The following is a 72,089-nucleotide window of genomic DNA, read 5'->3' as shown; positions in this document are numbered from 1 at the left end:
CGCACCAGCCATAACTATCGGAAGCTGGAGAGAGGCGCCTTCATACGCCGGCCTGGAGTATTTGTCCTAGTGGCACACAAATAACCCACTTAGTGCCGGCTTTTGTGGTAATGGCGAGGGTGCGATGATGAAATAGCCCGATGTGAGAACTTGGTCAGTGTTTCTCTGCGATATATGACTACAGCGGACGTCTCTTGGCTTCACAGAGAGCTGCCTGTTTGCGGAAGTAATTTAATTACGCCGCGTATCTAGCGTTAGGGTCTCGCGCTAGCACAGGCTTGTGTAATGCTTGCTTTGCCCTCTGGTGTTTTGTTATTCTAATTTAGTCATTCAGGATAGCGCCTCTATGGCTGCAACAAGAGTTTGTCGGCTTCTGTGTACGCAGAGAACATGAAAGATAACGAAGTCACGAACGAACGAAGGAATGCGAATGAAGTGATGTATTATTTTTGTTTATCAGGTTGATATGTGTTAGCTAGAGACCGAATATTCGAAAAATGGTTTTCTTTTCATCATGTCGTGCCCACATCATTTTTATGTGCTACAACGCGTTAGCTGTTGACAACACTTTTCAAAGAAGTTTTTACACAGTGCCTGTAAAAACCGTTTTAAGATTTAGTGCCTATACAGTCCACCGCTTGGTGTACACACACACACACACACACACACACACACACACACACACACACACACACACACACACACACACACACACACACACACACACACACACACACACACACACACACACACACACACACACACACACACACACACACACACACACACACACACACACACACACACACACACACACACACACACACACACACACACACACACACACACACACACACACACACACACACACACACACACACACACACACAGACACAGACACACACACACACACACACACACACACACACACACACACACACACACACACACACACACACACACACACACACACACACAAAATGGCGAGAGGGTGCTCAAGGACACCGAAGAAGATTGCTAATAGTGGTAGCGTCCATAATACCCAGTCGGAAAAAAATACAGAAAAATTTCTGTTGTTACGAGAGAATTTCTGCGCGGCTTTTGACGGGAAACCTGTTGTGATAACAGAACGTTCTGTAGTAACTTCAGAAATTTTTGTACTTACAACAGAAAAGCGCTACAGAACTACAGACAGCAGAAATATGCTGCAAAAACACTACAGAACTACAGAAAAAGTGCTACAGAACTACAGAAAAATTTGATGTTTACGACAGAACTACAGAATATTTTGTCGTAATTTTGACGCGGTTTTGTAGTTTTTTTCTACCGGGTAGCGCATTAAAACGAAAGCTTTGAAACCAGTTTGTCTATCACGCTGCGGCTGTGATGTCGTCTCTTGTTGAACAGAAACCTGTGATATTTAGGAACGGGTTATGAAAGTATGAAGTGTCATTTCAAACGCAGAGTATTTTAAAACAGCGAGTAAGGTACGAGAACGCAAGTCTGGAACGTCACCTTAGATACACATGTAGGCAAAAGACACCGAAATATGTGCTTAGCTCGTCAGTCAACGGCGCAAAGTGCCACGTGACCGCTGGGCAGAGAATGTTTTGAAGTCACACTTCTGTATCCTTTGAGATTAAACGTACGTTTAATTTGGAGCTTGCAATTTCGTCCTGAGCAATATTGCAATAAAAACAACCAAAATGCTAGATTTCTCAGCTTTTTACCGAAAGGGCCACACAATTCGATAAGATGAAAATCAATGAAAAATAAATATGAAACGGTAAGAATATACCGTTTCCTGAAGCTCTTCAAGGAAGCCTTCAAGTTGTGATGTTTTACTGAAAGCAAAGGAAGGGGTCTGCGTGCAATGGAGATATTTATAATGCTGTCGTGTTTGTCGTCTGAAAAGAAAAACACAAAACGTGTGGACGTTGCCGTCTCGCCCAACATTATATATTATTTCTCTCCGAGTCTCTAACTATTTTTGATGTACTATCTTCTGTATATTGTATGCTTCTGCACCATGAATCAAATGTACTGGCAAGTTAGCGCTGTGTCCTGTTTGTCTCTCACGTCCCTGTCTTCCTTTTTTGCGCTTCAGGCTTTGCCAAAAATGTGCAAATTCTACCAACTAGCCCAAGAAACAGCTTTACAAATAATGTAAATTTGATGGTTTTCCCCGTTATGTTGCAAGCCTTGTTTTGTCTATTCTTCGGTACAACCTCTTTTAAGAATCGTTGTATAAACCCTTCTTTTAGTTAGCAACTGAGCCACTCGAATCTTGTGCAGACACTAATACTAAGCACGGCTTGAGCATGCGGCGCTTTGTTGCGTCTGACGCCTGAGCTCTCCTAACTGACGATAAACCGGCACAGAAGAAACACAGAAAACTTGTGCGTATTAGAGTTCTTGCGGAGGAAAACTGGGGAGCGAAAAGGTCAGTTCACTTCGCGCACACAGTCTTCATAAGCACAGGATTACTAACCCAGTTTCTCCTTGAGTATGCTCAGGGGGATTTTTTTTAAGGTTTATTGGTAAAACGAAACACAAATCAATCATAAGTACATAAAAAAGTTTGTACAGTAGGAGGTCCCAAAGTAAGAGTATCGGGGGGACCTCCCAACAGGAATACATGAGTATCAATACACAAACGAGGCAGAGGATATAGAAAGATATAATCAAATTGAAACCTATTATTAAAATTTCAGCAATAAATAAGTTACACAATAGTTAGAGGGCGTAGGTTCTCAAAAAAAAAGCAGAAAAAAAAAGCAAGCAAAGGCATACAACAGGCAATGTGCAAGAACATTATGAAAAACACAAAAGATATCAGACATAGAATGGGCAATGGATGGATGTAAAGATAATAAGAACGGAAGCGGAGGCAGATAAGAATATTCACAATGACAAACATTTTTATTTATTTTTTTTATTTATTGTTTCCTCAAGGGTCCACAGGGGACATTACATGAGGGGTGGGCAAACAAAAAGTTAATACGAACACAGATGGTCTTCAATGGCGGTTTTGAATAGAACACGATTGGTGATGGCCGCCACTTCGGATGGAAGGTCATTCCAGTCATTGGCTGTTCGAAGAAAAAATGACATTTTATATGTTTCGGTGCTGGCCCGTTCAGGGTAGACGGCGTTAGGGTGACTATGACGAGAAAAGCGATGAGCGCGTGTTATCGGGGAAGTTTCATGATCGGAAGTGTGATAAAATTTATGATACAGCGAAAGACGGGCGATTTTACGCCGACAGGCCAGTGTTGGGAGATTAAGCTGAGATTTTAGTGCTGTAACGCTAGTATAGCGAGAGTAGTCTGACCAAATGAATCTGGCAGCGCGGTTTTGGACTGCTTCGAGCGTGGTGATTAGGTTAGTATAGTGGGGATCATATGCAGCACATGCGTAATCAAGTTTAGGACGTATGAAAGTTGTATAAGCAAGAAGCTTAATGGGAGGGGGAGCTAGTGATAGGTTACGGCGCAAATACCCTAGAACTTGATTGGCTGAATTGGTGATGTGGTGAATATGATGCGACCAGGTTAAATCTTTACTTAAATGGATACCAAGATACTTGTATGAGTCAACGGATGAAATAGGATTGTTGATAATTGTATAAGTATTTTCACGGTGGTTGCGCCGGCGATGGAAAGAAATAAGTGACGTCTTACTGCTATTTATGGACATGAGCCAAGTACTACACCATTCTTCGACGCGTGCGAGATCTTCTTGAAGAATGGTGGCGTCGGAGGAATTATGTATTGGGCGGTAGATGACGCAATCATCCGCAAAGAGTCGGACATTAGATCTGATGTTAGAGGGTAAATCATTTATGTAGATAAGGAACAGAAGAGGGCCTAAAACGGTCCCCTGAGGGACGCCAGACAAGACAGGGGAGAGGGATGACGAGTGTGAGTTAGCATGAACGAATTGATAACGATCAGTAAGAAAGGCTCGAATCCAATCCAGAACTAGGGGATGAAGGTTTAGGCGTGACAGTTTAAGAATTAGGCGCGCGTGCGGGACTTTATCAAATGCTTTTTCGAAATCCAGAAATATTGAATCCGTGGGAATGTTACGATCTAGGCATGCATGTATATCATGAAGAAAAAGAACAAGTTGCGTGTCACAGGAATGGTCTTTACGAAAGCCGTGTTGGTTAGAATGAAAAAAATTACGAGATGATAAAAACTTGGCAGTATGAGAATATATGATATGTTCCATAATTTTACAACAAACACAGGTTAATGAGATTGGCCTATAGTTAAGTGGTGAAGATCTGTTACCTTTCTTGTGGACTGGAATGACCTTCCCAATGCGCCAGTCCCGTGGTAATGAGCACGAAGAATATGACTGCTGAAAAATCAGAGACAATATGATACTGCAGAGGTCTTTGGTGTTTTTGAGGATTTTGGCATTGATGCCGTCAATACCAGCGGATGAAGAATTTTTTAGTTTATCGATGACCATGGCGATGCCGCGCGGTTCAAATGCAATGTTATCCATAGGTGTGTGAAGAAAACTGGGTGCATCAGGGAGGTTATTAAGAGGTTCGTTTGTGAATATAGAACAAAATGCATCATTTAGAATATTAGGAACCTCTGATTCAGAAGAGGAAACACCAGAATTATCAGTCAGAGAAATTATGCTAGAGGTGGAGGGGCAAATAGTTTTCCAGAAACGCTTCGGGTTTTCATGCAGCATGTTAGGCAAGGTGGATGAGTAGAAGTTATTCTTAGTTTTGATGACCTCGGTATCGTAATTAGCCGTGGCAGTGTAATATTTCTCCCAGGCGGTAGCCGTGCCTGTAGTTTTAGCTGCACGAAATAATCGCTTCTTTTTGTTATTTAATCTTTTAAGTGTTTTGTTATACCATGGGGATCCAGGACGTTCTGTTACGGTTATGGCCGGGATATGTAAATTTATTAGGCGTTGCATTTCGGACTTAAAGAGTAACCAGTTAGATTCAAGAGAGCGTAGTGAAAAACCAGACGAAAAGTTATCAAGGAAAGCAGCAAGATCGCGGTTAAAGCCAACGTAGTTACCTTTATTATAGAGAGTAAGCGTTTTCTTGATCTTTTTCGCGTTTCGTAAATCACAAGAAAATGTAGCATGAATGGCCATGTGGTCGCTGAGCCCTTTAATGTAAGTGATGGGTGAGAAGCTATTAGGCTGTGATGTCAGCACAAGGTCCAGAATATTAGCAGAATGATCTGTTAAACGAGTTGGACGGTCGATTATTTGATCTAATCCAAACGTGAGGCAGGTGTGAACAAATTCACACTCAGGGTTAGATTTTGAAAGCGTGGAAGCAAGATCCGACCAGACGATAGATGGAAAGTTGAAGTCGCCAAACAATAAAATTGGAGTATTGGTATAAAGGGTCGTTAGCGTGTTTAGGGCATCATGCAACAAGGAATTAAATAAAGGATCATTGTTTGGTGGGCGATAGCATATACCAATGAGAACACGTGGATAACATGCATTACAGCAGAGCCAAACCATTTCCAATTTGCTTGAAATTGTCACACGTGAGCAACGTAATGAGCGATCAGTGGCAATGAGAACCCCCCCACCCCTCATTTCGCTACGATCTGCTCGAAATATATCAAAATTCGGAAGGGAGGGTAAAATCTCAGTGTCGCAAACAGTAGAGGTGAGCCAAGTTTCGGTTAACAGAATTACGTTAGCAGAACATGATTCAACGAGGTTACATAAAGCATCGCGTTTTGGGATCACACTACGGATGTTAGTGAATAAGAATGATAATGAGGAACGGTAAGTCTGCTTCGCAGTGTGATTCTGTTGAAGTGGTTGCTAGGGTTGCTCATGTTCAACTACATGATTAGTGGTGCGATCAAATATATAAGTCTTACTTCCGGATATCAACTTGTCATGGCGTAATTTAAATTTTAGCCCTTCGCGTTTACCATAGTCATAGAGGCTTTTCCGCGCGAGACGGGTGTTTGGAGAATAATCCTCGGAGACACTGAAGCCAGTACCTTTGAATTTGCTATTCACCGATAGTACATGCTGCTTGTCTTTAAAATGAGCTAATTTGACGATAATCGGCCGGTTTTTATTTGGTGAATATGTGCCTAGTCGGTGGGCACGTTCAATGCTGCGAGGTTCGAGGGATACGTTTAGGTACTGGCTGCAGTGTTCAGTGATTATTTTTTCTGAATCTTGCCACAATTCATTGTCGGAATCTTTTATACCATAAAATACTAGGTTGTTTCTTCGTGCTCGATTTTCCATATCGTCCAGTCGGGCAGTCAGTGCTTCCATTTCAGCCATGCATTTAGCTGTCGTAGATTTTATATTTTCGACTTCAGGTTTTATTGAGGAGAAAGAAGCGCAGTCTGCTTCAATTTTAGAAAGGCGGTTATTCACTTCAGTGAAAGCTTTTTCGTGGTCGGATAAAGATGTTTGGATTGATTTTATTTCAGTAAGCATTGTTAACTGCCCGTTCTGGACGTCCTGGATGGCTTTAAGCAGGTCGGATAAGGTTGGTTCAGTAGGTCCAGGATTGGATTCGACATCACCAGCCATTAGAAGCAAGTCAAAAATTACACAAGAACATTCATAGAAAATACTACATGCACAGTGTGGGCTTGGCAGCACGAATAAAAGGCGGTTACTTGAGCGTTTTGCATACAAGGAATGGCAATTGCTCACCTGTACAAGCAAGAAGGGAAAATTCCGAAGGTAAGTGTGGCCCATCATTTCCGTGCCGCCAAGCCCACTGAAGGTCGCTTTGCTGTGGAAAGGGTTTATGTAGACATGCCGAAGTGGTGATAAATGAATCACGAGGCAGGTTCCCCGATAATGTGGTTGGAGCTGATGTGATTGATCCAGGGCAGGAAGACGCACATGCGCAAGTTGGGATGCGCGATGGTCAGATGCGTTGGCTACGCGGCAACGGCACTCGTCCGAGAGATGTTGTTCCTGCTCCCAGGGAAGGCGTTCCAAGGCTGGAACGTGAGCGCGGCCACCGCTGTCAACGAGGGACATCGGTACATGGCGTGGCACACCGGCAGGGTCCTGGAAGCGAGCGCAGCAGAGGCCAAGGAGCTGTACAAGCAAGAAGGGAAAATTCCGTTTGCTATCGGAGTGGGGAACAAAAAATGAGATTAAGGCAACCTTAGGTTAAGTATGAAGCTGAATTGTTTGATAAGAGATGTTTTTTTAGTAGAGTTTAGAAAGCGGGCTGCGAACGGGCTGATTTAACTGCTAGCAGTAATGAATTCCAAGTTTTTATGGCGGAGAAAAATGTACTTTGTTTTCCGTAATTTTTGTTTACTTTTGGTAGTAGCATATAGCTTTGTTCAGAGAATCGAGTATTATTACTATTAGCGAGGAAACATTCAGAGAAACAGAGAAGTTGACAATTATCATTGCGAGCGCTGTAAATTAGAAGACCTAACCTAAGATTAAGGAGGCATTTCAAGGGAAGGATGTTTAGGTTAGAGTAAGGGGGTGAAGCAGAGGCTGTGTATGGGCTGAATGATATAATTTGAAGCGCTTGGTTTTGAAGATGAGAAATACATGATAAATGGCATGAATAGGTATTACCCTAGGATGATTTGCAATAATCAAGGTGACTGTTAATGAAGGCATAATTTAATAATTGTTTGTGAATAGCAGTTCAGTCGGGGACAAGAGAGACGTGAGATATGGCGCGCTGGGATCAAAAGGTAGCATGTAACATTCTACTGGGCTTCCTGACGTTTTTCGCACATAAAGAGTATGCCCAGTTTTACTTTATTACTGGTTTCTCCACTTCCGTTTCTTTTCTCCTTCTTTGCTCCCTTCGATGGCGAGTGAGAGATGGGCTTTGCTGAATATCGAGGTTTGTGCGCCTTTCCTCGGCGCCGTTGCCAGCGGCGTCGAGCGTCCAATTCACACGAACTCAAAAAATCACATCTATTAAAAACAGTTTGCAGGCACTTGCTACGATTATGAGTGCCGACAACGGGGCATCAGCCGTCCCTATAAGCATGCGCAATAATTCATGCTTTCTATACTGCTACGACAGGGCTTTAACGCACATCTGTGTCCTGTCTATGTTTACATACTTTTCTTTGTCACCTAAGCCTTGAGTGGAAGAAAACGAAACCTATTTGATCTTATACCAGCGAAACGCACATCTGTGTCCTGTCTATGTTTACATACTTTTTTTTTGTCACCTAAACCTTGAGTGGAAGAAAACGAAATCTATTTGATGTTATAGCAGCGGTTGCTTGCAAGTTTGGCGACACGAGTGACATGCGTGAGGGCAGAAAGAACAAAATGGCCGCAAAAGACATAGTAGAGGTGCTGTTATCTACGGTGTTAAGACGGCGCATATCGATAATTCGAAGGGAGGGAAAAGGGTGGGACGGCGAGCATGAGGATCACGCATGAATTTTCGGACGCTCGTCCTTGGTTCGGTTTACGTAGGTGCAAGGGCGCCGCACGTGTAGGAAGGGCTGCATGCAATCTGTGTCGCAGGGAAGAAGCAATCCGGTTCGTGAAACGTTTCATTCCAGACAGTTTCACGAATTTTCGTCTCGACGGTATGCATGATGGAATGCATGGTGGAATGCATGGTAGAATGCATGATTGAATGCATGATGGAATGCATGGTGGAATGCATGGTAGAATGCATGATGGAATGCATGGTAGAATGCATGGTGGAATGCATGATGGAATACATGATGGAATGCATGATGGAATGCATGGTGGAATGCATGGTAGAATGCATGGTGGAATGCATGGTAGAATGCATGATGGAATGCATGGTGGAATGCATGATGGAATGCATGGTGGAATGCATGGTGGAATGCATGGTGGAATGCATGATGGAATGCATGGTGGAATGCATGATGGAATGCATGGTGGAATGCATGGTGGAATGCATGATGGAGAAGCAGAACTTGTTGCTGGGCTGGTTGGTTCAGTGTCGTAGGGGAGAAAAGTAAGCGCAAAAACAAGACAAATACAAGATAGGAGACAGCGTTGTCCTGTCTCCTCTCTTGTGTTTGTCTTTTTTTGCTCTTACTTTTCTCCCTTGCGTGCATGATGGACATGAATACAAAGATATCAAGCCAATGCTGTGATCCCTTGGTTCCGACCCCCTCATCTCTCAATATTCGCTTCACTTCTGTACATACAAAGAGGCTACGACATTGGCTCGAAGACGACAGCAAAAAACGCCAGGTTCGTGTGGGCTCAAACTTCAGTTGGTAGATTACTGCTTCACATAAACAATGGCAGAACGGGGAACTCGAAAAGGCGACTTAAAGAACATAGCTTGTAGTGAAAGGAACCAAAAACGTCGTTATAATATCGACAAGCACTGCGCAAAAGGTTCGCAGCAATGTTGTCTTCATGTAACTGGACGGAAACTCAAGTCACTGTCCAAAAGAACCAATAAACCGAAAAACATTAATGATCGACTGATCCACGCGCACGGCGGGCACTGCAAGGCGCACGGCAGTGTTTTCAAGTTTACTTGTGGTCGCTTCTCTCTGAACCCTTGTTCTTCCTTTTTTTTTTTCTTTTACAGTTGAAAGCAGAATCAGATTGGATGGAAGAGATACTGCCTTGCTTTTCGTATCGTAAACGAATCTCCCGTATTAGGTTCAAGATGTCTAAACCTTGTTTGTGTTTTAATTTTATCGTGCATTGTATCTTTGCTGTTTTCGGAAATGCGTCGATGCCTATATATACGCTTACAAAAAACTTGGATCTTGGAAACACTGTCCGTTTACCGACAAAGAAACACTGCAAGACTAATGGCTGTGCGCTTCTGAACTTTGAATTGTGAATTGTGAGTTCTGAACTTCGGTGTTGTGGAAGCGAGTCCTCTACAAAACTTTCGACGGGATATAGACTGTACGCATACTTAGCAATATGTAATTCAATTCTATAGATATTCTCCAACCAAATGGAAAAGCCTATAGAGTCTATATCGTTCTATAAGTTTCTAGAGTATTGTCTAAGTAGAGCGAACAAGCAAAAGATTACAAAACGTCGGACATGCACAGTGTTTTAGACTGTCTATAGAAAAGTCACCGATATTTGGCCATTCACCTTTTGTCTATTCTTTCCTTTAGACGAAATTTCACTGAAAATCGGATAAATGCACCACTCCGCTTTGTTCATAACAATTAATTTTCCAGAGTGCCATTGTTTATGGGCCTTGAGCATTTAGAAGCAAGACTTTAGTTTCAGCTGACTGGGGCTAAGACACAGCTTTTAAAATTCAGCGGCGCGGGAATACATCGACCAGGACGCACAGTAGACAGACGAGCACCAAGATCAAGTAATGTTTTTTCCCCCGAAAAATAGATACGCGCATAAATACACTGGAGTGCACGCAAGGAAAGAAAGTACGCCTAACTAAGAAGAGGGATCATATTGGCTAAGAAGCATAAAAAGGAGCGAACAAATTAAAACGCCCTCGTCGTGCTGTTATAAAAAGTAACCTCGTCATCTATTGGGGAGAGCGACGGCCTTCTCACGAAAATGAGGGCCCTTACCTGGAAGAAATATGGCTACGGGGTTTTTCTTTTTAGCCTGGCCTACCAGCGAATGAATTCTTTTCAAAAGCAGAATAGCATTCGCGACTGTTTTGCAATGTGTCGTGATGTGGCTGCGATCACAATTCTTCACTTTCATTTTATGCTGTCGCGCCCTATTGTAATAGCACTGCAGCTGAAAGGAATGCGATAAACAACACCGGCGGTGATCTCTGCAAACACAATTGCATGTTTCCTGCTGCAGTTCCTTACATGCTTTGTTATTTGTCAAAGTTACAAATCTGCGAAAGTTTCCTAGAAGCCTTTACCACCTTGATATCGCCTAGAAGCGGATAGATATACAAATTTACCATGGCCTCTTAACTTTTCTTCGTTCGTTTCTGCCTCATTTTGCTTGAAGTAGGTTTAAGCGTTTTCTTTAGAGTTCACAGACACTCATGGTCACGTACTTATGGCGGCCTGTTTTGTGAATTCGTTTCACATGCGCTTCAAAGCTGCGTTGTTTCAAAATTACAGTTGAGCGACTCAGAATTGTTTTACGACGTTAAAGTGCGCACTAATAAAAGGAAGAAGTTCTTTGCACGAGTGAGGGTAGTGAATTCATCATAATTCTCCATTGTATGTTAGAAACTACCTCAAAACACACACACACACACACACACACACACACACACACACACACACACACACACACACACACACACACACACACACACACACACACACACACACACACACACACACACACACACACACACACACACACACACACACACACACACACACACACACACACACACACACACACACACACACACACACACACACACACACACACACACACACACACACACACACACACACACACACACACACACACACACACACACACACACACACACACACACACACACACACACACACACACACACACACACACACACACACACACACACACACACACACACACACACACACACACACACACACACACACACACACACACACACACACACACACACACACACACACACACACACACACACACACACACACACACACACACACACACACACACACACACACACACACACACACACACACACACTGAAGGCTGCTTACGTGGGTGGGGGGGGGGTGCTCGTGTCATCTCTTGTTTCCAACTGTGTATAACCACTCAGGAAGCACGTGAGCACTCTTAGATGATCTACAAGCACTTAAGATCGCTTTAGTGTGAGCATCAATTTGTTGGAAAAAAAACTTCAAAACTTCTTCCCATTAAATATAGAGCGAAATGCCCGTCATTCGGCAGTGCGTGGCTGAAAGTTTATCTGTCGGGAAAATCGCAGAAGCGTACTTGAGCACGTACTCTGCATCATGGAGCCCGTTGTGTTCAGTTCGACTGATCGCGTCGCGCAAATAAACGCCAGCCTCTTTCCAACCCATTTTCTGTCTGTCCTCTCGATCAAAAAAGTAATGTTTTCCACTCGCGAGGTTTTACGCCTTTACAGAGTCTTTATCACGTTTCTCCACTTCAAAACGACAAAGTACTTGTCGCATGCTCGGGAAGTGAAGGTATTGCTTGTTTACTTATGTAGAATAGTCCGGAAAAATAAAAGTACCACCCATGCTTTCTCGACACTTCAGCGCATTCCTTTCTGTTTTTGTTTTTATAAATGGGATAAAAGTGTTCCAATATATCTGACTAAGCGAGGCAACGAAAACAGCAAAGAAACAACGCAGTTTGCTCGGTAATGATTGACGCCCACATTCCATCCAAGTTAAACCCTTGTGGCTCATACTATATGTTCGTTAATTGTAATTTTACGCGGTAGCGTATACACTTCCTTCGACCGAAAAGCCATCGCCGTAAACCACAATTGAGAAACACAGCGTGGGAGAAAATGCGCATGGGACTTCATGCGGGTTTTATTGGCATAGATTATTTAGATGATTGAGTATGATGTTCGGCCGCACCCTCCGCACTCAAAGCACGCCGGCGCCCCACCACGCCCTGTCCCGCCCACGTCATATGGAAGCCTCCGATGAATACGCGCACAGGCGCACCCAGAAAGTCCCGATGACGTCATCTTTTACGTTCACGCGCTGAGATGTATCGTCCTAATCGGTCGCGAGCTGTCACAAGGAATACTCTCAAGTACCGTTTCAGGCGCACTTTGATAGCAATTGATGAACCAGCCCACACCAAGGTCCTAATTCACATATGATCGGATGCTTCTCATCAATGCGAAATAGGTTCTCATGGCTAAAATCATTTTGGGAATGGTTATATGCAAATGAAGAAAGCGATAAAACGACAGAGAGAGCGAAGGCGAAAAGCAGAAAGAGGGAGCGAGAGCAAGGTCTCACGAATTCCGGAAGCGAAAAATGAGAGAGTGCGCATCGAAGAACGGAAGATCGGAAGATAGGGAAGAGAGGAGAAATAGGAAGAGGTGTGCGCAGGGGTTGGAGCGTCTGTCTGGAGAGGGAACAGAGAGAACTGACGAGCGCAGAAAGAGGAGATAGCAATTTTGAGTCGTTCGAGCTTGCGTAATTGCGATTCATAAATTCCATGGCGGAGCATACGATTAAGCATTTCTATACTTTGCGATCATGGGGAGCGTCAGAGTCCAATAAACAATTAATCCTATTTCCTTAACAAAAAATTTAAGTAGGTTCACAGGAGTGAGAAAAGGAATCAAAAAGAGATATTACGGAAAATTTATTTACAAGCAGTTGAGCGACAAATATTATATGCATCCCCAGTTTGGTATGATGGGAGAGTTTATAACAAAAGAAAACTAGGCGTCATTCAAAGAATTCCATTAATTCTAATAACAAAGGCCTATCGAACAACTCCAAATGTAGCTCTTAATATACTAGCAGGAATTCCTCCCGTTACCTTAAAAATAGAACAAGAAAACGAACTATATTCAATCATGCAGAAGGAGAAACTGTTCAAATGGGCAACCATGGAAATAGCAAGTGAAGAAATTGGAGATAAGCATGATATATGGGAATATCACCCATCAGAAAGACCGAAATTTGAATTCCAAGAAGAAATTACTGAAACAGATATCAACATTTTTACAGATGGATCTCAAACTCAAAACAAAGATGCAGAAGGAAACGTAATGGAAGTAAAAAATGGTGCAGCATTCGTAGTATTTGATAAATCAGGGATAATGTTAGAGTACAAACAATTTAAACTCCCCAGTTATAGTAACAACTTTGTAGCAGAGACAGTTGCAATCAACGAGGCAGTACAGTATATCAACAATAAAAAGGACGGAAAAACTTACCAAATAATAACAGATAGCCTCAGTACTCTAAAATCACTCAATAATCCAAATAGTAACAATCCGTTTGTTCAAGAAATAAAACAACAATTACTAAAAAACAAAACATCAAAGATATTTTTGACATACATAAGAGGACATAGTGGAAATGAAGGTAACGACAAGCAGACGAACTAGCAAAAGGAGCTTGGGATAAGGGGGATGCAATAGCTGTCCCCATCACAAAACAATTCATCAAAAAACAACTTAAAAAAGAAATACTGGAAAAATGGAATATCATATGGAACAAAGATGGTAAAGATACATATACTTATGATTGGATCAAAAATGTTAAACATATTCCGGGACATTTTCCAACCGATCACTACCAATCTCAAGCATTAACAGGACATGGTAGATTTCCATTTTATTTAGCCAGATTTAATATAAGCGATAACACCAGATGTTCATGTGGCAAAATACCTACAAATTTTGATCATTATTTAGAAGACTGTTCACTGACAGAGGAACAAAGGAAAAAATTAGAGAAACTCGTAGGGAAAAATCCAGTGAAACGAAAACCAGAAATATTAAAAACAGAAAACAACATGAATGTTATCAACGAAATGGTAGAGATAATATTGGAAAAATCATATGATTAGGCACAGTTTTGGCACCAGAAGTTACCCCTGCGGCCTTTGGCGAGGGGCGAGCATGCTTCGGAGGTGGCAAAACCTATACAAACAACACAAACAACAGAACAACTATAGAACAATAAACAGACAACAAAAGAAGTTACCGAAAGAAGTCAAAGATGACAAAGTCCGAAAACACAACGTAGAAGAGGAATGTTGTAATGAGAACTACTGAACAGAAGCAAAGAGGAAAAGCACAAGATCAAGAAGAAAGAAAACAAGACAGGAAGACGTGAAGATTAGGAAAAGGCCGTCTTCGAAAGGGAAATACAAGATCAGAAGAAACAAGACAATGAAGAAGGAAGAAAAAAAAAATTTTTTTTTCTTCTATTTGAATAAATGCCCGCTGATCCCTGTTCGTTCCCTTGGCCGTGGACGTTAGATGGTGCCACCTCACATTTCCTCCTCACAATCCCAATCTTTCCTACATTTATTTTAATTTATTTCCTTCTGACAATCTGTCATTTATTTATTTTTGTATCCTATTTTTCTCATCTTTCTCTCTACCCGCGATACATTAGTGGTGCGGGGAGTCTACTCCAATTAGACTCAACTACACTCTGTAGTTGCCATCGATCACCGCGTACGTTTTATGCCCGTGCTATCATAATGAGGACAATGGTGACAGGAACAACACCAGGCTCGTCGCAGGATTTCCCACACATTTTGGAATCTTAGCAAGTGGCCGCTGTTTCTACTCTGCGGCCATGGCTGAGTATGATTATAAGCCCGTGTTCAACCGAAGGTCTGTAGTTCCTTGAAGTGCTTAGCCGACGTGCCACCTCCTACAGCATGATAATAAGCTTTAGTGCCTTTCCATTTCAGCTTTTCATTACGCGTTGGGTCATCGTGTAACCCAGCCAAGTCTGTGTTCAATAGAGGTCAAACGCAAACGGGCGCTAGCATGCTGAGCGAGAACAGTCTTTGATAGGTATTAATTAAGAAACGCCAGGATGGAAGGCAATACTATGGAGTCATCTACTACGACGTTTTCAATATCCTGTGTGTTGCTTCGAAGTGTTACAGCACGAAATCTTCCATTTGTATGTTAAAGAACGAACTCTCTGCATGGCAGAAACGACGACGTCAATGTTTGGAAGAAACTGATTTAAGTAGTTGTTTCAGAAGCAAAAAAGAAAAAAGAGCTGCATCGCTTGCGGTACTGCCTAACACGAAAACACTGGACTGACTCCGTGGTGGCGTTTTCATCGCTCATTGCTCTCAGCGTTCTCATTGCATTGCCCTTCTTATTGCTTCTCATTCATTGACTCCGTGGTGTAGTTCTCTTGAAAATCACTGTCACCGTTTCCTGACCATTTTTAAAATTTTCACAAACGCACAGATATGTTCTGTTCCGCGGTGAAAAAACTCTGCTGATACAAATCGCTTGAACTATTGAAGCTGCGCGTTTTGAACTTTTGTGACGAAGCGAGAGAGGGAGAGATCAATAGGCTGGACTTCGATTCGCCTAGTGCGGCCAAGTGATTCGAGGGCCAGGCTGCCGGGGAAACTACAGGCGCACGTGTGAATTATGTGTACTCAAGGTGCATCACCGGCTGCAGGTTAACGTCGCCCACTTGAGAAAGCCAAGCAGGGGAAATTTGCATGTTATTAGGCCCTCTCTGCCTGGCGTCCCTGCTGCGTTTTTTCGGAGGGGCGGTTTTGTAGAACGAGCAAACAAGGGGACCGTTCGCTTTGTCAGTCTCATGGGTACATTGCAATCCCTCGTATACTCCCGTGCTGTTCGACTGTGACGCCCAGTTTGCACACCGTACTTTTGTAGCAGTGCTTTACAAGCACCCCTGAGAATTTACTGCGCTCATTTGTTTTCGTTTATCGCGTAAATTACGAGACAGCCTTCCCAGGAAGGTAGAGTCTTTCCTTGCTGGGACCGATTATGAGACACGGTGCCACAAGCTACGACGAAAAAAAAAAAAAAAGGAACGCGAAGCTACATTCATATACACACCTTTTCGAGACGGTGGCGACAGACATCGCACCTCACGAAATCCACCACCTCTCTCCCATCCTCGCCACCTCTGTCCCCAAGTCCAACTTGTCTTAAACGCAGTGAAGAAGTTGTCATATTGCAGCGCGCGTGAACAGACGAGTCTTCCTGTTGAGTGGTTTGGGACCACTGTTTAAGGGCGAGACACAGACCTTCCGAAATTCTCTGCCTTCTGAAATTGGCTGCTGCTAAAGAAGGTCTTGAACCCCCTAACAGGAAGCTGCTTAGATCTCGAATTTTCTGCATAGGTATATTTCCACACTGAAACATCTTCTGCTTATCTGATTATCTTTCTGTTCTTTCTTGCAGGTAAGTGCCATTGTGCCTGGGGCTATGCTTGGAGCTACTAACGCCACCTGCTGGTCGTGAGTGAAGCGGGGCTGCTTATTTTACATTGATTCGTTAGGAAGTTGCTCTGACCTCGAAGTAACTGCAGCAGCTGTTACAGCACTGCTTGTGTCTTGTAATTGAATGCGTTAACGTTTTTCACCTGGATAAGTGGCTGCTTTTTAACATTTCTCCAAGCTCCATTCGTCAATGTGTGTGATGCCGATTAGTTCTCAGACTATCGCAATTCTAAAATGAGCCTCTCATCGCTGTGTGGACCGGTGTGCCAGTGCGATGGCCCTACGTAACCTGGACACATGCGCGTAATGTGAGGGCCGTGCGGTGGCCCTGGGCCCTTGAAGGGTCTAAACTCGCTCGTGAAATAAAGTTTTTTCCTCCTCCTCCTCTCACGGGTGCTCTTGCTCCGTTAATAGGAAATAGTTTTGCAAAGAAACATTTCTGAAACTCATCTCTTAAAAAGCTAAGACGGAAACATAAAATTTATAACCCAATCTGTTAACGGCGGCCCAGTGCGCATAAAACAAAGATCGGACCTCGGCTGACGTGCTCAGGACTCTGAATTTCCCCGATACTGTGACTGCGCCTTCAGCTTCTCCCTTAATAACTTCTAAAATATTAGTTTTTATTCGTCTTTGGTGCTTTGTGAAAAAGACCTGAAAATCGCGATTGCGTTGTTCAGTTAAGCGGCTTTTGTAAATGCCTAAAATTTCTTTTGTGCCTGTATTGCGTTGCTATAGCCCATCGGGCAGCGTCACTTGTGCCACTCGGCATAAGAAGGCCCACTTATTTTTTCCCCTCGCCAGTCGTACTGCCGTCGATTATATAATCAAACACGAAATATGGGCTGGAGTATTTCACCTTCCATGATGTCGGCCTTTCATTACATCGCCTAAAAAGCGACGATACAGAGCCCAAGGCTTTTGATGGGAGCCAATTAAATCAATAAATTGCGCTGTGCTAATCTTCGTCGTTATAGCCACTGACATGCATCGCGTGCTGGCGCACCCGAGGACGAAGAAGTTGGTCGCTGTCTTCGTGGTTCGCTACGCCTGGTGCTCTGCAGCGAGCGAGTTCATTCTGAGCAGCTGGATCCATCTGGATCGCTTGAATAAACACACCTCTACAAAATAAATAAATAAATAAATAAATAAATAAATAAATAAATAAATAAATAAATAAATAAATAAATAAATAAATAAATAAATAAATAAATAAATAAATAAATAAATAAATAAATAAATAAATAAATAAATAAATAAATAAATAAATAAATAAATAAATAAACCTTTATTCCACTGCCAGTTCAGGTAATATACAAACGGGCTGGTAAAAAAGCCAAGCGGCGTGTTCATGTATTGAGTTTTAGCTTTCAGCTCAGGTGTTTTAAATAAAGGGAAGTCGCTTTCCGAATATTAATTTTAATGTCACTTTGAACTACTGTTACTTAGCACGATTTTGCAAGTATCGCATTGTTCTTTTGAGTCCGTCTGGCCTCGGTGGACATAATCAAATTGCTGTGATCCTAAAGATTTCGGAAACCTCAATCTAGACACCTCTGTGAAGGCTCTTCGATAGCCACCGCTCTTAAAGGTACTTTCTGGCTCACCTCAATTAAGGATTGGAACAGCGAATAGTCTCACCGGTATCACATCGCGGGAAGAATTCATTTAATGTCGCTTCTTTTTTTATTAGATGCCAGACGCAGGTCAGGATTAACACGATGATTTCTTGACCAACGATTTTAGTGTGGAAGTTTTATTAAAATTTGCGGCATTTTTTTAGTCACTGTATAAAATGCAGACGCCGCAACGTCATGGTTCCCTACGATAAAATTCCTGATTCTAACAGACATTTAATTGAACAAAGTCTCTTAAATGTGTTGGTTGAATTCTTAGTGCGCCACATCATTCCAGTGAGTCGCCAGCTTTTCCACCAGTATTTAGTTTTTTTTTTTTTTTTTTCAGGGACTAGCCACGTTCTGTGGACACTATTTGCCTTCACCGCAGAGTAGGGCACCTTCCGCATGGCTTGAAGTTTAAGGACCACTCCTTGTGAATGCCTTGGTTCCCTCCTTCGCCTCCGTACCCCTACCGAAATTTAAAGACAAGCCCACCTTTTCCTATAATCTGTTATAATCATAATTTCCAGTAGTCTTACACGTGACTTGTCCGGAACCTGTCTGTTTTCCTTGCTTTCTGCCCATAGAAGCTGCGAACTTGAGATAATGCAACACAGAAGCTAAATAATAAAAATAGGAAGAAAAGGGGTTAAATGAGAGACGGCCCAAGAGGAGACGGGCGATGTGTGACGGAAGCGTTTGTTTTCAGCTGCCGAATGGGCTGTCCTCGAGTTTTAATTAAGGAACAGAAGGGAATGGAAAGAGAGTAAGGGGGGAGAACAAAAGAAATGTTCTGCACGTGTGGAAAGCATTAGGCGTGCGTGTTCATGAAAAATGCGGTGAACTCCGTGAATTTCACCACCTGTCGTAGTCGGTCGCTAATTATACCTTTCTGGCCGGTCCGCTTCTCGCTCGCCTAGTGGCTCCAACTTTCTTTCCTATGCTTTCATTGTTTGGGCCTCTGAAAACAATGCCCCGGACTGTCAAATGCTTTAAGACACAACAGATCGAATGTGGGCCTGGGCAGCGTCGCCCACGTGTTGTTCAGTTAAAGTCCGCGATCTATGGAGCACACAGTGTCAGGGCTACTTTGGAAATTCACAGGATGCACTATAGCATTTTGGTCATATGGTGAATTTTTTTTATTATATCCTAACTAGGTGATGCTTGAGGAGCAGCTGTAGTAATTTTTGCGGTAAGGTTAACATCATCTGCCCTTGATGACACAAACCTCTTCACCACCACTGTCAGTGAGTTAGGAGAGATGATAATGGGTAAGAGAAGAAGGGGAACGTTATGACAAATGACTTATTTACCGGGGTTACACTAGGGATAACGTAGAATATGACTAGAGTGCGTGACTTTATATGACAAACTCCCATAGAAGGTCACGCACTCTACCCAGAGCTACACTCGGCTTTTCTCAGTTCGCGTGCCGCATTGCTATTGCATATTTGTTGTGCACATGGCGAATGGCTGCAATCTGACGCCTTGTTTTGAGCGTTAATATGACCGGGCTTCTATGGATGGCAATGGCAGTGCTGCTAAAAGGGACAACTGGAAAAGCCAACCTCTATAAAAGTCGCAGCTTTTTGTCGTCTGTAAAATTTTTCACTGTTGTTGAAATCCTGTGCTCACTATTTCGTTACGCTTACTCTGGCGTAAATTAGGCCTTTATATGCGCGACAAATTTATCAGCAATACTCTTTCGTGTACCGGCGGCCTGACTAATTCAGTTGTGTGCGATAAATGTCCGAGATATGGCAGCTACGGAAGTCAAAGACGTTATCATACTCTCTAGCGTGTTTACTTCTGCGTTTTTTCTTTGAACGCTTTGCGGCAACTTTCTTCTGTTTACTTCTTCGCTCTACTTTTCAAACATTTTCGAAGCGCCAAGAGTTGTTATCACAAATTTGTAATTGCGACTGCATTTGAAATTTCTTCTGGCTGAAATGGCAGGGACATTTTACCACCAACGGGGCCATACAGTAGCGTAAAAGATTGGTGTCTTGCACGGTCTTATCGATTATCCCAAAATCCATACGGATGAAGAGAACACTTACAGAATAGAAGGGTTAGTCCTTTTTCATCTGTCTATTGGATGGCCAGGACAGAAGCCGATTAGTTGCTTTTCTCTAGGTACGCCGTTAGTTTGTTTTTGTGGAGAGGCATTGGACGCACTTGTAAGCACTTATTTTGCAGCTGTGTCATGGATACTGCCATCGCCACGACTATACCCATTTTCTCACCTTCGTTCTTTCAGCACCATTAGGAGAGAGAAAGAGCTTCCTGTCTCCTTGACTGGTGTGCCCTTCGTCTTGTCTTCGATCTTCCGCCCCACTCGCAGATTACCGAGGAGCGTCCATGATAGCTACTGCTACGGATGTCGCCTTCCCTAAAACATGGATTAAAAGTTACGACTATAACTCCATACGCAATTCGCTTTAGAAGACTACGTTCCATAAACAGCGTCCAATACTTTTAACTTACCCCCACTGTATAGCTAAGGGAGACTAGGCTGGCGAGCTTTCTATTTCCGTTTGCGAACGAAGAAATTGCATTATGCGACTTACGCGGCAGACATTCACGGAATCACGTTTGTGTTAGCAGAGCAGTGGCTAACTGGACAACAATTGAAGTTCTGTATCGCAAGGGTAACGTAACAAACGCAACTGTTTTCTTTAAAAACCTGCACTCTATTGCACTCTTTCGTGGTCACATATAGTGGTCACTGAGTAAATTCCCGCAGGGGTACGTAACCCGGCACGCAATGTGCGATAGAGTACATGACCCCCGGTGATTGAAAAGTCGGAAAGCGTTTCCTGTGGCAATTACATTTCAGGCTTTGCGTGAAGTCTGCATTTTGTCTTTCTGATTCTAAATTCATGACCTTTCTGTGGAGCAAATGACAAGTGAGCATACATGGTACTGTAGAGCTCGAACTTCATGGTACCAGTTCCCCATGTTAAATGGATGGATAAATCAATTAACATAATGATAATAAATAAATAAATATTCATCAAACATTTTGTCCCGCTGTTGTGGCGCTGTGGTTAGGACGCTCGATTAGGCATTCCAAGGATGCGGGAGTGAATCCCGACCACGCGGCCGTTTTTTTATGGAGTCGAAAAGAGGCACCCATCTGCTGTGCAATGTCAGTGCACGTTAAATAACCGCAAGCGGTCGTAATTTTCGTAGCCTCTACTACGGCGTCTCTTTTAGCCGGGGAGTCGGTTAGGGACATTAAACCCCATAAACCAAACCACTAAACAGGCATTTATCAGCAGCATCACGGTACGCAACAATCATGATATTCAATACTGCCAAGCGTACTTCTGCGTATTTTTCATGCTTCTTCCTGGGGGCAGTGCATCGAAAGAGCATGTGCAGCAGAATTGATAATTCTGAACTGTTTGATTGTGAGCGGCACTACACTGTTTATAGACAAGACCGTCCCGGACACTCGTGTGGCGGAATTCTGATAGCGGTTTCGGATGATTTATTTTCTTATGACGTCTCCATACCATCGGAGCTTGAGTTTCTTTGCACATGTATCAAGATAAACCATAAAGAGACTGTTTTGTGTGTGTGTTTCCGGCCGCCGCAATCCTCAAGTAGTTTTTGTGACGACCATTATGACTGTAAGGTTTCCAAAAGCGCAAATGTTTCTTTTAGGCGACTTTAATGTTTCAGCCATATCATGGATGGAAGCCGGCTCTACGGCTATTTTACCTTCATCAGAATCACTAGCCTTTATCGACTTGTGCTTAACGTTTAACTTTTCGCAGCTTGTAAATGAGCCAACTCGCGTTACAGCATCAACTGCCAACATTTTAGACCTTGTTTCAACAACCTGCCCTGCTTCTGTTTCATCTCTCACACTTCTACCAGGACTAAGTGACCATTCAGTTATCACTTCCACTATACCGTCTCGCTCACCTCAACCTGTCAAACATCATAAAATAATGCAAGATTACAAAAAAGGAAATTATTCTGCGATTAATAATGAACAAGAACAATTTGCTGACATGTTTTTCTTCGGCATTTGGGAACGTTCACTGCATGATAACTGGTCTTTTTTTAAAGATAAACTAAAAGTCCTTAGTGAAAAGTACATCCCTGTTCGCAGAAACGTTCACCATGGTTCAACATTTCCTTGAAACGACTCCTAAACAAGAAAATATGCTTCTTTCGTCGCTGCACCGTATCGAATTCTAGTGATAGATGGAATGCTTATCGTGCTGTATCATCTCAGTATAAGAATGCCTTATCTAGTGCAAAACGCAACTTCTTTCAAGATACCTTGCCTAGATTACTGATTACTAACCCGCGTAAGTTCTGGACTGTTCTTGACGTGAATCCAAAAAACAACTATCGTACTGAGAAATACCTGGGGTGGTCTCGTCCCATCGAACCAATGTAGGAAGTTATTTAATCATACATTTTCTTCCTGTTTCATTAGAACTACGCCGGTTAACCTTCCTAACATACCTTCCTCACGCTTGCCATTGATAGATACTATCACCATTGAGTTGGAGGGCATTTCTAAACTTATTGGTAATGTTAAAGTGTCATCCTCTGCAGGCGTTGACGGTATCAGCAACAAGTTATTGAAAAACACCGTTACTTATTCCTCACTTATGTTGTCAGAACTTTTTACTCAATCTTTGCAGTCCGGCACACTTCCTGACGGTGGGCAAGGTGGTTCCAGTGCACAAGTCTGGTGATGTTCATTGCCCTTTAAACTACAGACCAATTTCGATAACATCGATATCATGCAAATTACTTGAACATGTTATTCTGCCCTTGCGAAACATTTTGAGTCCAATTCTTGTTTTTTACAGCCAATCAACATGGTTTTCGACGTAATTATTTCTGTAAAACACAATTAATAGCTTTTACTAATGATCTTTTTGCAGCTTTGAATCATTAATTGGTCGTTGATTGCATTTTCATAGATTTCGCAAAGGCCTTTGACACCGTGTCTCATCCTCTTCTACTCATAAAACTTAGTAAACGTAACACAGATAATGATGTGGTTAACTGGATTGAATGTTTTTTGGGGGGCCGCACTCAATACGTGACAGCTAATGACCACAACTCTAATCTTTCATCGGTAACATCGGGCGTTCCTCAAAGATCTGTACTTAGACCTCTCCTCTTTCCAATCTATATTAATGACCTTCCTGATCTTGTAACATCATGTATCCGGCTCTTCGCTGATGACTGTGTTATATATAGGAAAATTTCTAACCCATCTGATACTGTTGATTTGCAGCGCGGTATTAATAACATTTCTGCATGATGTGAAACTTGGCTAATGAAACATAACGTATCCAAATGTAAAGCAATGAGAATAACACGACTGAAGAAGGCTACCCCCATCCATACGCTCTGAATGGCTCTCCTTTAGACGTTGTTTTAGTACATAAGTATCTTGGCGTACGCATCAGCGGTGACCTCTCATGAAAAACGCATATCGAACATATAAGTAACAACGCTAATCGCATGCTTGGTTTCCTTCGCCGTAACTTTTCACTTGCTCCGGTTTCTTTAAAGCTACTTCTCTACAAAACGGTCGTTCGTAGTAAGATGGAATACGCGTCTTCTGTGTGGAATCCTAACATCAAGACTCTTAATAATATCTTAGAATCTGTTCAGAATCGTTCAGCTCGTTTTATTTTGAAGACCTACTCCCGTTCATCTAGTGTCATCACACTCACGAAGAGATCCCTAGATCTCCCAGATCTTTCGGTGCAGCGTCATTTTTCTCGACTTTCCACATTCCACGAAATATATTACAGAATGAATCCTTGAAACAAAGTCTTTTCACTGCTCCGAGTTACATATCATCCCGCACTGACCATCGTTTTAAAGTTAATGTTCCAAACTGCTGGACTAATCAGTATTTCTACTTTTTCCCCCCCAAGACCTGCTCAGACTGGAACCACTTGCCCGCCTGCATCGTCTCCATTTCTGAACCCGAAGCTTTCAAATCTGCGCTTCTTCATCACCTATGTTAAAAAACTCTCCTTAGTTTTAATTTTGTATAAGTAATTAAACCACTCCTATCTGTAACGCCTCAACGGCCCTGTCATCTCTCCGTTTTCTTATCTTTTATAGCGTACCTCCTTGACGCCCGTTCCTGGGTTTCGAGTCAGCGTCGGCCTCGTAACCAGCTCCCCCCCCCCCCCCCCCTCAGCCTTCCTCTTCCAGTGTGGCGCCGACCGTGCGTGTTATCTGATTGCTGCGTGCGCTCCCCCGTGCGCAGCTGCTTATACCCCTCCCCCCCTTCTTCTCCCCCTCTTCCTGCGGGGCAGCGAAGGTGCTTTCCGGTTGCCGAAATGCCGGCTCGCTATCAGCGGATCACAGTGCGTTCATTCCAAGCCGAAACGGAGAGTCACGTTCTCTTCACTCGCTAGCGGTGTCAGCGGTATCAGTCAGCCGCTGCTATCTGTTCGTCGCGCAACGTTCCTATGGGCCCACGCGCTGCCCACCGCAACCTCCCGATAACTTAATTGGTCTCTTCATTTCTCCAACCACAAAGCTTCTCTCATGACAGCCAAGAACTGTTAGTGGAGTGTTTCTTGAAGGAAATTAACAAAAGTTTTCTGTAATTGTGCATACGTGTCTTGCTCGAAATCTTTGCCACAATCAATCGAAAAGGGGAAACAGCTGATGAGCCGCGCTCAAATTTCGCATTAGGAAGTTACGTAATCGTCGGCAAAGTTTTTTTTCGTTCTATCTCTTATCGCTGTTCATCTCCGTTCTATTTTCTCTCATTTCCGGTTGTCTTGATTGCTGACCTTAGAAGGTCTTTATCCAAGCCGCAGTCAACGACGTTTTCTTTCGCACCGTAAAATAAGCGAAGCAATAAAAGAGTGGAGAGGCAAAAATAATGAAAACAAAAGCAGAGAGGGAGTAAAGGATGAAATAAAGAATATAGAAAGAGAAGGAGAAGACAGAACCGAATAATTAAATTAATAGTTACAATTGAAATGAAGAAAAAAGAGAAAGGACGATGGAAAAAACAGGCTGTGAAGAAAGTGAGAAAGAGAGCAGAATCAGTGACAATGCGAATGTATCAAAGTCCGAATATATCAAAAACAAAGATCGTCTGCAGTTGCTGAAAACGTCCCCTCAAATGAGACCTGCATATTTCTCCTGCCTGGCCAAACCACGTCGCCTTTGAACCTCTTGTCATTTTGTTTCGTTTTCTTCCGAAGTGAATCTGATTATCCTCCTCTTCATGCTTTTGTATAAATTCCGCTTAACTGCATCTCATCCCGCCTACATGCACGAATGAAGTGAGGGTGATCGGACCGCAGAATGTCATGTATTTTCAATACCATGCCTTAAATCATTTGCGTGCGAGTCTCAGGGCAAACAAACAAACAAACAAACAAACAAACAAACAAACAAACAAACAAACAAACAAACAAACAAACAAACAAACAAACAAACAAACAAACAAACAAACAAACAAACAAACAAACAAACAAACAAACAAACACAAAAAAAAACGCCTTGCACGTTTCTGCACGCCTTTTCTATTAACATCGTGATGCACGTTCGTGTTTGTTCTTGCTGATGTTACAAGACGGACAGGCGTCACATAGGCGCTTATATATTCTTGCCTATCCAGCCATCGCTTGCAGCCGAAACCTTGAGGTGTCGTCGCCGAAATCATTTTCAATATTGCCGTTCTAACTCTTTGAGCGGAATATTTAAGCCATTCACTTTCATGAGATTTCGTCGTTTTTCTGCACACAAATTGATTTTCAGTTAACGCTGAGAAAGTCATTTTCTTTATGAGCATTACATGGCTTTATGTTTTGAAGAAGCTGCATTTTCTGTATTGTAAAGTATATTCGCCACACCTAACATTGTGCCGTGTGCATGACGGAATTAAAACTTCACATGTTAAATAATGATAAACCCAATTCATAGGAAGTATAATATGCGGCAAAGAAATAATCAGAATTAAAAACAGGTGCATAGCCCAATTTGATGGATTTCTGATATATTAGCCTTATTTCTGATATATTAGCCTTATTTCTGATATACTACCTTATTTCTTATATTTTAAGCCTTATTTCTGATATATTACTGATATATAAAGCCTTATTTTTGATATATTACTATTTCGCTTGGTACGGTTTATGAATGTCTGTAGCTTTAGCATGTTAAAGTGAAGGTTCAGTAGGTGATAATTTCCAAAAAGGTTAGGCCAAAGTACACGCAAGCTGTAGGTAGCTGCGCCTGTGAAGGGTGTTTTACCGCTTGCAATGAAGCTTGTTAAGGAAGCCCACCTCTTGCTCAAAGAATTTCCGCATCATGGTTTGTTCTTTGCTGCTACTACTTTGCTGCGCATTTTTGCTTTAGAAAAAATGCGGCTACTGTCACCCTAAGCGAAACCCTGTGATGCGCTGTCTTTAGTGTCATAGCATAAGGTGCCAGCCAAAATTCTGTACTTTTTTTTTTTTTTTGACTACACCGCTCGATCATTTTCTCCCTGTATATGTTTGCTGATCACGTTGTGATTGTAACTATAACAGGCTCAGTCTTTGTAAAACGCGTAGGGCGCAGGAGGTTTGCTTCTGAGCTGTATAGTGGCGCTGTTTTAGCATTAGTGGAGGTCCTTCTCATTGGAGAGGGTAGGACGAAAGCCTTCTAACCATCCAGGGATTATGAACATTGTAAATGCGTTACAAACCACACGAAGTGCATCAGAAGCAGACCCTCTGGCCTGTACACTTTTGACAAATATTGCACCTCTCAGGGAAACACCTGGGGCATGCTTGGGTTGGGCTCGCGTGCACATGTTTTTGGTCGTGGACAACGTCATCAGGAATCTTGATTTTATTTTTCGAACTTGTAGGGGGCACAGTAAGGAGTCTAGTATCTTGTATATAAAATGTTTAGCTGGCGTTGTAGGTCAAATATTTAGGTTAGTATAGCCAAAGCAAGCGTAAGCTTCTCTGATTGTATTTGTAAACTTTGCTATTTAGTTAAGAAGGACCTGGTATGAGATACAATTTGCATTTATTTATCTACGCATGTTCCGAAAGCTGCGCTTAAACACGAAGGCCCTGCCGCGGTAGCTCAGTGATTAGGGAACTCTACTCCGCGTTTCGATGGAGGCAAAACGCAGCTTGCCCGTCCACTGTGCGACGTTAGTGATTATTATAACAAAAATCCCTGGCCCCCGAAAGTATATAGAGGCCTTCACTGCAGCGTCCCCCATAAGCCGAGTTGCTTTAAAACATTGAATTTCACAAAGAGAACGGAACCGAATCAATTATATATTTAAAAAAATCTTGATAGACGCTGAAGCTCTGGCTTTAAGGGCGTGGCACTATCGCGTTAAGGGCTCCCGTATTCGGCTTTCTTGCAGACTTTGAGTATCGCAAATGACTTTCCCATTCAGTAAATCACTAGTGCCTTAATTTATGCATCCATTTTATCACACATACTGAACAGAATACAGTCGCAAGCTACTACATTTTGTGAAAGACCGCTCGACACAGATAACAAGCCCCGCTTTATGCAGGCAGCAAGAACGTGCTTGCCTGAAATAGGAATAGCCTGTCTGATTTGGGATCCAAGGATATAGAAAAGCTCGATTCCCCTCTCACCCTCTGAACTGTATGGAGCAACTCGAACTGGCAGCTCTTGCCAACTAGGCCTACCAGCTGACGACGCAGTCAGCTCCTGGCCATCTCACATGTCAAGTACGATGTTAATTGTTCCTTAACAATACCGGCAACGTCGCACTTTCTGAAAAACTGCGACCTTAACCATACTGCTTTGTGAAACAAAATTAACGTTGATTTCTGTGGGTGGCGATCGGCGTCGCATGTATTTGAACGCACACTGTTTCATTTCAGAGCGTCTGCTTGAGTCCTCTGCATTTTTACGATGTACCAAAGCAGCATGCATAAATAGGCGAATGATGGTATTTATCTCTACATTTATTTGATCGTGGAACAATAGAATTCTTACTCAATGTTGTACACAGCACTTTGCACGTATGCCGCGCTGCAGCAAGGCTCATGAAATGTAGCTAGCATTGTTGAAATTGAGGCCTGTGGCTGACGTATCGATCGATCAGTTAATTTTGCTTTCGCGTTAATATTGTGAACTCAACCAAACAATTTATTTGCATGGCGCGCTGTTTCTTTTAGAATAAGTGGGAACATGTGCGGCAGTCCTTTACACCAAACGCTGGGCGCATCGTCGTCTTAGGTACCTAGAATCCGTGCTTTGAAGTACCTCTACATATCGCTCTTCGTTGATGCCAGTCTATTTGGACGAGCAGCCATTCATTACTATCCGACTGACCAGAAAGCCGAAGCGTCTGCTACCTGAATGCGCGAACGCATCCGTGCCCATTTCTTTACGCCGAGAGCCCAGTATTGCTGCTGCTTGTCTCGAAGTCTCATCTTTCAGTAAATAGTCGAACTAGGCAAATATGGCGCCCATACTAATATTGCTATTGTTGGTGAGGGCTGTGGCGGAGATGCTGACTGAGAAGCCACTTAAGCAACCTTGAACACTGGGCAGTACTGGAGCCGCGTGCTCTGAGTCACGTAATTGATAATGGACTCTTCGGAAAATAAGGGAAGGAAGCAGAGAATAATTAACAGCGAAAAACAGCTACGCGATCAAGGGAGCATGAAGTGTGTGTGTGTGTGTGTGTGTAGGGGGGGGGGGGAGAATCAATGCTACGTGCGGTGCGTCTGAACGCCGCCATGTATTACCAGGTTGCTTATTACAGGTGCAGAGGTAGAACGGGCATTTACGTGCACCCAAAGCCATGCATCCATTCCCATTTGGAGGCAAACGGATAAACCTTTAGTTAAGAGTTATAGTTTGGTGAGAATACAGCCGGTGTGTATTGCGAAGTGAAAAGAAGCATCAGAGTTTTGCAGCAAAAACATGCCTTCGGAGCCCAGTAGCGTGAATATTTTGATGCTGTAGCAATGTAAGAGACGGCAAGTGCCATTACGATATTCTTTCTGGCGCCACTAATAGGGTCAACGCACGAGGACCGTAAATTTTCGCGCTATGTTGCAGTCACTTCCAGAATCATGAGAGGACAGTTCTTATGGTGCAGCCAACCTCTAGTATTTCGAGAGGGATAATTTGTGAGAGCCTAAGTACATACGAGACGCTATTTCGTGACACACATTGCTGAGCGCACATGACTAACGGAAGAGCGAGGAGCCTTGTGCATTACTTTTCATTTCATGGCAGGCCTTATTACGGCTTGCGTGTACAGGCATTTTCTGTTCTTTAGGAGGGCGGAGACATAATGATCTACTCGATTTATAATTTATTGTGATTCATCTTAAAGCCAGCCATAATACACAGCTAGTACAGAGATGAGATGAGCACAGGAGGAGGCTGGACTAACAACTGAAATTGTATTGAAAGAAAGAAGCCAGCGAAGACGCACTGAGAATCGCGGGAACAAAACCCAAAGCAGTGAAAGGACAGAAAACAATCGAAAGTCATGATAGTACTAACGAGTTTGTTGGCTTGTTACTTTCATAAAATTTCAGTTGACAGTCCAGCCTCGTTTTCTGCTCATCTCTCCTCTGTGTTCTGTCTTTTGGCTGGTTTTAGTATGAACCAATAGTAACTCGCCCAGTCGTCAAACTTGTTGAAATGCCTTGTGATTATGTTTTCACTTCCACACTGTTCCTGCCTTCTCTATGACTGGAGATGTGTTCATATGGGAGGATTGTAAGAATCGAATACAGTCGGACAGAAAGATTGTATCATAGGTATCTTGCATTCGTAATGGGTCTTCCATCCAGAACTCATTAACTGGGAACGGAAAGAATGGAAGTTGCGAGTGAATTGTGGGAGTGGCACTTAATCTCTGATTGCTGTCCTTTTTTGTTTGTACACATGGTACAGAATCTCTCCCCGTATCTTATTTAGGGAGAAGGTGTTAAACTTTATGAGCAAAATAACAAAATACATAATGCAGGTCTAGCTTTGGCAGCTAAATTTGACGCGAAATTGAGAATGGTTATTGCTAGTTCTCCGAAGAAGCCGCACGGCAGCCGCTGAGTCTCGCTTAATTTGTAGTGCTGAATACGAAAAACTGCTCTTCAGATTCTACCATTCAACTGTGGCGTGTGTCTCCAATGTCGGTGTTATTGATTTGAACTTCTCTCCAAATTGCGCTTCCACCGTCCGCCACTCCTCGTTCGCTCCACCCATTTTCAGACATCATACAGTGATTTCTTCATTGTCTCTCATTTTGTACTCGTACACCATCTTTATTTATTCACTTGGCGAGCGTTTAACGTAAGAAAAAGAAATCAATGTTAAAAGGCCATATAACAGCAAATATTGACAAAATAAAATAAAACTCCTTGAGTGACGCGATGCGAATATTTTGGTGGTTGGGCATGGCTCAAGGCGGTAGAAACTTCCGCATATCGTCCTGAGAACGTGTTTCTTTTTGTCGTTGGCATAAGAATGAGTGTTCCTATCGAAACATTAATATGAGGCCGTGGCTTAAGCGTCGGAAGTGCTTAACCGTGTCGGCGCTAGAAAGCGCTTGTGTTGCATTCTCCTGTTATGCAACAGGCAACTATCGCTGCGTCAATGTGCCCAGACCTCTCTGCTCTGACGACAAGCTCAGGTCCCTCTAAACACGCCCGAGAAATCATTAGGACTCTGCGTTACAAGCAGTTTTTTTTTTCCATTTTTCTTCGTGTGCTTTTTCTCAGGGCTTCATGCGGATTATTGCAAGCCTTGCAGGGGCTAATGCTCTTACACGTGCACCAAAGATTGACTTCCTGAGCTTTGCGCTGTGCGGTGTGTATCAATTAAGGTCACAGAAGCGAAGAAAAAGCAAAAGCTGCTCTGCATTCATGGCAGAGGCATAAATAGCGTACCTAAAAACAACCGCATGCTGTCCCCGACGTTGGGTCTCTGCAGCTCGCTTGGTATTGGCCATTAAAAGTTTTCCCCCATGCGGCTATAGAGAGCACGAGGTCTTTGTGTTAATGCACCCCAAGCATCCGTTCCGACACCGCAGTCATTTTCACATTTGCAGTAGCTGGCGCATTTTATCGCTGCTGTTTTATTAACGCGACCTGGGCTGCTCGGGTGTACCGTGCTCTTGTTGTTGGAACCGTGGGTTCGACATCTCGCTTTGATTGATTGTCTGGCCAAGCGATCTTTTTTGGAACTGGCGTTAGGGTGGCATTTTGCTGTTTGTTAAAATGGGTCTTATTCTGTATGCTACAGTTTTAGTAGCGGAGATACGTTCACCTTGCATGAACAATATGTCGACGTCCAATCTGCCTTGATGGTCTTATCATCGACGTCAGCCGCCGTTATCGCCCTGAGTTTGTGGGGAGTAGATGCGAGTCAGTGATCGTGTGATAAACTGCAGCATGCTTGCCACCGCTCTGTCTGCATTGAATTCTGCAGATTAGACACTTTTTTAATGACCGGAAAACTCTGTCCGCGAGAAAACAAGACTAATCAATTACGATGGGATCTTGATTAATTGGTAGAAGTTCAGAGGTGTGATTGAGGCTGTTTTCGTTCAATATCACGCCGTGACTGCATCTGTATTACTTCCAAGAGAAAACATATTTGCTCACCCTTTTTTTTTTCTTCTTCCTCAAGAATAAAATGACTAGACTACCTTAATCATTCTCGTCTTCTGATTTACTGTGCGCCCCATGCCAAGATCGTCGATGCGACAGCCGGGAGGCGACCGCTTTCATTGTATACAGCTGGGTCTGTTGGTTGCGTTTAACATATGATGAGATGTCGCCCCATCTCTAGAAGACGTGAGTAAAGCCACAGAATTGATTGAATCATTGGCTGATTGATTCATCGGTCGGTCAAGTTAGTTAGTTAGTTAGTTAGTTAGTTAGTTAGTTAGTTAGTTAGTTAGTTAGTTAGTTAGCTAGTTAGTTAGTTAGTTAGTTAGTTAGTTAGTTAGTTAGTTAGTTAGTTAGTTTGAGTGAGTGAGTGAGTGAGTGAGTGAGTGAGTGAGTGAGTGAGTGAGTGAGTGAGTGAGTGAGTGAGTGAGTGAGTGAGTGAGGGAGTGAGTGAGTGAGTGAGTGAGTGAGTGAATCGTTGGCTACTAAGTTGGCGTGTTTTAATATTGCCGATGCGAAATATTATGAGGATTGACTTTAAGGATACGTACACTGAGATATTTGAGGTGTAAACTGCGCGACACTGAGACAAAACACAAGTAAGGCCGACGCAGTCCTCCGTCGTTTTTACTTGTGTTTTGTCTCTGTTTTGCGTTGTTATTTAATCCTCAATAGTGCGCACTAGCTGGCCCAAATGACCTTTCTATTATGTAACACGCTTTTAAGGTTCTTCGAATGGTTGTGCTTTTGAGTGGCGAATTCGCCACGACCTCTGAACCCGAGTCGGAAGAGAGACCGCCAAGCCGGATATGCAAGGCTTTCTCAGAGTGGTCACGTGAAGGAAACAAAGGCTAACAGCATTTTGACGGCTACCGACATCTTTTTGGGCTTGGGAAGCAATTGTTACTGAGGCAGCTTAGCCTTTTAACATCTACATGTCTTCTTTTAAGGCGGATGAAAGGGCTTGTTGGTCAACGGGAAAGTCAGCGTTTTTGCCGTGTTTCCTTCATCGTTCGTGTCTTTTTTTGTGCTGTTTTATCACGATGTCCTTTTAGTTTTTTGCTCTGACCAGTACACAAAGCGAATCAAAGTTTTCTTGGGCCCTATACACCTCTGGTTTTAGAGATTATACACGGCGAACGAACTTTTAAGCCCTATCACCAGTGTTTTAGCACATCATTAAACGTCACACCCAGGATATTTTATTGACATTACAGACCTTTCACCTTCAGTTTGGCGCTGTTTGGCAGAAGATACCATTGCGCCATTAAAAACATCGGTCTATCAATATAATTATCGTCACCTGCATTATCATTTTGATTCCTACCGATTAATAGCAACTTTCGGGGCTTGTTATTTATCCCGTATCATTTTTTTTCCCCTTCGGCGCACGTTCATTCTTCATCCATGAAGTATACGCTGCTGAATAGATGTTTGATCAGCGCCACAACATACTTTTCGACCTCTTTGACCTTTGTAAGCCTGATATCACCCCGTCGGTTTCCAAGCGGACGTTGCCTAGCCGCAAAACAACTGGGTGTTCCTTGTGCAAACGCGCAGTCCTTCAGTGTACACTCTAACAAACACCTCCACGACATTTTCGCTTCCGTGAGAATGAAGCCGCAAGGATGTGTTGCGAAAAATGCAGCTTCATGCTAAGACCTTTCCACGGTTGAAAACGTCGCTGCTGCAGAAATCGAAGTTAGCGTCATGAATTTCCTGCTGCTATGCGTGGCAAGAAAAAAAAAACAGGTTCCGGCACTTGCCATGGAGAACTTAGCCTGAAACTTATACGGAACTGGGGTATAACAAAATCACAACACATTTGCGCAGCAGCTTTGCCGGCTCCTCCTGGCGCCTGCTCCGCCCGTCGTGCTGACGGCATGCTCCGATCGTTGGAGAGTACCCACGTGATCAAAGGGCGAGGAACAGGCGTCTTGAGCGAGATGGGAGTGCTCCAAAACAGCTGGACGGGTGGGGTCAGAGCACCCAATATCCGCCAGCCGAATAAATGGTCGCGCCTCAGGGTGCTTGACAGTGTCTGAAACGACCTTCCGAAAATATTATGTTTAGAACTTTCCGGTTTATAAGCGCTGTTCACTTTTAGGTGCTCTGAGGCAAGCAAAATTTAACTGTGTCACCCTCAAAAATAGGCCCAATTCAGAGTGTCAGGAAGGGATGGAAGACTGGACGCAGTCTAGAAGCAGCTTGGCTCACATCTCCGTTGGCCTCTGTAATAGGAGCGCCAAGTGATGATTTTAGACTAGGTGCCAGAACGATAAGTGAGCTCACTAGAAGTGTGGTTCGAAACTTCTTTCCGGCTGCAAACTTGAGGTTGCTTTTTTTTTATCCTTCTACGATCGCTCAGACGGGAATGAAGACTATTGGTCTGGCCTTGACAGTTTATATTAGGACGCCTGCCATTTCCGCCCTTAAAGCCAAGGCGCCTTCATTTGACACACTCTGACGTCAATGCTGTGTAATTTAGCAGTGAAAATGAACTAGAGTTTTGCAGACGTCAACGTATGACGCAGAACAAAACATGAAGCTAGAATATTACTGCAAAAAAAAAAAAAAGAAGTCTCGGTAATTGAAGTCTTAGGCTGAAATTCTGTCTTAGAAACAGGTGCAGTAGTTTTACTTTCCTTATCAGAAATACCACAAGTTGAATTCTTAAGAAGGTTGGGAATTTACAAATTTGACCTCTTGAATTGCATGAATTGTTATTTTCTGAGCGAACAAAGAATTCCACATAAACAATCAGAAAGCCCTAATATTTGGTAAAATAACTGGCGCAAAAAGATAATAAATGCCAAGGACAAAAATAGGAGGTGACATAGACAGCCGTGTAAACAGCTGCTAGACTTGCGATATGAATAGAGAAGTACTTTGTTGTGTTAAACTCCAGCATTCCATATTGGCGAAGCCTCCCTTTGAGCGCAGATGAACAAATATTTTTGTTCTTTAGATAAGGCCTCAAAACTATGGCGGGAGTTGGAAAAAGTTTTGGCCACCTTTTTTAAAATATTAATATGAGCTACATGATCAATTGCATCGGAATGCACGGTGGCCATATTACACTCATTGTAGTGTCTTAATCATAAATTAAATTACGTAGCATTTCGTTTTTCACAAGGTATATGGAAATAGTCGAAGCATTGGGCTCATACGACAGAACACTAAATATCGGCGATCAAGGTAGGAACCTTAATGTAAACTTTGGGTGGAAAGAACGTAGGGCGTTATGCCGAACTCTTTGTCTTTTGGCTCAACGATTGGTTTACCCATGCGACATATTCTCCGTAAATGTGCCTAGATAGAGATGCGAAATACAGGAAAGTTATAACCAGCGTGATTGTATTTGCACTGTGCATGTTATTCGTTGCCAGTTAATTATCTGCCGGATATCCCGTTCCTACAAAGTCAAGATTAATTATTAAAATTCTACTGACACTCTGAGATAGAAAAATAAAGTTTATTTTATTCCGGTAGCATCAGCACGCAGTGTCGTGTGCACGGGCATGCGTGCGTGCGTGTGTGCGTGTGTGTGTGTGTGTGCGTGCGTGTGTGCGTGTGTTTGTGTGTGTGCGTGCGTGTGTGTGCGTGCGTGCGCACGTGTGTGTGTGTGTGTGTGTGTGTGTGTGTGTGTGTGTGTGTGTGTGTGTGTGTGTGTGTGTGTGTGTGTGTGTGTGTGTGTGTGTGTGTGTGTGTGTGTGTGTGTGTGTGTGTGTGTGTGTGTGTGTGTGTGTGTGTGTGTGTGTGTGTGTGTGTATTTGTTTTAAAGCCGTAAGTTTCTGCACACAATCCGCTTGTTATACTTCAAGAAAAGTTAAAATCTTGTATCTCGCGGTCCCTAGATAGAATGTTCATAGTTACGTTCCGTGTAGTAACTAAATATTCCAGCTCTCACGTCAAGAATTCCCTGTGTCAGGTCCGCTCTCCCTCCATATGATAAAAAAAAACTTGCAAATTGAAGAAAAAAAATAAACAATAGAAGTGAAACAATTTAATTCTTTAAATGTTTTTAAGGTCTAAAAAATTACATTTTTACAAACGTTGCATCTCATTTGCTAATAAAGAAGAAATTCTGAGAATGGAGCAATATTGATTATACCCGATTTTCTTCGTCCATAACGTACAATGTCACCTACTGCGCACGACACCATTCGTGCACCGGGGCGGACTATGCAACAAATACGAACAGTCTAGTGGAAAAAAAAAATATTGCGCCATTGTGTTTGTCACTATTTGGTGACAAGGTATCGAGAATTCCTGCAAGCACTGAAAAGAGGCACAGATGTGCTCCATGTGACTTGATTTCCTTTTTTTTTTTTAATAAATTTTTGCATATTTGAAGAGTAAAGAATCAGTATTGCAGTATAGGAATAATAGGGCAAGGAAATCGCAGTTATCGCCGCTTCTGTTTAGCTAACTAGCTATAGAAGGAATACACTTTTCGAGTTTTTGTTCCTTTTACTATCTTCTAAGAAACCCAAGCATATACCAAGAGCTACCCTGCACAGCATATTCATCACAAACGAAGCCTCGCTGACAACGCTCTGCGGTCTGGCGGCAAATAGCAGGAGACTGTTTTCTTGTGAAGAAACTCTATGCCAGTTCAGCATTTTTATTCTGTAAGCAAATAAAGTTTTCGTTTTCAATTTTGAGCCGAATCTCTGCTTAGATAATTCCAAATTACCAATCAACGTGAGACCATCTGGCGTTGAAGGTACTACATAAGGTAGCTTCAACTACAAGGGCGCCATAACTAGCGCCAATGAGAACGCAGCCGGGTTTCTTTTAACGTATCGCTGGCGCCTGAGCCGCTTCTAGCGGAAAGTTCTGGCAGCGTTGCCACACGCGGCTGTGCTCTGCTCCTTTCCGCACGGTATGGTTCTCACGACGAACGCGCCTTTGCTTCTTTATGTGCGTGCGTCGGCAGCGGTAGGGGGCAAACTGCTCGCGCGACAAAATGCGCATGACTCCGGCTCCCCAGCCCAGTGTGCAGGAAATTCGCTCGGAGCAAAACGCTGGCACCGGCACCGGGCGCACGTCTTCATATCAGCCCAGCCGTGAAGGATAACGGGCTAGCGTTCCCTCGACAGGAAACGACAACTGTGGATGCTCGGGTGCACTTGCGGATTATGATACCTCTGTCTCCTACTCATCCTCCTCATTGGAGTTACGTGTGACGAGCCTTGCCCAGCACTGTTTGTTTGGATGGGCCCTGCGATGCTCCGTTGACGACGTGTCTGTGTTGTGTTTACAGGTCCGTGGTTGCTCGCTTAGGTTGGCGGTCAGCGAGCAAGGTGATTGAGTGTTGGCGTGTGCGCGTCTATATGCGTGCTGTAGTTTCCGACTTGCCTCTTGTAATTTTGCCGGCGCCGACGTCGAGGGATGTCTTCGCCCAAGATGCCCCGCGCCCAACGTGGACCCAGGCACGTGCCCACAAGACTGCCGCTCAGGGATCGACGCCACACGCTGGCCCACGTATTAAGGTAACAAACGGGCTTGAACAGTTCGAGAGGCGAAGGGAATAAATGACAAAGTAGACAAAAAAAAAATAGCATTTAGGAGCGTTAGCTCCTCTCACGCTTCTTGACTTAGTATACGTGTGCACAGCGATTCAGTCATTGTCAAAGTCTCTAAGTTCGAGGGATTCAAGACGATGGCCCAATTCGACTGCCGAAGATTACATCGTACACCAATATGGCGACTGGAAATTTAAAACATGTCTATGACTTCAGGAACCGAAATGGCTGCGTAGTTTCGGAGTCCGAAATCACACAAGGGGCGGCCTCTCGGTATAAAGTCATAGCCAAAGTTGCGGCCCCTAAATTTTATTCTGTCCATAACATAAAAGTGAAATTTTATTTCTTTTTACGAACAAACGACAATGGGTGCACACTGCGACAAGTCTTTAACGGGCACCCAAATAACCTTTTTTTTTTAATTTAAACTCCTCGTTGTCCGGCGCTTGGAATCAGAGTCACCACAATTACAAAAATTTTAGCTAAGGTTTATAAGTGAAAAAATAGTGTCTCCGCAATAGTAACAAGGTCGGCTGATTTAAACAGTCCATTGGTGCATTGGAAGGTGAGTGCGAATGTTTAAACTGGTCGATTAGCTGAATTGCTTCCGCTTTTTTATGATGAGGAAACCGAGAAAAATATTGTGCGTTGTCTAGAGATCCGGCTTCAAAAGTGAACATTTGGTGGGTCTTTCTGCTTGTCTTGGTTGCTAACCAACTGCTCCTGTTTAGTTAGTGAATTTATCTTGAGGTTTTCTTTTATATTTTTTCTTAGACATTTGGTTCCTGCAAAAGGAGATAATTTACCGCACACATGAGATGTTTACCGCGTTGTTCTTTTGCGATGTCGGTTGGTAAGTATTTCTTGTCTCGGAGCCGCTGACAAAATCCCTCTTGACAATGCTCTAGAGTCCGAGACGCGTTCTGCGAATGCTGTTTTATTTGCTTTGAATGTCAAACCCTGTCATTGCGTTATTCCTTTAATATATCCCTCTCAGGATGAAGCATGGGTTAGTTCATTTGCGAAGGTAAAAAGGGAAGGAGAGAAGACGGAGCGGCGGAGCATCGCTCTAACCTCGTGACATTTTGTAGATATATAGCATGTTGGAATCGACGCGAAAGCGAAATTTCTGCTGTGCGCTCTCCGACAGAAAGGTAGATTAAAGTATTTGTGCCTCGTTTCCTGACGTATGACATTCTATAGTGGTCATTTCGAACCGTGCAGCATAAGCACGATACAGCTGTTGGTCCGGGGTTATCTACTGCCGCATGTGTCTGCTCGACAGTATACGCGTACGAATTACATTTTGGCGCTGTCTGTACTGATGTTTTACCGCGAAAAACAGTCTCACCCATAAAAGAAAATCGGTATCCTCACAAGAGCGATTTAGCCCGGTCAAACGTAGTGGCTGCTCTCTAGCCCAAGGCGCGGTCGTGGTCGCTCATATTGTTTACTCACCTTGATTCAGAAGTCACAGGACGATGACGTCACAACGGCCAGCGGTGCAGAGTAAAACTCAGTAGGGATGCCTCTTCGACAATGAGAGACTGCCGCAGTTGAAGCGCAGTACTTTTCTCAGGTACAGTTTAACAGGCACCGTACATTCTTGTATACGATTACAGAAATACCCAAAGTCGCTTGATTCACTGCTCTCGTCCACGCTCTTTCGTGAGCCGTCGCTTTTTCCTCCTTTCCTGTCCCATTATGCTTCGCCTACATACATTAAGTGATTAAGGGAAATTTATCATTTTTTTTCCTAAAATTGCTATCGTATGGTATGATATGGCATGGTATGGTATGGTATGGTATGGTATGGTATGGTATGGTATGGTATGGTATGGTATGGTATGGTATGGTATGGTGTGGTATGGTATGGTATGGTATGGTATGGTATGGTATGGTATGGTATGGTATGGTATGGTATGGTATGGTATGGTATGGGGTGTGGTGTGGTGTGGTATGGTATGGTACGGTATGGCTTGGTTTAGTTTGTGGGGTTTAACGTCCCAAAGCGACTCAGGCTATGGAGACGCCATAGTGAAGGTGGTATGGTGTGGTATGGTATGGTATGGTATGGTATGGTATTTGGGGGGTGCAACAAGCTGACGCGACCCGGGCTATAAGAGGCTCCGCATTGGAGGACTCCGGGTAAGTTCGATCACCTTTGATTTCTTTAACGTGCACTGATATTGTGGAGTGCAAGGGAGAATTTTGCATTTCATCTCCATTGCAACTTGGCCGCCAGGGCTCGATTCAAAGCCGATTACTCACGTTCGGTAAGGTAGCTCCCAGTCACCCGGCTATTCGGGCGACTATCTTAAAGACAAGCAGGCAGTAATACCGTGTAATATCCAGCTAAAGGTTTTAATCTTTGGTGCCGCACTAACCGTAATTGAATGTTTTTTCATCGCATCTTTGTCACAGTTAACTGGTCATAACAATGTGTAAGCTCCACCGCGATGACCCAGTTGTTATGGCGTTCAAGTACCCAACCAAAGGAGGTGGGATTAAATCCTGGTTTTTGCGGCCGCTTTTCGATGGCGCGTCACCTGCATACCGTGCGATGTCAGTGCAAATTGAAGAAACACAGGAGGTCGAAGTTATCCGGTTCCTTCCACTACGGCGTCTCTCATAGCCTGAGTAGATTTCCGGCGTTAAATTCTACAAAACAAATCAAAAGGCATAAGAATGGGAAAATAAATAAACCGCACTCTTACCGTAAGCAGTTTACTCGGATACCAATATCCTACTAGGAACACCGGATACACACAGATCGTGCAGGCCACACCGCAAATGTACGGTCAAAAACGCTTAAAAAGGCGCAGTCAAAGTTTCTAAAAGGAAAAAGAAAAAAAGAGAAGGGTTCAACGCTGCTGAACCGAATATCGAGCGAAAGCACCAGTTTCGTGTGACTGAGCGTTCTTCTCCTTCTTCTTCTTCTTCTTATTCTTCTTCTTTTAGGCGCAGCGCCGGCTAAAGTCACGTGGCTCTCGCGCATGCTCATAATGTGCGGCACACACTCACGCGAAACTCTGTTCTCACCCGCGTAGTGTAGCTTAACGCTACAAATTCTTTTCGTGCACTTTCAGCCCGTATAGCAGCCGTGCAGACGCTCACCATTCTCTCGAAGACATTATTCGATGATAGAGATCTCTTTGTCTGGCGCGTGCAAGCTCTCCGATTCTGGGGATGAACGATTCGCTTTCGAATGTGTTCACTGTTTCACGCTGATTAGTGAAAGGAGCGAACTTCGCTCTCAGACGCTCTTTTTGAATGCACGAAATAGTTTCTGAAAGCCGCTATCGTTAGCCTGAACTCAATTGTTTCAAGTTTACCGTTTATTTCAGTTAACGCTTTTGGCCTTGTCAACGTCAGGGCTGTTAAGGGAAGTCCTTGCGAGCTGCGCGTCATATAGCGTTAAATCTCTGACCCACTTGAAACCCCCTTAACCATGTTTTACTATAATACGATACTGCTTTTTTTAATGAATTGCCAACTGTGGGTGATGCTACGAAGCGTGGGCATTATTCCCCCGAGAAGTGAACAAAATAAGCTTTCAATATTTGACTATGCCAAATGAGCTACATGCGCTGAAATGCTTGATCAAATAATGTGGTCTGGAGGCTAGCTTTATAACAGGCAACCAGAAAATTTAAACAGCGGGTTACTTTACGTCATGGGGGAATTGTTTGGCGCGGTTACTACAGACGTGATTGGCGTGCAACATAGTACGTAGTATATATATATATATATATATATATATATATATATATATATATATATATATATATATATATATATATATATATATATATATATATATATATATATGGTTCAGAAGCTCGCGATTTAGACGTCATTTGCAAGATATTTCTTGAGCCCTTCAAACATTTTTTAATATGCGAGAAGATACATATGTTGGTTCGTATGTTAATATTGTTATCGTTAATATAGTTTTGCAGGGCTACCCAAATGTTTATTCGGTAATTTAAGGCGTGCACATACGTGGAGTGAAAAATTGCCGATGTCACGCTCGCCGCTCGCAGCGATGTACGGGATGCTTTCGAGATGTATAGCCGACAAAGGACTGATTCTTCCATTTACACAAGCTTCCATTTCGCTGCGCGCTGACAATGTTTGCACACCTTTCTTTACGTTATCTATCCCTGCTTTGAGAGGCTCCAACGAGCACACATTCAAGTCGCTCGGCACCATATTCGTATATCCCCAGCTGCTGGCTGCTTGAACAGTTACTGTACTCTTCGGCGTCACGTACATAAATATTTAAAACACATATATCGAATAAGGAAAGGGACAACTACGGAGGAAAACGCGATAACAGGTGGCGCAGTACCTTCCTTCCTCTGGGGCAACGGTCGCCGGTGCTACCGGCGGGAGGTCGTATCGATCTTCGGCAAGGACATCCCGGAACCACCTTTACCCCTCCATGATTGCGTCACTCTCAATGTCTGCCTCCTTCGTTTCGGCTTTATCCGTCTTTTCCCTTTCTCTCCCTCCCTGGTTTGGTCTCCTTCGTCATCTTCCCTCTTGTGCTGCCAGGCCCCGCGGGAGGGAGCCAACTCTGCGCATCATCGGCCGTGAATATACATTGTGTCGTCAAGTGGGTTGTCTTGACCTTCCTGCCTCCCAGCTTTTCTTCTCTTCCGGTGGCGTTTTTTCCCGTGCGCGGGCGAATGCTTTGTCTGGGTAGCTGGCGCGCCCTTTTCTCGGTGATGATACTGCGCTGCCCTCTAGCCAAATAATCCCAGACGGGCATTATTAAAGTGCAGGAAAAATAAAAATAAAAATATTGCTTCGTGCAGTTTATACAGCGCGCCGCTAAAGATAATAACGGATGTAAGGATGAAAATATGCTTTTATCAACCGAGGGCGACAAAAAAGTGGTCCTCGCACGCGCTAAAAGCGATAACCGTTGAGGATAAACGTCTCACATATGCTCCTCCAGTCGGGAGCCTAGCTATGAGATATATGAAAGGATGCGTATTCTGTGCGATGCCAGACACTGCTGGCTTTGCGTAAAATATATCGCGCTAGACCGCTTGAATTTTGGTTGTGACTAAAATTGTGGCCTAACCAATATCAACTAAGCTAAACTAGTCACGCCTTGCAGTCGGACATGACGCATGGTGCTGTTCTATTTTTAAAGTGCTTCTCGCGCGGAAGGAAGAGCTCGGGGCACATAGTCTACCATTGCTTAGTTTTCGGAGGCGTCATTTTTGTCGACACCCTATTGACGGAAACTGCGCAAGCAGATGCAAGTCCTGTTCCTTCCATCAGTGGCGGCTGCAGTCAGAGGGCTGTGGTAACCACAGCGCAAGGCCCGGCCACACTGTCACTCTCTGCCGATAAACAAAACTTTAGAAAAGGAAAATCTGCCAAATTTTATATTCGTATCTGATACCAAAATGAAGAGGAAGTCCGAGACTGTTACGGTTAACCAGTGGACCTAAATACATGCAAACAATATTTCAGATATCATTTCTTGAAATTCAAAGGCCGGCTATGTTTCTAAGCCATACAGCATGGCTCGTAATCGCAGCACCGGTGTTCCAGATATCACGAAGGTAAGGATATATTTGGTTGGCCGTGCCCTCTCCAATGAGTATTACTTCCGCGAATGCTGTAGGAGTTCGACTACACAGCTCAGAAATGACGCCCCTGGGCTCTAAGCGTTTAACAAGGAAGTAAGTAACCTTCTGCAATGAATAGAGGCAGCGGAAAACACCTGTCGCCAGTCACGAACAACCAGCAACTAAGGAGAGCTTGTTCATACGGCATGGTGTTCTACGTTCCCCGCTGTAACGGTAATACCAGATGAAGGTACCAGGTGCTATTTAATATCTCTAAATTGAGCCATTTTTGCCACTAAACCTACGATTCTGTTAGGGCGTATTCTCGTTGCGGAATCATAAAAAAGAACGCCGAACTAAATTGCTTGAGAGTAACCAATTGGATTCCAAGGGAACGTAAGCGTAGCAGGGACGACAGAAAATTAGGAGGGTGGATGAGGTTAAGAAATTCGCAGGGTCACGTGGATGCAGTTATCACAGGACCGGGCTAATTGGAGGAAAATGGGTGAGGTCTTCGCTTTGCAGTGAATACAGCACACCTGATGATGATGATAATAATGTTGACATTTGTGCAACCGTTAAGTGCATTTTCCTTGTTCGCTTTGCGCATGCGTATGCTTGTGCAACCGTTCAGTGGCATTTCATTTTTTGCATGTAGTAATCTCTTTGGGTACGTTTGTGTATTAGGATGTTGCTTGTTTACTTGCATGGTCGTGCATTAGTGTGCAGCGCTTCAGTGGCGGTTTTCTTCCTCGCCATGTGTATCGTTGTGCACATTTGTGCTGCTTTTCACTGGCATTTACTTTGTTCGCTTTGTGCATCGTCGTGCAGTAGGCTGGAACGTTTTATTAGCGTTTTTCTTCCTCACTTTGAGAATATTTGTGCACTTCTGTGGAACCCTTCAGTGGGAGTTTGCTTTGTGGATCGTCATGCAGTAGTGTGCAACGCTTCAATGGTGTTTCCCTTGTTCGCTTAGGCATCAGTGATACATTGTTGCTCCTTCGCGTAGAGATAGAGGAACGTCCGCTGAATTGAGCTATACAGATTCACTAAATCTAACCGATAAATAGGCGTCGATGGTTTCGTTTCTGGCATATAACATTAGACCCAATACTCGAACTTCTACGGCTGTATCTCGGTGTGTGTCGCTAATGCAATAGATGGCGTTGCAATAGGAGACAGTAGTTGGTGAAGTATCACGTATTGGAGCTCCTTGAGTACAAGTGACTCAGAGTACGTAGCGGTGACCTCAAGATTAATACGAAAAATATGGAGTTATTCAACGAGCGCTGATATTGTAAGGCATAAATTATATATTTGTAGTTAAGTGGCTTTCAGAGATAGGGTGCCTGCTGAGTGGGTCAGAGAATATCTCGAGTTAACAATATTCTAGTGGAGAGCAAAAAGAAATGGGCATGGACAAGGCATATAGTGTAAAGAGAGGATAATCTATGGTCGGATAGATGACAAATTGGATTCCGAAGGGATAGAGCGTGGCAAAGGCGGGCACAAAGTTAGGTGGGCGGATGAGGTTAAATACGCATAGGTCAAGTGGATATGCAGTTAACACAGAACCGGATTATTTAGATGAACATGTCAGAGGCCTTCGCCTTGCAATGGGTGTAATCCGGCTGATGATGATGAAGTAGTTTAGCGTAAAAAAAGTACATTTTGAAACAGTACTTGCAGTAAAGCTCTGATATCAGAATGACTGATTGTACATGTGGTTAAACAATCTGTTAAAGTGAATACTTCGAAATGTGCTCTTGTCTCAAAAGTATCAGTCAATTTGGTCGCGTTACGTAGTCCATCGCTTAAAAGGTACCGCCTCGACCACCACGGTCAGCAAAGTTTCTTCCTCTGAAAGAAGAAGCCTCTCGTTTGGATGTTCCATTAGCACTTTATCAAGGAGCTGAAATAGCGAAGGTTGCAGCGACATCCGACGAGTATATTACACCTGATGGGCTCGTTGCATACTTCATTCGCTTTTAAGAAGGTGTGCAGTGTAGGAAACTGGCTTCTTTTGCATTTTAACCACCCAGTCTCGCTCCTTCTCCTCATTGGTTTTCCTGTCTATTCAAATACTCACACCACGTGAGAATATCGGCCTCCGGGTATATAAGAACTACGAAGCTGTAAGAAAACAATGTAAGCGCAGTCGTGGCGCTCAACTACCAGGGATTTTTGAAATAGGCTCCCGCGGACGGAGGTCAAAGGGGGCCACAATCGCTTGGTGTGGACATTCGCAGAATATATTTCAATAATGCGGTGATTTTATTCGCCAGATGATGGGAATATGTCTTTTCATCAGCGGGTAGATGCGTCGGCCCGAGGCAGACGCTCCGCCTAAAAGGTACGTAACGCTTTCTCCAGCGTTGTTGCGCACATATCCGCGGATCTCCAGCACGGCGAGTCGGGGTCGTAGGCTTGAATTTAACTCCCTCGTGTCCGGTATTACAACTGTTTTGTTGTTTTACCTGTAGTAGCTTTGGCAAATTCGTTTTGATGAAAGGGGCAAGAGTGGGAGAGAGCGACCAGTGCTAGCATTAAAGACGATGGAAAAGAGACTAGAACATTCGTTATAACGAGCACGAGCACGTTGTAACGAGTTCGGCCTTGGTCGTGAATGGGTAGTCAATGGTCTTTGATGCGGAACAGCGGAAGTCATGCGCTCCGCAATAAGAATAGCAGAATCGCTGTCACATTCGCGAGGCTTTGGGCTCTGACGGTGCAGAATGAGGTACATGGCCTGCACCAGAACCAAGCAAGGTCTTGTGTTGAATGTTTTTACCGAAGGCGGTACAGTCCGCGCCAAAGACACGTAGCTGGCACAGATGATCTTGGCTTCCCAATTTCTTTGCCATTTAGCTCTTCAATACTGTCACGTGCTGCAGCATGACCATTATTTTTCTGAGGCTCAAGCACTGCGTGGTGGGAGTGATGCAGTATCGAAGCATTATCTTCATTTGAAATCGCCTTCTTACTCTGGAGCAAGGCATTGGGACTTAGCTTGAAGAAACTTGAACACATTTACGGGTGTATACCTGGCTGCTTTTAGTTCAGCTGTGTTATGCGTGAGCGAAGAGTTTGTCGGCTTATGTGAGTTTACTGTGATATATTGCCAAGGACAGAAAACAAAAACGTGATTCCTTCTTACCTAGCTCTCAGTTTCCTCCCCGCCGCTTTGCCAGCTGGCCGCTCTCGTACTACCGTGCAGACTCGAACACTGGCCGGCTAATTACTTTACGCTTTTTCAAAAATAGAAAGCAGGTATGCCCGCTGGTGGTGTTAATTAAAGATTCGCTAGCCCGATTGGCAAGGTAATGGGAACAGCCCTGTGTCTACTCCCACGACGTGACTAATGCCTTACAAGCTACGCGCACAATGCTTCGCAGAATTCAACGTACCTGTGCTTCCTTTGTATCTGTATCCTTTGCGTTGCTGTGCGCGACATGAGCCGTCATTGTCTTCGTGTAGGCTGAGTCTTTGCGTTGTTTTAGAGGGACCTGTAAGATCCGTTTGACCTCAACAGCCGGCAGATGTGCAAGGCGGCGCCTACAGTCGAAATGTCTGGGTATGTGAAAGCTGGGTTGAAAATACTTTTGCAGATTTGCGGTGCGTTAATTGAAGCAGCCTTTGATTTTGATTTGAATTTCAACTAATGCTTCTTTCTACTATCAGTGCATCATCAATTAACTGCTGTTTCGCTCGTTATTTCCCGCAATTTCAAGGTGATATCGGACATTATAACCAAAAGGAGAAAAGTGAAATGCGGGTGTGAATTGCTGGTAAAGGCATGACAATCCTGTTAGTCTTTGTTTAACATTTTTTTTTTACACAGCAACATACATGGCAGTGATTTCGAGGTGGCCAGTGCCAATGCCATAGTCAAGGACTTGAAAAGTTAGGAAGACGCTCAAGTTTGGCATCAAGAGCAAACGCAAAAGCGCCTTCAAGACTCTCTTTTCATTTCTGCAGTTTTTGTCATTTGGAGACTGGCACACAGTTTGGCAATTGTCAAATGTGTTTGTGCTGTTTGTCGATTGGAAAAGAAATGAGCCGCGTCTGTCTTGCTTTTCAGTGGACACCCACACTTACAATTAACGACATGCTGTGGGAAGAAGATATGAAGGCTGCACAAAACAAAAATGGTTGCTTCAAAATTTCGGCAAGAATTCACTTGCATATTTATTCTGACAAGTTTTTCTTAAAACTAATGTAGGCGATTGGTAACGGCGATGTATTTCCGAACGAACGGGCTATATACGCTTCGCGTAATATACGGCTGTTGAGAGCGCAAGATTGTGCTTCGCTGGCATCCGTACATATTGACCTTTGAATTTTAGGCTTCCTGGGCGCTGCCATATTATTCACTGGACAGTCGCGTTCACCACGCGCAAGCACTGTGGAAGCTAAAGCGAAACCAATTTCCGACCCTCCCGAGAGGAAAAATTTCGACAACTCCCTCGTCCGATGCAAATGTCTATACACATGGTAAATTCGCTTCGGTCGTGAATTCGCTCCGGTCCATGGGTGCATGCCTCGGAGAAGAGGAACTGTCATTTTTTATATACACGGTAATACTCCTGCGCTCCTTACGTGCCTATCCCAGCGAAGAAATCACATATAGAACTTCGAAGTCCCCAGACGCACTCGACTAGCTGTAACGCACTCTTCGAGTTATGCTCCGCGTACCTGAGCCCTGATTCAGAAACTGCACGCACTTTGTAACACGTTCCCTTTGTTGACGATTCCGGCCGACATCGTTGAGGAACACGTACAGCGCCTTATCAGCTCGCCACACTTGAGGGCGCTCGTCTTGCGGCCCACACCGTGTACGAGGAGGCATAGTGTGTGAGGGTTCGCGCGCACTGTTTCTAAGGCCGGTTTGCGTGCGCCACTACAAAATACGGCGTAGTCGCTGCGCCCGATCGCTTTGGGCGCCTTCGCTGGACAGCACATTTTTCTCCGCCTTAAACTTGTGCCTCTCTCTCTCTCTCTCTCACACACACACACACACACACACACACACACACACGCACACACACACACACACACACACACACACACACACACACACACACACACACACACACACACACACACACACACACACACACACACACACACACACACACACACACACACACACACACACACACACACACACACACACACACACACACACACACACACACACACACACACACACACACACACACACACACACACACACACACACACACACACACACACACACACACACACACACACACACACACACTTAACTTGATGGGAGGAGTCGTCGGAGTTCGGCCTTCCGTTGAATTGTGCTTGTGTATATGCGTAGGGAATGGCATGATGATCACAGTCATCAGATTATACAGAAGCAACCGGCGGCGACGTACACCGTTATCTGATGGCGACAGCAGACTGCTGCTGTCTATCCCTCTCTCTCTTCGGGCGTCGCTCGGCTCGCCTTTTTCCTCTGCGAGAATCGTATAACGCTCAGAAGCTGACTCTTCCTGTTTTAGTTCGCTACCGTGATCGTATGTCGCCCGTCCGTTTGCTTTGTTTCTTCTTGCTAACTTGCTACGCGTTTCCTCGCTGAAGACCCAGTCAGTTGCTCTTTAGTTTTTATGTTTCTTTCAATGTTATTTTCATGGAGCCAGCTGCTTCCCTGTTTGATCATCCTCTTGACGGCCCACCTTTGTGCCATACACTCAAGAGCCATAACGGAGTTTACGGCGCTTCAGTACTCATGTCCATTTGTGCTATGCCCCGCCCCGCCCGGGATTCTACCTAAGGCCATCGGCAATTTTATTAAAAGAAAATTTTTGAGTTTGAAGAGCCCCTCATCGGCATAGAATTGTTAGCAGCGGTGTGCAAGAGCAAAGACGTATTAACTGGCCGGCTCTTTAACTTGTGCAAATAAATTCACTACTTGTATATGCTATCAAATATGCTAATTAACGGGTTATAACTGCATTCCGATGCATACCACCACTGGCAATTATGTGACATTAAGTGCGTTATTTCAACCCAAAAAAGCTTCATTTTGAAAACTGTACAGTGTTGGGTAAAACGCAATGTATGTGCTGTGGTTCAAATGCATGCATATGTTCGACATTGTTTGCCTAGACAGCGCGATTTCTCAGTATGTTTCTAAATATATATGTGCGTGTCGAATCGTAACAGAACAAATTCGATACATAAATTCGATCATTGAAGAACTGGAAGGAGTTCAGCATGAAAGAATTCAGGTCCTGCCGCGTTTGCTGGAACATTACGCACTTTGCGTGTGGTCGTGAGTCTGACTATTCGGATGCCGCTATCGGCGCGTCATCGATGGGCAAAGCGGACGTATGAGCTGTTTCTCTAATCAGGATGTTGCCATTAACTGCGATCTGGGCGAGTGGCGTAGCGCTCGCCACATTGTTTTCATGACATTCAGCAATGTCGTGCGCGCTTTAAGCAATCTTAGCCAGCTCGAATCTAGTACACAACTGGTGACTGTTCATCCTGTGTTTGAGTTGAGATGCGTATTTTGTCTGTTCTGTTTGTCCCTCGTAAAACGTTTAACTCGGCTTTCCTACTTGGCCCAATTACCGTAGTTTTATTGATAATATTCTGCCCACATTCGTATAGTGAATATTTCAGCGGTTATATAGGTTATATAGACTCATTAAGCTCGACTGAAAAATTGTAAAGTATTTTTTGTTAAGCATCAAAGGAGGGCTGCCTAATTTGGTACAGAAGTTTTCTGTCGGGACAGATCTTCGTCTTGTTATAAGTGCGCTCATTGTCGCTGCAGCCGACAATGGGACAATAAAAATGTTCCTGTGGCATCGTGGCACAGTCTCTACAGTCCTACAGTGGACTTTACAATGGGGCACTCTTGTGCACAGAAATCTTTTGTTATCGTCCTAGCGATGGCAAAATGTACGCGAGCTATAGAAAGCCAAGCGTCATATCTTTTTGGCTTCCCGTACACAATATTTAATCACGCTTGGATCACATCATTTGGTGTGTGCTTAGTGAAGTGTCCATTCTTGTGGTTCCGCTCAACATGTACGATTGATTGCACCAGTATTAGCGCTTATTAGCACCAAATTCCATACAACCCGCGCACAAACGAAACTGAGTGGATCTTTAATGTTTACGGCAAGAAAGGTATTGTTGGTCAAATATTTTAGGGGAAACCCGCAAGGTGGAGTAGATTTGTAATAAGGGAGTAATTACTCATTGGCATCCACCCAAGCGCAGCCTTACCGCTACAGAGGAAAGCTATACAGCTTTCTTAGAAACTTCGTAGTTACAGAAAAATTTATTCCTGGTCCGGGGACGAAGTATGCATGAGAGAGGCTATTGTTCCTTCAGTTTGTACAGCAGTCTCCCCCCACCCCCTTTGTCAGGCCTGAAAGCATAGAGGACTGTCTAAAGGTGAAAAATACACGCGCGCGCGCGCACGCACACACACACACACACACACACACACACACACACACACACACACACACACACACACACACACACACACACACACACACACACACACACACACACACACACACACGCACACGCACACGCACACGCACACACACACACACACACACACACACACACACACACACATCTGTATGGAGCGTCATTGGGTGTAGCATTTTAGGTAAACGTTACGTTCAGAAAATTCTGAATATCCCTGCTCTAGCATGAGATGGAATTCCTCTCTCTCTTCTCTCCCTCTCTTTTCCGGTCTATATTGTCACGGACAACAGGGCTAGGCGTGACTAAGACGATGGGACGAAGCTGTATCAGCAGGCAAAGTTCCGTGCACAGCACGCGAGCCAACTTCAGTGTCCTCTTCTTCCAGGCGCAGCAAGAAAAGGGGGGCACCAGGTTGCAATATATATATATATATATATATATATATATATATATATATATATATATATATATATATATATATATATATATATATATATATATATATATATATATATATATATATATATATATATATATATATATATATATATATATATATTTAAAATGCTTTCATGTTATCTCTCATGGAAAACGATACATTGCTCCTTTTCAGACGTGTTTGCACAGGATGAAATGACGGGACTGGTGCTGACTTCAATAGTGGTTGGAGTTAGTTGATACCTACTAGGAGTCAGCGCCCGTCTAGTCTCGTCATTCTATGTATGCATATAACAACGTGACACTGTACACCTTTCCAAGAAAGAAAAGGTTCATTACCAGCTAATCCCTTAAAGCACCATTTGGCAGTAATCTCGAAGATTGTATTGAAGAAAAATACGTATGTAATAAAAAAAAAAAGATTGGCGCAGGCCACTACTCCGTGGCATCCCGCATGTAGCGCCGCAAAGTAGACATCGATGAGAACAGCGAACGGAAGACCTGGTCAAAAATGTAGCGATGTCTGATTCGCGCATGTATGGGAAAGTGAAAGCCTATTCGAAAATTCAAGATATGGCCAAGCGCTACGCCGAGAATTTTTGTTTTTACCTTTACCGATCACTAGTAAGTAGATTATATACTTCTGTCTCACGAAAAGAAAATTCTGGTGAAAATGTTTCGTGCGTTTAGATTTTGATAAAGTGCATAGATATTTTAAGCTGTATAATAGCGCTTGGATGGACACCAATGCGCAATGACTCCATTGTTTCACCTCTAATCCTCCTCGAGGACATTCATACCACTGGAGAATACATTAGACTTGCTGGCTCAGGCGACTATGAGGGACGCCATAGTGGAAGGATCGGCACATTTCTTATAAAACAGGGTTTTATAACTTGCACTGACATCGCAGAGCACATGGGCAGCTTGCGTTTTTTTTTTTTTTTTGGCAATCGAAAAAAAAAAAAAACGGCCGCAGTGGCCGGGATTCAATACCGCACGCTCGGGCGCAGCAGTCGAGCCCTCTCTAGTTCATCACGAAGTTCTAGTACGATGCCGTTTCCTCCTTGCGTTCTCGAGGCAGTTCCTATAGTTAAAGAACTGCGAAGCCGAATAGTAAAGTTAAAGTAAAATTTTGTTGGCCGACGTCGCAGTTTTTTTTTTTTTTATGTATCGCCACCGCCAGACGGGACTTCGTCATACTATACTATCGATTTCATTCGGCAGTTCCTTATTTGCACTGCTTCACTTCTTTTCTCTTCCGGAAAGCGAGCCCAGAACAAGAAAGGTGTTGGCCATGGTTTGAACTCGAGCGGTGCCACGCGTGGTTCTCTTGCAGCAGTTAATACTTGGCTGTCAGAGGCAGGGCGCAGTGTCTTGGCGGAACAAAACGAGAAAGCGATGGAAGCATTACGCATTGGCTATATGTATTTTTGTTTCAATATTTTTGTCTATACATTTTGATTTCTTCATTTATCACTGTTTCATTTCCTTTCATTCTAGCTTTCGTTGTTCCCTTCTTTCCGTCCTTTGTTTTCTTCAGTAACAAGAAAACAGTCAGTTTTGAGCCCTTGAACGGGTGTTTTTGACAGATGAGGGTCGCTTTGGACTCCGACGTGCCTTCGTTGAACAGCAACTGTGTCTCGCTTAAGGTTTCCACTGTCGTGTGCAGATAGGTTTGTGCGTTGAGCGGCTTCAGCATATGAGTAACCATGACGGAGTACTCACAGTCTAGCAAACCAGGGATGAAAAAGAAGTTAATCTGGTACATTTTCGGCGGAAATACACGAGGAGATAAAAACTCGCTTCATTTCCAGCATAATATTACGTGCTGAGCAAGTCGCTGGTTAGTCCTATTAACTCCAGCAGTTGCGCGTGGGAGGAGACAAGCAGACTAAAGACACATTAAAGCCGATTCAGCTTTGTTCGCCAAATGCAAAGTTTATACGCTGTAGCACTTGAGACGCTTGTAAAATTCTCTGGTTCCAAACGCATGGCTTGTACTTCAGGAACTTCATTAGCCAGAAGTATTGTCCTGGAAACTACTCGAAGGCGGCGTTCCCTCTATTCGGATGTCTTGCTAGATCAAACGGATGTCTTGCTAGATCAAAGTGGTACCTCGAAGACCACGAGTGAAAATTCTGAACAACAAGCCACGCGTTTGGAAGCATTTGCTTCAAAAGTGCGGCATGTGCTTGCGCACAAGCTGCGCATTTGTCCAACAAAGCTGAGTAAACTGTAATTTTTATACCACCCACGAGCTCGCACAGCCTCTGCTGTCCACTTCTGTGCAGAGCGCCGCTTCCTGATTGGCCGCTTTTGTTTTGCTGTTGTTACGCGCTGCTTGCTTGGCCATAATTATATGAACGAGGATTCATCTAGATTAGCCCAAATTCGAATTAAGGACTGTAGCAATTTAGCGAATAATTGATTTTGATTACGGTTCGAGGCTACTGGCTTTCACGGTCTGTCTTCAGGCAAAGTTTAATGAAATCAAGATTCATGGACTTTGATTGTAGCGTACTACAAACATTTGGAGCTGCCCAACTTACCTTGAGAAGGGATTGTGATGGCGGTGTTCTTACATCCATTGCATATGAAAGGAAGTTCAATTCAATTCAATTTAGTTTATTTCCGTCAAAGCGGCAGGGGCTCGAACAAAAGGGAAAAACACTTCACTTGACGAGGTTCAAGCCCCTGTGTACAAGGCATACAGCGGTCGTACAATACAGCATACAGCGCACATACAGCATACAGTTGATAAAGAGATGACAAGCAATGTACAACGCGCGTGCGAGAGAGAGACAGAGAGAGAGAGAGAGAGAGAGAGAGAGAACAGAAGGACAGGAAAGTTAACTGAGCTATACCTAATAAGCTTCCCCCCCCCCCTCCTCTCCTCCCTTTGCTCAACGCGGAGACGGGAGCAAAGCAAGGAAAGAGCGACAATGTAATGAGAGTTTTACGTGCCCATAGTCCACTAAGTTAAAGGGACACGGGCGCACATTTAAAGTTGACAGTAAATCATGCCGAATGTTGGGCTATGGCAATGGCGTAGTGCTTTAATCGAATGGCAAGCAAATCTTTCCTGTTCACGCTGACACCGGATCTAAACTCAGACGCGGTGATGTTTATTTTATTTTCTTTCTAGGTCACAGAAGCGCTTACACAGGCAACGACTGAGCGGCTGAGTGGAAGCGTCAGTGCTAACTCACTAAAACATTCACATGTCATGTCTTCGCTTGCGTTGTTGTCGTCGTCACTAAAAAAAAAAAAAAAAAAAAAAAAAAAACATTGGGGTACTCTGTATGCTCTGTACGTCAGATATCACGCACAAACAGTTTTTAGAACATTGTTGAAGACCCACTCTTCAAAGAGGATCGCCGCAAAAGCAGGCAATAGGGTACGCAATCGGGTACATGTGATTGGGTGCTGCCAGTCGTATTATTTGAGTCGATATCAGCCGGTACTTAAGGAAGCGTTCGGTCGCTCTTCGTTTTCAGATACAGATATGCTTTCGGGCCCTTCTCGCTATGATCCGCTGCTCTAAAGCGCTGCCGTTTCTAAGGAGTCGAGTGCTTTCCTGCATTGACGTTAAGCCCGCGTTGAACGTTAGCTTCTGAACGCGCTTCATGGGTCTCCAGTTCTCCAACCGCATTGACTGGTTACCGATCTACCGAATAAAGTATGCCATATGATTGTGAAAGGTACAATGGACTATGAAAAAAAATTCTAAGCATGATTACGATAATCCCTAATGCGAAATCTGAAGGCAGCTATTTAAGCGTTATTGCGATATATTGAGGCAAATAATTTGAAAAACGCTTGAATGTATGTATGTGGAGTTATAAAGCACTCTTTATCCATCTCACAAGCCAATGAGACTTGCTCTTGCGCATCTGCACGCAAAACAACGGTACGCGATCACTTTCTTTATTAACCTCAATAAGAGTCTTTTCGACACCTACCAAATGATTCAGCAAGTCTACGGGAAACGTGCTGTGTCCTATTCTCATGGCGCCAAATTGGCATTCTTATAGCACCACGAAGCGCGAGATTGCGAATAGCACACCTCAGATAGGCCCGCCTCAGATAGGTATAGGAAGGTAACAATGAGCTAGTCGAAATTAAAATTTTGCTAATTGCTTTTTTGACGCCGAAGTTGTAGTTGACAATGAATTTCTACCCCGAGGACAGGCAATCAACACTGTCTACTGCGTGGATGTGCTCGAGACACTGAGAAAAATGGTCTATCGAGTGGGAAAGGAGATCGACGATACCTGGGAGTTGCACCAGGGCAACGTTCCCAGTCACACTTATCTGCGCTTACGGGAGTTTCTCGCCAAGCACCGCTTGGCGACGCAGCACCAGCCCCTCTATAGTCCTGACCTGGCTTCGGCAGATTTCTTCCTGTTCCCGAAGAATAAAGAGTGCCCTGAAAAGTGTCCGTTTCGGGACATCGAAGGGATCCAAACTGCTGTGATCGAGGCTCTAAATGAGGTTCCTGTCGACGCCTTGCAGGATGCGTACAGTGTATGGTGGAGTCGCAGGCAAGAATGTGTAGATACCAAAGAGGACTACTTTAAAGAAATTTAAACGTTTGTAACAATTTGTTGGAAAATTTATTTTCTACCGACAAAATTGCATTACTTTCCGGACACACCTTCTATGTGTACAACGGTATAGTGAACGCGTTTTGGGATGCTCGATGAAAAAGCGCGGAAACCCCGGTCTCAAGAGCTTCAAAGGTCGTCTGCCGGAAAAGTAACTAGGCAAACGAAGGAACTGATGTATGAATTTGAGAACAAAAGTTACAACAGTTTTACATGCAAATCGTTTGAAGAAAATGAACTATACTTAGAGGCATTCCTCATTTATAAGGGATGGGTATGTTTGGTGGGACTTTTAAACCACTGTCCTTGCTTATTTTAGCCTGTAATTTCATATAGATGTTGTTAAGATGTACTATTTTTAATGACAAAATTGAAAAAAGCACATATTTAGCCGATTATGTACCTACCATCGAAACAGTTTTAAGAGCAATCCTGTTTCTTCATTGGAAAGGTTTACATGAATTTCCCGAGGTGATTCTTCTGCTAATCGTGATGTTTCAGAGTGTGCAGCTAGCCTAAGTAAAGTCTGCGTGCTGATGTCATTTATGGATCATCGTGGCCACTGACTACCTTACCCGTTACGCCGAAGCAAAAGCACTACCTAATGGTACCGCGGCAGAAGTCGCCAAATTTTTTGTCGAACAAATTCTCTTGCGACACGGCGCCCCAGACGTGCTCATCAAGGGCAGGGGAACGGCGCTTACGGCAGAGTTGACGCAAGCCATCCTGGAATACAGTCATACAAACCATCGACGAACAACTGCGTACCTTCCCCAGACCAATGGCCTTACGGAGCGCCTGAACAAAAAGATCGCAGACATGATCGCTATGTTAGTCGACGCTGAACACAAGACCTGGGACGCCAGCTTGCCGTACGTGATCTTCGCGTATAACACGGCTCACTAGATATGTACTAAGTTAATTTTATAGCAATGTCTGTTCTTTCTAAACATGATTGAGATGATCCGTTCTTATAGTCTGCTAAGACCACGCATAAAAATTTAAGAACAGATGCTTTCCGCCACTTACCTTGTAGCGCAGTTAACTTTCCGTGTTTTCATTTGTATATTTTAGGTGCACTTTTATCGAATTGCTGCTGGACGTAGAAGAAATGCACCAATATTTCTTTTGATATGAGAATGCTTTCGAAATGGTTTGCAGTTTTCGCAATTCCTCGTAAACGTAATTGGTTAATGGTACAGCAGGCACTCCTACACTATTCGGACAAAGGGCTGCCGTCAGCACGGTATTTTCTAACCTGGGGTCGAACATTGCAGTAGTCGTTGCCGTATCTCTCATTGACTGGGCGCGTTCCACGAAATTACATTAACTGAAGCGCAGACAAAACGGTTGATTGAATTTAAAAAGCCAGAGTTCGGTATGCGGACGCAGTAAATTTAACTTCCTTTGTTCTTTCAAGTCACGAAAGATAGCTTTGCCAAGAAAGGGCGAATAAAGGAACAAAGGCCGTGCACTCGACTTTTGCTTTTGTTTCGCACCGATATATAATACGAATAAATGCGACGGTCGCATTCTGATCGCTTCGCGGTTTTGATGAAAAATGTCATGTTGATTTTCGGTGTTGAGTGCCCCGCAATGATAAACGTGGGACTACCAAGAACGCTTAGTGAAGGGCCCCGATTTAATTTCCGCCAACCAGTGTTCTTTGAAGTTCGCTGATATCGAGCAGCACAGGACCGTGTTTGAATTTTGACACCTTTACAATGCGACCACCGCGAGAGAACGTGAACTCGACAACCTAACACCTCAGTTCTTAAAATAGCCCAGCTAATAGTTTGTACGGTATGATATTGCGTGACATGGTACGGTTTGGTATTTTATACTATCCTGTCATGTATATTATTATCTTATATGGCATAGTATGGTATGGTGTGGTATCGTATGGTATGCTATGTCATGGCATGGTATGGAATGGTTCGGTACGCTATGGTATGATACGGTATGCTAAGGCAACGTATGACATGTTACGGTAAGTACGGTTCTGATATGACAAGCGTCTTGATGAACGAATTCGGAATAAGTTTGAATTCCTGTGGCTCTTGAAAGTTACCGTACCATACCTACAAAAAGTAGTCAGGCTGCCCTAATCGCTTCTAATGCTATCAGGAGACCTATAGCTTTTTGGAAGAAGTTAGGTACAGTGCAGACTCACTTAATGTTAGTTATTATTTCAACCAGAGAGGTAGCAGATCTTCGCCGCTCCACTGAAAACCCGCATTTATAGCGTCAACACATCCTTCAACGCTTGGTGAAAACGATGCATCACGTAACACACGCGAGATTTCGCATCCTGTGCTGCTTTTAAATGCGGATCACAGGTAAACATGCAACGTAGAAACCCAATCTAATGTCGAATTTAGAATTGCCACCCCTAAATTCTCAGGCGACCACTGCGTCATAGAAACCGTAGGCTCTTAATAGCGAGGAAGAGACTGCGTGGACATAGTAAGGTCGGACAGGGAGGAAGTGCGTGCGTGTCCCGGTTATTTAGAGCTGTTTTCATAGTTTCAACTGCTTGCGCCTGGCGCTTTATTTTACGCTTCCAGCATAGGGTCACGCTTCTGGCATACTTCTAGATACTTGCGCGGTCGCATTCATGGAGTCATCACGTTTGGTGTCCTATCTATAGACGTCAGTCTAAAATTAGTCGCGTTCATGAAGAGGGAGGTGCAACGAAATGGCACCGTTTCTCGACGGCTGACTGGGGAACACCTGATCAAAGAAGACAGTTGGGCTAGTTGGTGCGTTTTAGTAAATGACTGCGGCATTGCAACTGGCGTGGAAAAAGACAAGGGACAGCGATAATTCGGTACCTTGTTGTCGCTCTCTCTTATCTTCAGTCATGCTAGTTGCAATGCCGCAGTTATTTACGGGAACATCTGATGCCGCACGTAAACGAAATTTTCAGTATAATCAGGGACAAACACGCAGACGCATGAAAAGAATCGAAGTCACGGATCAAAGCATCTTAATAGTAACTGCGTCCCAAGCAACAATCTTGAAAAGATGTAGGGACATGTCTCGAAATAAGTTTGATTGATTCTATTGAGCGATAACACATTATGAGAGCCGATTGGAAAGTAAGATTGACAAGTGACAGAAAGGCTGATGCGCGGACATTGTAAGGAAGAGGGAGACTAACTGGAGAGCTACAGGAAAAATCCGCACAGTCTTGGTTGAACGGACGGGCTGCTATTGGGCCAGACCCAATCGATGACCAGTTATGTGCGCGTAGTTATTAAAATTGTATGTAAGCAACCTACTTTTCGTGATGTCAATCTTCACCGCTTATTTGCCGTCCTTTCAATGTTGAATCATCTGGAAGCAAATAGATCTTCCTGGTTTGTACTGGGTGGTGTCGGAGGTTTAGAACGAAAAGGTGCATATGAAAATATTGAACGTCTCTTTGTCAAATGGACTTTTCTCCTACGTCCCACGGCTGTTGGCTATGGAACCTCGACCCGTTTCTGTAGGCGATTGTTCGTGGTTGTAGTACAGCCCATTGCTATTTACCCACGGACTTACCGTAACTTTGAGTTTAACAGGAGCGTCTAATGATACGCGCCCCGCAGCTGTTTCCGTTTCGGTCTGCCATTGTCGCGGGCGATTCCATTCTTATTCGTCCGTCCTCTGTTCCTCTTCTATGACTAAAGTATAGCGCCGAGAACACTGGCCTTTCAGCTTCTGACATAAATACATGCGGGGCCAGTCACCACTTGCGGGGGTTTTCAGACCTACTAAATAAAGCGCGTTAAGTGTTCTCACTCCCTCGGTTGAAATTTGGTCCTTTTGATACTTTGGTTGCATGTCCTTGTCCAGTTCACCTCTTTTTCATGCTGCGCGTAGATGCGCCCATCTTCACCAATTCGAATGACTTTGTTGTGGCAAATCCAGCGTTGTAATATGTCGTAGCCGGAAGCTTTCCTTTTTTTACGTTTGTTTTACGGACTGAGGAGAAGCCGCGCTAGTTTTGTTGAGCCGCAAGTGTCATGTAGTGGAGGTTAGTCCCCATAAAAGTGTCTTTATAGTCATGTGGTTGTCGTTCTACTAGGAGTAAGTTATCACTTTTACTTGTTCGCCGTAGAAGAGGGCGAAAAGGTGACTTGTACGGCACTCCTCCTTCCACTTTTCTCCCGTCACAATCAATGTGCGTTCTTGGTACCAGTAGTAGGCACGCATATATTAGAGACGAGGAAGAAGCGGGCAGTGCCCCGGGCAGGAGCTCTCGCACAGTTCTCCTCTCCTTCGGGGCAAGCGTCAAGGGATATGCCTTAAAACCAATGTGCGATTCTATTCATGATTACATAATTTCAACAGGTAGATTCCTTTGCTAGGTATGAATTCATTACTTTTTCTTTTCCTTTTTATTTTTTCCAAATTCTAGTTAAACATTCATATTTATCTGAATACTCCAGTATTTGAACATATATATTTACAATCTGCAATGCACCCTGGCCAATACCTCGCCGTGGGTATGTGCCATTTTATCTTAGGTCATCATCATCATCATCATCACTAGGTACACCGGTATTCATTAAAATCGTCTCATCGTCACTGGTCACCTTCTGTGTGTTCTCTGGCTTGCGGCCTCGTAACATTTGGTGAAAGTGCAGAGTAAGTTCACCCCTCCTCATCTTGGCCTAGGAGCTTCTGCGCTCCGCGTCTGCTTCCACTGCCGGTACGGCAGGCTGTTCTCCAGCTAGCGGTACCCGAAACGACAAGCCGTTCCACTGCCCCATCTCCTGCCCCGACCACTGAAGGAGAGACGCAGCCAAATGACTCCACCGACCCGAGACACCATGCACATGACCACAATTAAGACACAACGAAAGACCCGATCGACCAGATGACCCCACTGACCCGAGGCGCCGATCAGAAGACCCTATCAACCCAAGAAATCGCCACACACGAGGACATCACTCTTGCCCATGCTAGGCGGTCAGTGCATTTGTCTCAGCCGTCAGATGTCGATTACCTGTGGCCCGCATTCTTCCTGGGCCAGGTTTAACATGTGGATCATCGGGGCGGCAAGCAATTGCCTTTCTTCGCTTCTGTCTTCTCTCATCTAGTCACGGCCATCGTCATGCTACTGTTCATCTTCGCCGTTCTTCCTTGTCCAACATCAGGAGGATCTCCCTTTGGCCCAGGGTAGTGTTACGGATGAGGAAGAAGAAGAGGGAAGTAGCGTGGGCAGGAGCGCTCGCGCTAGGCCCGCCACCATTCTTTAAAATCGTCTCTTTGTCAAAGGTTGCTTTCTGTGTGTCTTTTGACTGGTCGGTCTGTAACATTCTTTCTGCGACTGCCTGCTGAAGGCCGTGGCAGCTGTTATGTTTCCAATGTCATAACACGCACCGAGGCCGCCTGAAACTTCGGAGTCGGACTCTGAAGTGCGATTGGGGATTGGATAGTGAATTGTCTAGTGGCTTCTTACTCTCACTATCTTAAAATAAGCCTAGTTCACTTCTTGACTACTCAAACAGCGCCCTCATATGGGTATTTCTGCATTTGTTGTGATGGTACCAGCCTTTTTGAGAAGCCCTTCGGCGCAGTGTGCCTGAAGAGATTTAGAACATCAAAAATATGCTGCGTGCGTCCCCGAACTCTTCATGGCTTTGCGTGTTAAGTTGGCTTTGTATATACAGGCCTTTACTCAGTCCTCAGGTGCAGGATTCGATGAGAGTCGGTGGCCTGCGAAGGCTTCGCCGAGCAGAAATGTGTACAGCGAATGAGCCGGATGACGTACGAATGTGAATGGAATCGCCCGCGGCAATGGCGTATCGAACCGGAGCCAGCTGCGAGTCTCTTATAAAGGGCGTGGCCTCTGAGCTGAATATGGCGCCCAGAAAAGCCTGCCGTTCCAGCGCTGCCCTGCTGTTTGTGTGTACCCGAATATAGAGACGCGCTTAGGATCCCCTGCAAGCTACTCCATACCCTTTTTCCTTATATCGCAATATAGCCTCGAGATCAATACGCAACTCACGCTCATATAACCCCAGGCGGTGAAGTGTGTGAGGCGTCGATTTGACGTCCCATCTCTTTGTTTTTCTTTCATTGTTTTAAGCGCATAATACGGCAGCAAGTAGCACTGCACAAGGAAGGCGCGTCGCACAATAGACGCAGAGCATCTGGTCTCTGAAAAGCCTCGAGCGGCAGTTTAGATAGCCCGAACGACTACTTTACATGTGGGGTAGCGACGGTCCAAAATGCCCGATCCGATACCGAGCCGGTCGCCATGTTCGGCCATATTGCGTGACCAGTGAACCTGCCAGCGCATTTGTCGAAATGGTCATCTCACGTGGTCTGACGACGTCACACAGCCCGTGGGTTAGTCAGAGAATTTTATACAGGTAACGTCGGGTGCCACTATATTTTTTCTCTAACAATGCTTTTAATGCTATTTCATTAATAGAAAAAGAAAGACAAGCAATTCAGTGAACAAAAAATCAAATCAGAAAAAAAAAGAGCTCCTTTTGAAGTATCTCCGCTAGCAATGCATTAGGGCCGTCCCCGATGAACCAGAGCGCCTTGTCATGAAAGACCTACATACTGCGAAAGTGGTGGTTAAAGATGGTTGGGCTAGCAAGTAGGGAGCTATAACAAGAGGTTCAAATCTTTCGAACTGCCTGAGAGTCCCAGGTGATATTCGTGAGCTATTCGCTCACTTTATATTGCCGCCACAGCGCAGTGCCTTGTGAATGCCTGTTCCGCGTTCTTGCAAAAAACATTAGCAGCGCGCAGGACGCCGTGTTTTCTTCTGCGTGGCCAAGCAGTGTTTCCTAGTTGCTCACGCTGTCTCGCGTTTTCTCTTCATTTACGTCACAATTTACGTCATAGTAGCGAACCCCTGTGGCCATTGCATCGGAGACGACTTATCCTTTTTCAGTCCTCAATCGTTTGGGAGTGTTTTCGTCGCACTTGACAGCACAGCAGGTATTTTTATTTTTTGTTCATGGTGGAATTGATAGAAAGTTCCTGCGTTTGCATCGCAAAAGCCAAGAACGATGCAATAGAAAGTTTAGACGCGCTAAACTGCAAGGTTAGTGATATATATGTGTATATCATGCAGTGTAATTAAACAGCACATAATCTTGTAGCACAGTCCAGCGCACTAGTACTCTGCCGGCTATCGGCCTGTCTCTATTATGCATCACTGAGCAGAAGAAAGTATGCAGCAAATTTAAGTGCCGTGGTAATGTGTACGACGCTACTAATAGCAAAGGAAAATAAATGAAGAAACGAAGCATAGTTCGCTAGTAATTAGCATAATATGTGCACGGGGCCCGGTTTACCTTTTTGACTCTAGCATCATTGCCGCAGATTATAAAAGGATGCGGGAAATCTGAAGGAATTCCTTGGGTGCAATGCCCTAAAAATGTCAACAAGTGTGGTTTGAAAAGAGAAGCGACGCAAAACAGACTGCTGGCGCTGGCGACGCTTGAAATGCAGGAGATGCCTTCGTATTCAGTCAAGTGTTGGTCGTCACGTTTAGTGCATAAATAAGCAGAAGTAAGAGCTGAAATGCGCCGAGTTTTTTATATCGGGTTTTTTGGGGGCGGGGAGTAGGGGGAGGTGTCGAACTTAATACGATGCCTCTGTCGGCCCCAACTATCCTCCACCTGAACGAATAGGAACACTAAATTTCGGCGCCGCACGGAATATAATACAATACGGCTCTTAGGAATGCACACATCGCATCCTTTCGTATCAGCTAAGAGGCAAAATGCGGACGGCGTACAGTTGCATTGCTTACGCAGCAAGGAAAGAAACACATTAGGCGTAATAGCATCTTCCTCGCCTGTTTGTCCAAATTCTGTATGTTGTGTTTCACCCACCAGTTCCTTCATTTTGTTACGGAGCGGCGAGCCGATGAAAACAGGAGAACAGAGAACAGGGAGAAGATGTTCGATGACCGTGAGATGACGTTTAATGAATTGTTGGCGAGCCTAGCGCGAGCGCTCCTCTCCGCGCCACTACCCGCTTCGTGGGTAAGCGGCAACGTCCGATTTCCAAGACTGCTGACGAGTAACAAGCGCGATTTTTTGTACAAGTGTCTTTCCCTATCAAGTCCTGGAGCATCAAGGGCCAAGAAGTGGAAGTTGTAACAGATTTTCTCTTCTTGGGCTCCAAGATTACCCCGGAAGGAGACTGCAGCCATGAAATTAGGAGACGCCTGCTTCTGGGAAAGAGAGCCTTGGTTAGCCTTGACCGCCTAGTAAAGAGCAGAGACATTACACTGCCAACCAAGATCCGTATAACTCGTGCTATGGTCTTTCCACTTGTGATGTGTGGATGCGAGAATTGGGACTGTGAAGAAGGCTGACCACCGAAGAATTAACGCGTTTGTATTGTGGTGCTGGCGGAGACTCTTGAGAGTTCCTTGCACTGCCAGAAGATCAAATCAGTCGATATTGTTGACTATAAACCCTGACTGCTCATTGGAGGGTCAAATTCTAAAAGTAAAGCTCAGCTACTTTGGTCATCTGATGAGAAGAGAGGAGTTGCTGGAGAAAGATTTGATGTTAAGAAAGGTTCAAGGTCACCGGAGAAAGGGTAGGCAGCGAACGCGATTGTTAGAAGGCATCCTCGAAGCTCTGTAGATGAAGTTATGTGATGTTAGGAAGACAGTGAGAGACCGGAAAGCGTGGCTTGATATGGTCCATAGGGTCACGAAGAGTCGGGCACGACTGAACAAGTGAACTGAACTAAATATGGGACAGCATATCTGTGAACTATAGTAAAAAGACCAAGAAATGTGGAAATATTGTAGAGCAGCGCCTGTTTTGAGGCTACCTTTATCTTGTTCCCTTTGTGAGCCATAAATCTCAACACTACACTCAAGATTGGGACAATAAGGCTAAAGCGAAGGTGACACCACTCTAATAAATGTGTATACGTACATATCTTGATACCCGCATGGATACATGCAAGAAATATTTAGGGTTGATTTTTACAGAACTGCCTATTAAATTTTTACGTCTGTAAGAGCCCACTTTTAAAACCTACTTATTGTACAAGTTTTTTATGCCAAAGTATTTTCATATAGGCATAAAAACGGTGTCTTAAAATATGCGCTTGCGATTGGAGTGAACTTTCGGGGAAACCAAGAGGATGTGTTGGTTTGGTTTGGGAGGTTTCACGACTAGTGTTCCCGCATCCTTGGGAACAGTAGTCGAGCGCTCTAACCACAGCACCACCACGGCGGGGCAGAGTAGGTGTTGGATTGTTTGATGTTTTTCATTGGTGACGGTAATTAGGTGACTAAATTGAAAACATCAGCTCTGCTGACAACTCCAATGACGAAGACGACGCTGAATATAGAACTCTAATTTGAAGTGATGAATGGAACTGAGCGTGAATCACAGAAGACATTTCTTGCATTAATTGTACGTGGCAGAAGGCGGTGCGCCGTCGAGCATGTCGGCACCACAGTGCGTGTTTAGTATGCTTAATATTGCGTCTGTGTTCGTGTTCTTGCTTCTCCGATAGTTATTCGCAGCGGTCTCAAGAAGTGTTATCCGCACCACAACTCAGCTATCGCTTCGTCATCGCTCTTGATGAGTACCGCTTTCGAGGTTCACTTCGAAAGAGCGGAAATTCATTTCAGTGAAATTGTTAGTTGACATGTTTCCCGGTTGGGATCTCTGTCAGTAGAGTGAAATAGAAATAGAGTAGCAAACAAAGCATCTACTTGACGCGCAGTTGGCTCCAAGTATTCGCGCCAAGGAGGGGTAGGAAATATAGATATAAATATTGAAATTAACGATCCTAGTACGAGTGCGAAGCGCGCCTTCGCGGAAGCAGAGTGCATGGCGGAATTAGACTGAAAGGTAGGTAAATTGTGCGGCTGATTAATTTGTAAAAGATGAAAATATAAGTACACTACCACACACACACAAAAAAACAAAAGACCTTCCCGTAGAATAACTTTTGATTTATTATCTCAGCAATGAAGAACACACTGCTCAAAAGCTACAGTAGTAACTACTGAATTCAAATTTTTCGTTCTAGCTGAAACAACTGAGCTTGAAAATGGCCGTCGAAAAAAAGCTTACCACGCTTTTGAACCAGTGTGCTTGCCATGCTTAGTAATATCGTAGCTAGCACTTCGTAGAATTTGTGGAGAAATCGCCCTAAAGGGATTTGCAGCCACGGTACCATTCTTTCTTTTTGTGAGGAGGGGGGGGGGGGGGGGGATAATGGGGAACAACAGAGACTTAATACCGTACAAATATTGAATTCAACTTAAAACTTATTTATTTTCCAAATATTGCTCTGGCAGCAGCAGCTTTATGTGGCACTCTCTTCAGCAGGAATGCGCGCTTGCAGTTTTCTTCCTCTCTGTTCACCGAGATAAGGGGGGGGGGGGGGGGGGGGGGCGAGAGGGTTATGTGTTTTTCAAATTTGTGCATTCGTAATGGTAGTTTAATTACAACCTGGAGGTTACATTTGCGCCAGTTTTCGAAAGACAAGCTGAGTATTTCAATCCTCCTTTGGGATACCGTTTTCTTCAGCGAAGAGAAGTGCTTGATTTCTGACCCGCGGAAAGGTACATGGCTTTACCTAACGACTCACTGCCTGGCGACACAGCTGCCAAGCTCTCCACTTCCGCTTGCTCCCCCCCCCCCCCCTCCCCCCCATCTGCTCCTCCTCCTCAAAAGGAGAACGCGTCGGCGGCTGTGGAGCTGAGAAGTGTGCGTATTTTGGGGTTTCCAGTGGAGAAGCGAAGAGAATTTGGGGAGATGACGGCGGCGATAATGTATCCCCCCACCCACTTTCCGACTGCGGCATCAGAACGCGGCGAGGTTTGTTTACCAGCGTCGCTGTGCTCTGGGCCGAGCCGCCTGCGCAGTTTCCATTGCGTACTTTCTCGGCAGTGGCTTGGTGAGACACAGAACTAAGGAGAAAGATTGTGCTTCGCGTTTCTCACAGCACAGTCATACAGCGCCTTCAGGTTTATATGTATATGTATGGCTGTATGTGAAAAGGAGCTGAAATATAAGTCCGTAGGCACCTTGACCAGCACCCTAAAGGACACCGTCATATCCATGCGGGAAAATAAGAGCATATTTTGTCGTAATCAAAAACTATAACACCGAATTTCTGACCTGTAAAAAAAAAAAAAAAAAATGGTTCTTGATTTATGCACGTTATAGCCATGCTGGGGTCAAAGTGTTCTGGTTGTTGTCACGCGCTTGTTCATGTGTTCGCTTTATATACTCCTGTGCTTGTCATGAACGACATGCCTGGTAGATATTACTTACGTTGCTGGAATTGACTGCTCTTTATCTTATGCCTGAAGGGGGGGGGGAGGGGGGCAGGAAAGCCGATCTGTAAGCATGCTTTATGTGGTAGTGAGATCGAAGTGGGCCTAGATTCCATCAATCCGCCGACCAGAATTCTATGCATGGTGTCAAAGATATGGGATATGAGTAGAACGCGGGGAGTCTATTTGCCTTTGAGGCCAGGAAACAACCTTGCCGTGTTTTTGTTTTTTTCAACACGATAGGCAGCGTTCGCCAGGAAATTCAACGTCGGTTTTACGAGCGAAAACCCACGGGGATGCCTTTGGCTGGTAGTAGATGGCATGAGCGGCGTTGCTGGGTGCTGATAAGTCGTCGGATTGTGTGACGCCACAAGATTACATGAAATAGCCGAGTTGGCAGGAGGTGCAACTTGGGGAGATCCTTTGAGATGGGAGAGTTTGGGAAATCGAACCATCCAGAAGTCTTTAATTCCTTGTCAGACACGCCACTCCTTGGCCGCGCAGGCACGTTTTCACGGCTTGGCTAAAGCGGGGTTTTGTATTCGGGCGTTTTTTCTCCATATTGTGAAAGCTTGCAACTGTTCTAAAAGTATTTGTGAGATGATAGAGGCAGATAGTAAGGGATCGGTGATTTAGTGAGTATAAAGTGCACGTACGCGAACCTGGATCCACAAGAGGATCAGAATTCGAATAACACAGAGAGGTGGCACGGGCGACCGTTTCGAATTGGATTGCGAAGTGATGCTAATTGATATAGTAATACTTGAAATACCACTTGAAATTCTTGAGGGCCATCAAAATGCCCTTTGAGGATCGCAAACTCCGTTTTCAGGCTCACAACCTTATGATGCATACTAACCATTCCTATGAACAGACAACTGCTCTTTGTTGAATAATATTTTTTTCCTGTAAATGCCGTTATTACCACATACCAGAGCTTATAAATTTGAGTTATCTAACAACAATAGTTTCAAGGCTATTTATAAATGCTAACTGTCTATCACCTCGCGTACAGCTTCCCAATTCTCTTTTATGCCTAATTACAATTGAATATGATATTAAACCGTATATATATACATCCCAGGAGAAAGCATATACATTGCAGAAAAGATGTACAAGACTGCACGTTGGCCATGTTACAAGGTCTGGTTCTTGTTCCATGACCTGAGTAGAGGCCATAAAACTATTTCCGACCGCGAGTTTCTTTTCCGGGGGTGAAGCTGAAATGCGCGAAATATGTTTTTGGCGGGTCCTGGCAGGAGGCTGCTTATTTAATTCCGCTCGTTCTATTTAAACCCTCTCGGGACTGCGCGTTCCGTGTGCATATAGTCAGAGACCGTGACCGGCTCCAGCAGAGAACCTCGCGGTAGTCGACACCTCTGCCTGCTGCGATGTAATCAGCTAACGAGGCTTGAATAAATACCTCCGAACACAAAGTAGCGAGGTGCGAAAAGGCGAGAAAAGAATCGATAATACAAAGATAGCGTCAGGCTAGACAAAAATGCTGCAAGATAAGGCCTATCAGCGTCATAATTTTCGTACATTTTTGCCTACTCCCGAGAGAAGGCACTATTATAAGGTGGCTGAAATAAATTTATTTATTTATAATAAGTTAATAACGTAATAATTTAAATGACTTCTCTAGTGTTGACTCTTCTGTTCTCTAGTGAATCATTTCAGAAGAACTCGATAATTTGAGTTTCTTTCATGACTATAACGGAGCGTAAATCATACAGTATGTAGGCGGTTGTACGGACAACATGCACGTATGCGAACGTACAGTGGACATATCTGGACAAATTCACGTCGACGCCGAATAACACAATATGTGGGCAGTGCGGTATCATTAAAGCTGTTCGTGTCGTAGTACCGAGTTTTTTGTGCTTTTCTCATGGTTGTTTGCGGGCCACTGAAGGCCTGTATGCACTCAAGACATTCTTTTGGGTCATCTGGACGACGCTTAGATGTTTCCCAGAGATATCTAGCGGGGTCGACACAGACGAAATGAAGATACATTGATACATATAGAAGTCATTTATGGTTGGATGACGTCCCTTTTTTGTACCCAATAATGTGTGGTGGTGCCTCTCACCTGCAGCCAATCGTAACAATTCATACATGTCTGATGACGTAAAAGAATTTTATAATAGACAGCGCATTACAAGTAGTGATTTCCAGAATAGCACACGACAACCGGTTGGTTGCTCTAAGTGGAAATTTCCGGCGTGCGATCTGAGATGTCACATTAGACATTCTTAGCCTGAACGCCGCCCACCTTCCCCTTTTCCTTCCGGTGTGTTCCTCGGCTCTATGCGTTTCTGGCAGTGAGTTTAATGGCTACCAGCCATGTGTGGACTGCCCTCATTCCAAATCTGTCTAGTTGTGACGTCTAATTTCGTAGGAGATGTGGACCACAGAGTTTCTTACTCTTACCTAGAGGGAAAGCTGTGCTGCCGTCTATGGGAGTTTACATTGAGTTTCTTGTCAACCGGTTCAGCCACCATGGGCGCTCAAAGCATTATGAACCGGAGAGCTACCGAGTGCAGAACTACAACTTTTGGCCAAAACTAATGCAAAGATAAACGTTGTTCTACCGTAAACAATGGTCTAACATTCAATTTTGTAACTTTAAATTGCAAAAAGAGAGAGAAACAGCATGCCATTGTGATATTTATCCAATATAAGCGATGGCTCTTTCTCCTATTGGCTTAGTTTTGAGCAGCACAAATGCCAATATTTCGCACTTAATAGGCACACTTTGAAAAGAAAAAAAACGTTTTGGAAATACTTATGATTGCGCAATCGCTTAAGAAAGTTTTTAGTGGCATTTCGGGAAACAGAAACCATTTATTGGCGACGTCTGCTTTTGCGCCTTCGCTACTATGGCTTTTGCGGTCTATGTACGCACCTCGAGATGATGATGGTGATGAAAAGGAAACATCATAGTTACGCCACTCCGCGCACCCGAGAAAAATCGACAGTCCCGCACCAAGTAACACACCGGCCCAAAATTCTTATCGCGCCCATGGTGGCTGAAGTGCAGCGCCCTCAGCTTTCCTTCTAGAGTGTAAGAAACTCGATGATGTGGACCGCAAAACAATAGTGATGCGCCAGCTTGAGGTAGATGCTGTCACGCATCGAGGTTTCAAAATAGACTGAGATTGAGATAATTAACTGGCTAAAGCAACAGGCATTTTGAAGCATTAAAAAGAAAAATGAAAATTAGTTGATCTCTGATTGTTTTAATGAGAGGACAAAGAGGGCCTGTGAATCTTACTTAGCACCTGTCTGCCTCGAAAACAGTGGCCGACTAGACTTGAATGCAATGCGCAAAATTTAAGGGATGCTTTTTATTTATAGGTGACTCTAGGAAAAAATAATCACATAATAGCTTGATTTTGCTCGTACAGTGCAGCGTGCCCTTTCTGCTTACAACCTCACGCTTGTGTCAGTGAAACGATTCTTGGCGGATTCAGTGTCACGCCAAGACGCGGCGACGCCTTAATTCTTTGGGGTTTTCCCTGCATGGGTTCATTTTTTTCTTATGCTCTCCATTCGTGCGTGAAGACGAAGCGATCCAGAAATAAACGCGCCTGGGTGAAAATCAAAGAGGTGCACTGTACGCCTTCAACCATGTTTACGCTTTCTGTTCATCGCCGGTCGTTATTTGTGTCTCTCTCTTCTTTTTCTGTTTTGTCAGTGTGCTGATGCTCCCTATTTTACGTTTTCTCCCTCTTCTTTTTCCCTTTTTTGGAGGGATTGATATGCTTCCTCCGCTCTATCCACCCTCCCCTGTTTTTTTTTTCCGCTTCACCGTCACCCTTGCTTAAAAAGAAGCGTTCAACTGACGCATAGTCAAAAAGGTTCCAGTCGCCATAAAGAAATTCCGCAAGCGCTATATATCTTCGAATAAAATTCCTCCAATCTTTAATCAGTGTTCAATTACAAAAAAAAAAAAAAAAAAAGATTGTAGTTCAACGGCAGGGTGTTTCTCGGTAAAACGGAGCGCTGTGTTGCTCCCGCACTTCGAGGAATGCAGCAAGGTCTACCAGCTGAAACAGCCATCAGATAAGAGGATAGAAGAAAGAAATCGAAAAAGAAAGGAGAACAAATATTTCGAAAGACCGTTTCACCTACCGCTATTAGAAAACGTCTTTTTTTTTTTCTTCTCCTGTGCATCTGGAAATGCCAGGGCTGTAAGGAACGAGGCTAGCCATAGCGGATTACGAAACTTCATTCCTTCGTCGAATGCTGTCGATTTCTCCATGCTTCTATTTCGCATTTTGGTTTCTATAGTTTACGTCTTTTTTCTTTTTTTTTTTTTTTTGCAAGGACAGAGGAAATGGAGATCTCTTGAAAATGTTCCTTTGTCTGCGTTAAGGCGGGTAATTTGTTTTAATCGTACTGATGGAGGAAATTGCGGCTGTCAGAGTTCAGCCGTACTGTTGTCTTTCTATACGCATGCCAGAACAAAACACCGCGTTGCTTTATTCCTTCATTTTCGCTTTTTTTTTTCAGGCCTAGACCGAGTTGTGTTTGTACCCTTCGCTGTGATTCGTTGTTTACGGATGATGGAATGGACTTTTTTTTTTTTTACTGTAGGAGCCTAATTCAGCATAGAGGCTGTTACTGGCGTCATTTTCAAGCAGTTTTGCTTTCTGTGTTCTTGTGATCTATCAAGATTTAAGTTGTTGGCGGCACCCGCGCACTGTTCATTGAGGCTGTATGTTACTTTTCCATCGAATGTTGCCCCTCGCGCTGTCAGCTGCAGCTGTGCTGTTGCGGTTTAAGCTGCCCGTACGCTGTCACCGCAAAGGTCTGTGATGATAGCAGGTACTTATTTATTTATCCATACTGTTAATCCTTACTGAGGGTCGTGACAGGAAGGGAATCAACAATACATATAAATACATAATGTTTTATCCGACTGCAGTTAAATAGATATGTGGGCGTGCGTGTGTGTGTGGTTGTGATTGAGGGCGGGAGGTTAGGATGGGGCTGTGTGTAGAGGTGTGACAA

The sequence above is a fragment of the Amblyomma maculatum genome, chromosome 8 (assembly GCF_055883805.1).
Source record: "Amblyomma maculatum isolate TAMU_Amacu chromosome 8, ASM5588380v1, whole genome shotgun sequence".
Classification (NCBI taxonomy): domain Eukaryota; kingdom Metazoa; phylum Arthropoda; class Arachnida; order Ixodida; family Ixodidae; genus Amblyomma; species Amblyomma maculatum.
Note: the sequence above shows the minus strand (reverse complement) of the source record.